Source organism: Takifugu rubripes, chromosome 8 (assembly GCF_901000725.2).
Source record: "Takifugu rubripes chromosome 8, fTakRub1.2, whole genome shotgun sequence".
NCBI lineage: Eukaryota > Metazoa > Chordata > Actinopteri > Tetraodontiformes > Tetraodontidae > Takifugu > Takifugu rubripes.
Window position 1 is genome coordinate 1,311,048 of NC_042292.1, and position 72,089 is coordinate 1,383,136.

Below are 72,089 nucleotides of genomic sequence, written 5' to 3' on the forward strand. Positions count from 1 at the left end.
GCCAACACCAAGCAGAGCAGCGACCAGCGTAAGACTGGAGAGCTGACAGACGAGTCGACTGTTGTTATTGAAACCAAACGGGACTACTCCACAGAGCTCAGCGTCACCATTGCAGTGGGAGCATCCCTGCTCTTTCTCAACATCCTTGCTTTTGCCGCACTCTACTACAAGAAAGACAAGCGACGGCATGAGACCAACAGGCGTGTTCCTACTCCGCAGCGTAACTCCGCCCCGACCAACGCGTCCTCCCCCGCCAACGATGTGGCCCACCTGCAGAGCGAGGAGCTGATGTCCCTGCAGATGAAGCAGCAGCAGCTGGATCACGAGCACCACCACGAGTGCGAGCCATTGCAGACCCACGACACGATGCGCCTCACATGCCCTCCCGACTACACCCTTACCCTGCGCCGGTCGCCTGACGACATCCCCCTGATGACGCCCAGCACCATAACCATGATCCCCAACACACTGGCTGGCATGCAGCCCCTGCACAATTTCAACACTTTCGGTGGCAGCCAGAACAGTAGCAACTTACCCCACGGCCACTCCACCACACGGGTATAGCTCCGCTACGCCTGAATGGATTTGGATCCTTTCTGGATTAGCCAAGAGAAGAATAAAGAACTCAGAAGATGTTATTTTGCTATCCTGCCTTCTGAAAAAATATACAGTCTAAAAAGAAATAATATTCTATGTGAATGTTACTATAGTAATAACTCAATTTGGAGCTAAGCTTCATCTCAAGGAGTTTCCCAAAAGACAAGACAACCAGGGGATTATTGTTAATATTCTTACAACGAAAACATGATAAGGAAGCCTTTGCAGAGGTCGCTCTGCCAAATATGCCCCATATACAGAGACAATAGAGGAGAAAGTGGACAGGTGTTGAAAAGCAACAATTAAACATCTGGAACATTATTGCGATCATTCATCCTTTGGACTTGGGCACAGAATTCTACACCGAAGCCTGAAATGTATTTATGAGAACTTTTTACAAAAGCATTTAAAAGAAAAAGAAAAAAAAGAAAAACTATAGTTATGTGTGAGAATTTTAAAAACCTGCAGAAAAAGATCTTTTTCAGCTTGTGCTTTCTGTTTAGGTGTATATATATCCAAATCTCCTTCATTTTCTCTGATTAAAACTTCATTTTATTTACGTTCTTGTCAATATGACCAAAATGCGAACACAATCCCATCCTCCAGAGTGGCATTGTGCCGCCATCCTCACCCACTGTACACATCTCGTGCGTTGCTTTCTTTTAACTCAATGCATGTGCAGGAAGAGCTTTATTTTCCATCTCCAGACATGTGTCCAGTTCTAAGAAGGACTAAAACCCCTTCATTTCTGTCATCCTGTCATGCTTTGAGTAGTTTTCCTTTGTGGGCTTTTTCTGTCTTGCAGTCTCAGCACTGCCTGAGCTCACAGCGTGACCAGCAATGTATTATTTAGACAAGTCAAAAGAGGCGGTCATTCCTTTGCAAAACAATATTAGTTGGATATGTTTGTAAAGAACTATATGTTAGATATTTCAAATCATCATATGCTAGCAATATGTAAAGTATTGTGCCAGGCTTGTGATATTTTGGGTTACAAAACAAGTGAATGAGTGTAAATATTAATATATTAATTATTATAAAATCCCAATGAAAGTAACCATTAAATATCTTTTTTTGTTTTGCATCCTATTAAAAAAATGGAAATCTGTTCATAAGATTTTATTCTATTTGTAAATTATATTTAAAAAAGAAAAAAGATATATTCTTGCCACCCCCCCAGACCAGTCAAGAAAAGAAGGGTTTCAATGTAGACTTTTAAAAATACTTAGTTGGTCTTATATTTGTTTGCGGTTTTGCCTTAAGTGACAATAGAGATATACCTGGCTGGACACCTGTATAAACTTTTTCTGCAACATTTTTAATAAAAGTCACAATATTTTGTAAAAAGAAAAAAAAGAAAAAAGATTGGATGGTTGTTTGCTGTGTGTAAATGCTACAATCTCTAAGACTATTTATTCATCTATTCAGTCAAGTCTACATGTTTAACAATTCTTATTTTTTATGCAGAGCAGGATGTGTGTGGTTAATGTGGATGATTGCCTGAAGACTTGAAGTAATTCCTACAAAATCCCTTCTGTCAACACATTAAATCTTATTTTATATTGTAATATGCATATACTGTATCTCCACACAATAGATAGCTCTTGATATTATCATTTCCTAATCAATCCATGTTCCATTGGTCCAGATTAGACATAATAATTGGGAAACAAGTTAACATTTTTAAATCACCAAATGGTGCTCACTCTGCCAAAATGTTAAATTTGCTAATGTTAAACAATCGGAAGTGCTCTAAACTCATTAAAAATCTATGAATGTGTTAAAAAAGTTCTTGCACTTTGATGGAGAATGACAAGTTGTACACACATCAGTGGTGGTAAACACGGCGATGACAATACATTATAATTATAACTGACCATAATATGTACCAAAATAGGATTTTTCACATTAAGCAAACCAGATTGGAGTTCCTTCATACTAAGCACAATTGTTTCATACCATTCTGGCGTGGTCTCCCCACATCACACCTTCAAAAGGCAGAATGTGGATTTTCATCAACCAACAATAAAAAGGAAGAACAGTCCAGTTTTTGTTTAGTTGAGAGCACGATCGCCTTATAACAAGAGGTTTTTATATAGAGTTTGTGTGTTCTTTACATGCTGTCTCTGTAGTATTTTCTCCCACAATCCATATTGACATTTTCAAATTTATTTTTGATGTACGATTGATTTTGTGCATCTTTTGACGGGCTGGGGACTGAATCATGTCCGATGCCCGGATGGGCTCTAGTCCCTGATGAATAGAGTAAAGCAGAAGCAGAATACCAGTGTATTGGATTAAAACATCAATTTCACTGGTGAAATTACACTTGCGCCTATATTTGAGTTGAGTCAATAAATAATAGAACACAATATTTGCCTTTAAAAAATGGGAGTTGTTCAGTATGACTTTCCATGATGAATGCAGGTAACATCAGCCTCAGATGTTGCTTTGGTACATAAAAAATATGCTCAAGAAGTCAAATTAAAACCAGTTAAACTCTTTTCTTTTTTTAAATGTAGGTCTTGTTTTAAGTAGGAATCTCCCTAATCTGATCACATGATTGGAAATTAGGGCCAATCACTTAATTTTCAAAGGATCTTAATTGGATGGAAACGATTTAAAGTTATGTTGTCCATACATCCATGCTGTAAACACTCCACAGTTGTAGAAACAGCTGAGTGGATGCATAGAAATATACATTTTATTAGCGTCATTAAGGCTTTGTGGTGCACATTCAATCTCAACGAGTATGCGATGAGGCTTCTAGTACCGTGTATATATATATATATATATATATATATATATACGGTAATATTTCCATGTAGGTTCTCATTCATTCAGGTCATGTTTATCTGAGGCCCAGGAGGGGAAGGCACTAACATCGCCCCAGAGATGCAAAAACATCATCATCCAGCCTGCAGACAAATGGCGTTGGACAGAAGTTTTAAATACAGCTGAATATGAGACCGACAATGAGAATTCGCCCGTCTTTTCATGGACAGCAGGAGAGGTGAAACATCTTCCACTTGATTTCAACAGTCCAATAGACCCTTAACGAATTTCTATTGCCACATTTTTACTGGTACTTACCTAGTGCAACATGATGCGGTACGGTTTAGAGGCTTTTCCACTAGGGATACCAGGCTACTCGGCTGGGATCCTAAGGATGGCAAGTAGGTACTATTATGTTGATGCCAGTCTGTTAATGCTGTGATCAGCCTGGGGAGTCACATCACAGATGAGTCATGAGAGGAACGCCTTTAAGAAAACTCACCTCATACCCACCATTTTTTAAAAACCCCACAAAAGCAACATTGTGCATTTCTTAATTTCACATAATGATAATTTGCGGCTACAAATAAGGCAATACCATATTTAAAAAGGTACAACATGTTTTGAGCAGTGTGGCAGACGAGAGAAGAAGGAGCTACATAGTGAGACCTGATGAAAGTTTATCGGAAAGTCTCCAACGGCCGACCAGAGGAACCGGCAGACATAAATGTGATATCAACAAAGCTAAAAACACCAAAGATGGACAATCAAGCAACAAAGTGGGATGGACATAGGACTGGAAGTGGTTTAATCAAATTGACAGTAAATTACAGCACTGACCATCAAGAAACATGAGGGAGAGATGGCTTGACAAGGCCACGGAATCTTTGGAAACTAGACAGCAGGTCAGAGTTTTTTTTTAGGGTTTTTAGTTAATTCATTGTGAGATCACTCTTAACATAGAATTATATTTAGAAAGTATCATTCTTCTTTCCTGTTATGGGAATAATGAGTTGGCTAGTTATCCACCAGTGGTGCCCTGCTTCTATTTTGAAATTGCATTATTTGTTGAATAAAGAAATTCAGCCTTTATTTTATCAAATGTTGCTAACATTTAACAAAATAAACTGTTAGAATTGCTTCAAATATTTGCAGGTTGCTGTTTCATGCTGTGTGCATACTTAAGTTCTTCGTATTTTCGGTCTTGCTAAATTTTCATTTTTGGACATTGTAAAGTGTCTGGATTTTACCGCCGACTGTAATAAAGAATTTATTGTATCATGACTTTTGTCTTTTCTGTACTGGCAATAAAAGCGCCAGTTCAAACCAAACATTTATTAGAGCTGAACACAAAGTTGCGTTTACATGCCAACTGCAACTGCGAGACTTTCTATGGTGTGATAGACAACCAAACCAACCATGCCATACCTGTAGAGTTGCTACTGTGTAGCAGAGGTGGCTCATGAGAGGGCATACATTCAGTCAATGTGAGTGGCAGTGATTGGGTCACTCAGTCTGGAAAATGCATATGAAAAGCAATATATGCCTCTTTTGAAGATGAAGCTCTGTCTTTTTTATATATACTGTATATACTTTTTTGTATATGTCTCTCTTTTATGTTAGAATTAGTTTAGATGTTAGAGATAAAGAGATAATATAATCATTAGCAAGTGTAATAAAGATAAAAAGTTGAACCTTCCTTGACATGACTGTTGTTTAGATAATTGTAATCAGTGGAGACGGTCAGGCTGAAAGTGTTAAACAACCCATCGTTAAACTAGACAGCATAGTTTAGTGGTGTTGATGAGTTCGTCTGCAAGAAGAATGTGAACTTTGACCTGGGTCTCTGGGAAACAGTTAAAAACAATGGAGAACAAGGACTGTGCCAGCATCCAATGGAACTGGAAGGAGAAGAGGAGGTCATCCAATCAGAAGACAACATTCGACTGAATTAGCATCAATAATTTTTTTACTGGTACTTACCTAGTGCAACATGATGCGGTACGGTTTAGAGGCTTTTCCACTAGGGATACCAGGCTACTCGGCTGGGATCCTAAGGATGGCAAGTAGGTACTATTATGTTGATGCCAGTCTGTTAATGCTGTGATCAGCCTGGGGAGTCACATCACAGATGAGTCATGAGAGGAACGCCTTTAAGAAAACTCACCTCATACCCACCATTTTTTAAAAACCCCACAAAAGCAACATTGTGCATTTCTTAATTTCACATAATGATAATTTGCGGCTACAAATAAGGCAATACCATATTTAAAAAGGTACAACATGTTTTGAGCAGTGTGGCAGACGAGAGAAGAAGGAGCTACATAGTGAGACCTGATGAAAGTTTATCGGAAAGTCTCCAACGGCCGACCAGAGGAACCGGCAGACATAAATGTGATATCAACAAAGCTAAAAACACCAAAGATGGACAATCAAGCAACAAAGTGGGATGGACATAGGACTGGAAGTGGTTTAATCAAATTGACAGTAAATTACAGCACTGACCATCAAGAAACATGAGGGAGAGATGGCTTGACAAGGCCACGGAATCTTTGGAAACTAGACAGCAGGTCAGAGTTTTTTTTAGGGTTTTTAGTTAATTCATTGTGAGATCACTCTTAACATAGAATTATATTTAGAAAGTATCATTCTTCTTTCCTGTTATGGGAATAATGAGTTGGCTAGTTATCCACCAGTGGTGCCCTGCTTCTATTTTGAAATTGCATTATTTGTTGAATACAGAAATTCAGCCTTTATTTTATCAAATGTTGCTAACATTTAACAAAATAAACTGTTAGAATTGCTTCAAATATTTGCAGGTTGCTGTTTCATGCTGTGTGCATACTTAAGTTCTTCGTATTTTCGGTCTTGCTAAATTTTCATTTTTGGACATTGTAAAGTGTCTGGATTTTACCCGCCGACTGTAATAAAGAATTTATTGTATCATGACTTTTGTCTTTTCTGTACTGGCAATAAAAGCGCCAGTTCAAACCAAACATTTATTAGAGCTGAACACAAAGTTGCGTTTACATGCCAACTGCAACTGCGAGACTTTCTATGGTGTGATAGACAACCAAACCAACCATGCCATACCTGTAGAGTTGCTACTGTGTAGCAGAGGTGGCTCATGAGAGGGCATACATTCAGTCAATGTGAGTGGCAGTGATTGGGTCACTCAGTCTGGAAATGCATATGAAAAGCAATATATGCCTCTTTTGAAGATGAAGCTCTGTCTTTTTTATATATACTGTATATACTTTTTTGTATATGTCTCTCTTTTATGTTAGAATTAGTTTAGATGTTAGAGATAAAGAGATAATATAATCATTAGCAAGTGTAATAAAGATAAAAAGTTGAACCTTCCTTGACATGACTGTTGTTTAGATAATTGTAATCAGTGGAGACGGTCAGGCTGAAAGTGTTAAACAACCCATCGTTAAACTAGACAGCATAGTTTAGTGGTGTTGATGAGTTCGTCTGCAAGAAGAATGTGAACTTTGACCTGGGTCTCTGGGAAACAGTTAAAAACAATGGAGAACAAGGACTGTGCCAGCATCCAATGGAACTGGAAGGAGAAGAGGAGGTCATCCAATCAGAAGACAACATTCGACTGAATTAGCATCAATAATTTGCCTATGGGTGTTACGCTCGAGAGGACTGGCGGTCAAGTGTGGCGGAACCCCAAAGAAGGCAGACAGACACGGACTTAAAAAAGTAAACTCTGAAGGTTTATTGAAGCAAAAAAACCAGGAGGGAAGAAACAAAATGAGAGAGGCCGAGACAAACTATAGGTGCGTGATGCGGCAGACGAACCAAGTTCGAGATCCAGGGGCGAGAGTCTGTGGGAGAGTCCAAGTGTCCAGAGGATAGGAGAAATCCGTCCGAGGAAGGGGAAGAGGAAGAGGTCAGAGGAAGAGGGGCTAGGAAGGTTGCAGAGGAGTCTCTGGAAGACGCAGGGAGTCGCTGGGGAGCCTGGAGAGATGCTGGGTCCACGGACGTGTTGCCAAAACATCAGTAAGATCAAGCACTGGCCTGAGTGCATAGGGGCCTTTTATGGGTGCAGAGTCGTTTGGGCGGATTGGGTGCAGCTGCAGGAGAGGGCCCAGGTGGTGGTGGTTGAGCTGATTGCCCAGGAGGAGGTGGGGCCAGAGTAGGAGTCACAACAGTACCCCCCCCCTTACGGGAGGCACCGGACGACCGCCCAGGAGCATCCGGGTGCTCCCGGTAGAAGTCTTCGAGGAGGGAGGGGTCAGCGAGATAGGATGGGGGCACCCAGCTCCGGTCTTCGGGGCCGTAACCCACCCAATCCACCAGGTACTGGAAGCCCCTTCCCCGTCGGCGGACCGCCAGCAGCTTGTTAACGCTCCACACCGGCTCTCCGTCCGACAGGACCTGTGGGGGAGGTGGAGTCGGAGCAGGAGGGGACAGGGGGCTGGTGGAGAAGGGTTTAATGAGCGAGACGTGGAAGACCGGGTGGACCTTGAGGGCGGCAGGGAGATCCAAACGGACTGCAGAGGGGTTGACGATGCTGCAGATGGTGTATGGACCAATGTAGCGGGGGTTCAGCTTTCTGGAGGAAGTCTGCGAGGTCTGGAGGGGCAGGTCCCGGGCCAACAGCCAGACCTTCTGGCCAGGCCGGTAAGCAGGGGCCGGCCTCCTTCGCCGGTTGGCCGAACGCCGGGACTGCTCAGTGGCCCGCAAGATGGCTTTGCGGGCAGTCTTCCAGATGCGCCTACATTGGCGGAGATGGGCCCTGGTAGACGGCACTGCGATCTCCAGCTCCTGCTGGGGGAACAGAGGGGGTTGGTAGCCCAGGAAACATTGAAAGGGGGACATACCAGTAGCAGAGCTCTCCATGGCGTTGAGGGAGTATTCCACCCACGGCAGGAACTTGGACCAGGAGGCAGGATTGCTGGTGGTCACGCAGCGCAGGGCCGCCTCCAAAGCCTGGTTGGCCCGTTCGGCTTGTCCGTTGGACTGGGGGTGGTACCCAGAGGACAGGCTGACCGTGGCCCCAATCCCCTTGCAGAAGGCCTGCCACACCCTAGAAGTGAATTGGGGGCCACGGTCAGAGACCACGTCAAGGGGGATCCCATGGAGACGTACCACGTGGGAGACCAGGAGTTCAGCTGTTTCTGCAGCAGAAGGGAGTTTGGACCCCCTTGGAGAAGCGGTCCACAATGGTCAGGATGGTGTCGTTCCCCTGCGAGACGGGGAGGCCCGTCACAAAATCCAGGGCTACGTGAGACCAGGGTCGACTGGGGACGGGAAGGGGGTGCAGAAGGCCTGCTGGCGAGCGATGGGAGGCCTTGCTGCGGGCACAGACCGTGCAGGCGCCCACAAACTCCCGAACATCCTCTTGGAGGTTGGGCCACCAGAAGCGCCGCTGCACAAACTCCGCCGTCCGACGCACGCCCGGATGGCAGGCGAAACAACTGGAGTGGCCCCACTCTAGCACCTGCGGCCGGACGGAGGAAGGCACGAACATTCGGCCCTGAGGCCCGTTCCCAGGATCTGGCTCGTCTCTCTGGGCTTGCTCGACGGCCGTCTCGATCGGCCAGGAGATGACCCCTATGACCCGGGCCGGGGGGACGATGGTGTCAGGGTCCCTGGGGGCGCCGGGGAATTCCTCCGGAAACTGGCGGGAGAGGGCATCAGCCCGGATATTCTTGGAACCAGGACGGAAAGTGAGGGTGAAATCAAACCGACTGAAGAAGAGAGCCCAGCGGCCCTGTCTGGGATTGAGTCTCTTGGCCGTTCTCACATAGGTCAAGTTCTTATGGTCCGACCACACAAGGAACGGGTGCTTTGCTCCCTCCAGCCAGTGTCTCCACTCCACCAAGGCTCCATAGACCGCCAGAAGTTCCCTGTTGCCCACATCGTAATTTCGTTCAGCCGGATCAAAACGGCGGGAAAATTTGGCACATGGGTGAATCTTCTGGTCTGCCTCGGACCGCTGGGAGAGGACTGCCCCGATGCCCGCGTCCGAAGCATCGACCTCGACGATGAACTGCCGAGCGGGGTCTGGATGGGCGAGCACCGGAGCCGTCGTGAACCTGTCCTTGAGGGCCGAGAAGGCGGTCTCAGCCTCCGGTGTCCAGGCGAAAGGGCGCGAGGTGGAGGTGAGAGCGGAGAGAGGGGCAGCCACTTGACTGAACCCTTTGATGAACCGCCGGATGAACCCGGCGAACCCAAGGAACCGGCGAAGCTGAGTGCGGTCGGTGGGGCGTGGCCACTCCACCACAGCCTGGATCTTGGCCGGATCTGCGCGCACCCGCCCCTCCTCCACGATGTAGCCGAGGTACCCCACTGAGGCGGAGTGGAAGACGCACTTCTCGGCTTTGATGAATAGTCGGTTCCCCAAAAGCCGTTGTAGGACCAGGCGAACATGCTGGTGGTGCTCCTCCATGGTGCGGGAGAAGATCAAGATGTCGTCCAAGTAGACCACCACAAAGACGTTGATCATGTCCCGGAGCACATCGTTGACCAACTCCTGGAAGACGGCGGGGGCGTTGGAGAGGCCGAAGGGCATGACCAGGTATTCGAAGTGCCCGAGGTGTGTGTTGAAGGCGGTCTTCCATTCGTCCCCTTTCCTGATCCGCACCAAGTGGTAAGCGTTGCGGAGGTCTAACTTAGTGAACACCCGGGCATGAGTGAGAGGCTCGAACGTGGAACTCATAAGGGGAAGAGGGTACTTGTTCTTAACGGTGATGTTGTTAAGTTTGCGGAAGTCGATGCAGGGCCTCAGGCCGCCATCCTTCTTGGCTACAAAGAAGAAACCTGCAGCTAAGGGGGATGACGATGGTCTTATGATCCCAGAGGCAAGGGATTCAGTGATGTAGTTGCGCATCACCTCCTCTGGGATGGAGAGATTGTAAAGTCGACCCGTGGGGTAGGGAGCCCCGGGGAGGAGGTCGATGGGGCAATCATAGGGCCGGTGAGGGGGAAGGGACAGAGCATTGTCCTTACTGAACACGGGCTAAATCATTGTAGATAGGGGGAACACCAGTGAGATCCGGGGGAGTGAGCGCGGGCCTGGGATTACTGGATGGAGAGGGGGCGGAGCGAAGGCAGTTGGCGTGACAGGCCACGCTCCACCCCAGGATCCGACCCGAAGTCCATGAGATGTGGGGGTCGTGCCTTTCCAACCACGGTCTTCCTAACATGAGTGGAGCGGTGGGGGCGTGCAAAACCAGGAAAGGTGTACTCTCTATGTGATTACCCGAGAGTGTTAGGGTGAGTGGGATGGTGCGATGCGTGATGTTACCCAGAGAGCGGCCATCGATCGCCTGGGGGGACAGGGAGCGATCGAGAGGAACCAGGGGAATGCCAGCTTGACGCGCGAGAGAAAAGTCCATCAGGGACTCATCAGCCCCAGAGTCAATGAGAACACTCACCGGAATAGACTCCTTATCCCAGGAGAGGGTTGCGGGGAAGAGGCGGTTGTGTTGCTCGGTGGGTTGGGGAATCACAGCTCGGCTCACCAGTACTCCCCCTACTGGCGAGCAGGCCCTTTTGGTCGGACGGGGCAGGCTTGGATGAAGTGGCCGTTGTTTCCGCAGTACAGGCACAACTGGTCTCGGAGTCTTTGCTCCCGCTCCTGCCGTGAGAGACGGGACCGGCCGATCTGCATGGGTTCCTCTCCGACTCTGGGGGAGGAGTGAGCTGGGGATTGCAAGAGGATGTGAGGAGGCGGGGCGGCAGTGCTGGTAAGGGAGAAGTCAGGGACAGAGGAAGTGCGGTGGGAGAGTTGGCGGGTAGAACCGCCCGCACGTTGGGCGCGCTCCTGGCGGCGCTCCCGTAGTCGTTCATCCATCTGGAGCGAGAGGGTGATCAGCTCGTTGAGTGACGAGGGGCGGTCTCTCACAATCAGGTCCTTGATTGCCTCACTCAGGCCCCGTCGATAGACGCTACGGAGCGCGGTCTCGCCCCAGCGGCTCTCTGCAGCCAGGATGCGGAACTCAAGGGTGTACTCCGCAACTGACCGTGACCCCTGCTGGAGAGCGAGCAGACGACTCGCGGCGTCTTCACCGTAGGTGGGGTGCTCGAACACAGCCTTGAACTCCCGTCGAAAGGCGCTGTAGTCTGAGGAGAGGCGGGGGTCCAGGTCGACGGCAGCTATGGCCCAGCTCAATGCCTTGTCGGCCAGGAGGGAGGTTATAAATCCAACCTTGGCCTCGTCGGAAACAAATCTGGAGGGCTGATGGCGGAAGAGCAGCTCACATTGGTGGAGGAACCCCTTGCCCAGGTCGAAATCCCCGCCGAACACACGGGGGCTGGCAAGGTTGGGCTCGGCTCGGGGAGAAAGCGGGAGAGATGGTTCTGATGGAGCAGCCCCACCGGGGTCGCTGCCTAGCTTCTGAATAATGGAAGCCAAAACGGTTGCCATGGCGGACATCTGGTTGGAGAGGGCGGACAGGGTACTGGAGGTGGTCTGGGAGGAGCTCTGGAGCTCGGAAATCTCCCCCTGGATTGTGGGGAAGGCCTTGGTTAGCTCCGACTGAAGGGAGGAGAGCTGGGCAGAGTGGGCCTCCACTCTTCTTTCGAGGGGGGAGGGTAACGTGGGGGTCCTAGGGTCGCCCGGCTGCCCCGGGGTTCCACCTTGACTCATCTTGGCTTGATCTTTCTGTTACGCTCGAGAGGACTGGCGGTCAAGTGTGGCGGAACCCCAAAGAAGGCAGACAGACACGGGACTTAAAAAAAGTAAACTCTGAAGGTTTATTGAAGCAAAAAAAACCAGGAGGGAAGAAACAAAATGAGAGAGGCCGAGACAAACTATAGGTGCGTGATGCGGCAGACGAACCAAGTTCGAGATCCAGGGGCGAGAGTCTGTGGGAGAGTCCAAGTGTCCAGAGGATAGGAGAAATCCGTCCGAGGAAGGGAGAGAAGAGGTCAGAGGAAGAGGGGCTAGGAAGGTTGCAGAGGAGTCTCTGGAAGACGCAGGGAGTCGCTGGGGAGCCTGGAGAGATGCTGGGTCCACGGGACGTGTTGCCAAAAACATCAGTAAGATCAAGCACTGGCCTGAGTGCATAGGGGCCTTTTATGGGTGCAGAGTCGTTTGGGCGGATTGGGTGCAGCTGCAGGAGAGGGCCCAGGTGGTGGTGGTTGAGCTGATTGCCCAGGAGGAGGTGGGGCCAGAGTAGGAGTCACAACAATGGGTTTCTATAAAAGACTGGGTCAAGGGATAGTTAGGTTGTCAGACTTCATGCCCTGACAATTGACTCTGTTATTGTAGGGTTTTGAACTGGCCTGGAGCTCTGTATTATTTGTATCTTGAATTGATTCTATTTGCTAAATACATTTTGAAATAATTTTTTTTTTTTTTTTTTTGGTATGAATCTCCTTAAAGCCTTAATTCAGAGAACACGCTGATCGGCATTGACAGACTCGAGAATATTGCAATCCAACAACACATACACACACACACACACACACACACATATATATATATATATATATATATATATATATATATATATATAGTTTATTTTGTGGCAATCTAGCAATCTGATCTAGCAATCAACGGCACTCACATGCTCATTGGACTGTGGCAGGGTTAAAATGTTTCTATTTCAGCAACCAATCTGAAAGTATTGACATTTTCAGCAGTTAAGGCCTATGTACAAAGTTTCACATCGTTTTATGTACTAGTACATCGACTTAACAGTGATGCATAGATCTTTTCACTGTTTCAATAATAATAATAAAAACTTTTAGGGGACAACTCAGATGTATTATTTTCTTTTTGTAATGCATTGCCAAAGTATCGGATCAGGACTCAGTATCGGCAGATAGTCATTATCAATTGACTTGAGGGGAAAACCCCAACTTTACCATATTTCGCGGATAAGATCTGCCATGGTCTATACCAGGGGTCGGCAACCTTTTTTATCAAAAGAGCCACTTTGCCCACCCCCCTCCCAAAAAAATGTGTCTGGAGCCGCAAAAAATTACAGAGTTTATAAACTTCTAAGTTTTAATCTTTATTTAAATTTTAACAGTTGAAACCAGTGAATACAACAAACAAGCCCACTTTAATATATATATGTATATATACATATGTTTAATAGTAGTAACCCATGCGTTCTCCCGTCCTCTTCGGGTTTGTTGGCAGCCAGCCAGTGATCAATGGACGTACCTTAAAATACAAAAAAAACTACATCAGTTCTGAGTATGAGGATTTTTTTGAAAAAATAGCTTATTAAATTATGTTCCTCTTACCTGTTTAGTGAGATTTCTGTGTCTGCATTTCCCTGCAGATCTTCCCTATGTCGGCGCTGTAAGATGTGACTTTCATCTTCACGCAGGACTGTAGAGTCTCGCTGGTGAAGCGGGAGCGGTATTTGGACTTTATAATGTTCATGCTTGAGAAAACTTGCTCGCATAAGTAAGTTGAGCCAAAGATGGATAGGACTCCAAATGCACACCTTTTCATGTTGATATAGGTGTCGGGAATGGCATTCCATGTTGCAAAAATAAGTTTGTCGGGTTGGGGTAGTTTTTCCATATCACTCCATTTGTGCTCTTTAGCGAGAGTAGCCCTCTGACGGACGACTTCTTCAAGATCCGCTGACAGGGATTTAAACTTGTTAACCCACAAAACTTTATCCGCAATATCGGCCAGTTCAATTTCTAGATCAGGCTTACTTACTCCTGTGAATGCGGATGTGTTCAGCAGGGATGGGTCGCTGTTCAGTGGTGCGACAGGGAAAGAGAGAGTCTGTTTCTCCTTTCTGAACTCACTGAACCTTTTTTCAAATGCAGCTTGCATTGCAGTAATGGCACGGTGGAAATAATCACAATTTATGTGATTGTTTGCTTCTTTGAACTCTCTTAGGGAGGGGAAGTGAGAGAGCGTGCCATTTTGTACATCTCTGGCGAACACTGTCATCTTGCGCTCAAATGCCAAAATCTCCTCCAGCATGTGCAGTGCCGTGCTTCCCTGTCCTTGGAGATTTTTATTCAGCATGTTCAAGTAACTTGTCATGTCCACCATGAAGTAAAACTTTTCCAGCCAAGATGGGTCTTCCAGTTCAGGATACCCAAGGCCTTTATTTCCCAAGAAGGTTTTTACGTGCTCCAGACAGGCAGCGAAGCGTTTCAGCACCTCCCCCCTGGACAGCCACCGGACTCTGTTGTGCAGCAGGAGATCTGAATACGTGTTTTCGACTTCTTCTAACAACGAACAAAACTGTCGGTGGCTTAACCCATTCGCAATTATTTTGTTCACTATCTTAATAACAAGGTTCATTACTTCCACACATTCAGGGGGAAATGTTTGTGCGCAAAGTGCTTCTTGGTGGATAATGCAGTGAAACGTCATCAGATCTCGGCCCAGTGACATTTGAAGTAAATTCACAAAGCCCTTCTGTGCTCCTCTCATACTTGGCGCCCCGTCAGTAGATACCGACACTAGGTGAGTGGTGTTTATCCCTTTATCTTTTAGACAACTCACAACAGCATCACAAATGTCCTGCCCCCGAGTTTGGCCCTTAAGCGGTATGAGTTCAATCAGTTCTTCCTGCGGCCCATTAGCATTGGCGTACCTGCATAACAGTGCTATCTGCTCAATATCGTTTACATCACTTGACTCATCACAGGCAATTGAAAATGCTTGAGCTGAATTAATATCATCAATTTGCTTACTACTGATATTTGCTGCCATTTTAATGGTCCTGTCCTTAACAGTCTTTGCAGAGAGAGGCATGTCTTTAATTTTCTGAACAATTTCATTTTTGTTTTTAAAATCGGAGAATAGATGCTCTGATATTTGAATAAACGTTTCTTTTATGTATTCTCCGTCTGTGAACGGCTTACCCCTCTTCACGATCTCCTGAGCTGCCAAAAAACTAGCAGCTGTAGTTGACTGTGGAGAGCTGATCCATTTTTTGAAAGATAGTTTTCTCTCTTCAGCTTGTCGTTGCAATTCCGAAATTGCTCTCTGGCGCTCATCTTCGGTTGGGTATTTTTCAGCAAATGCTAAATGCTTGCTTTGAAAATGTCTTTCAACGTTACTTTTTTTGTTGTTTGATAGTTTCTCGCCACATATCAAGCACGCAGGTAAGCCAGCGTCATTGGCGGTGAATGCAAAAGCAGATGTCCACGCTGCATTAAACTCTCTATTTTCTTCTGAATTTTTTCTTTTTTGGGCTCTTTTCATGCTTACAGTGGTAGGGGTTCCCGCCGTGGTACCACCAGCAAGTGAAGGCGACGGCTGCTGACGTTGATGTGACATATATTTAAAGTGACAAATTATAAAAAAAATAATTAAAAAACTTTATTTAGATGGTATCAACTAAAACCCTAGGGGAATTGTGCAACAAAATGAACACATAATGACCATAATAAAAGAAAAAAAGAAAAAAAAACATTCCATGTTTTTTTGTCATGGCCATCGGGAGCCACTATAAGGAGGCTGAAGAGCCGCATGCGGCTCCAGAGCTGCAGGTTGCCTACCCCTGGTCTATACCTTTCAGTGGTGCACCAGTTATAAAAAAAAAAGGCTGAAACTGAAACAGTGTGCACATCAGCATACCGTGTGTGTATGCACACATATCTTGTGCATTTGTATTGTGTATTTAATCCACTTGTCAAAGTTAGGAAAGTTAGAAGAAAGTTAACAACGTTCAACATCACTTCAAACCTTGACTGGCATGTGCAAAATCAATACATTATCAATTTATACGTTATGGCATGATGATATTTTGCACTTCCAATCGACCGTGATTGAATAATGAAGCTGTTTGTGTCTGAAATCAAACTCCATCAATACCCACAATCAAAGAATATAAACTTAAGCAAAGCCGAAATGCAAAGTGAGCTCTGCCAGCTAAGCTAAAATCTCTGACTGCTTCAGCCATCATTGGATTGCGGTTGTGCTTGGTAAGAGAAAATAAGACATGCCCGTGAGCTGAATAGCAAAGAAGGCTGCTGCTGCTGCCGTGGGTTATGAAGCCTCCTCTGACAGATGGATCCAGGCTCCGAGGGTGCTGCATTCAGTTAAACCGCCCTGAAATCACCCTCTATCACCAGCACCTCGCCTCGTCTCTCACTATTCAAACTATTGATCTCCTTTGCAACAAGCCAAGCAAATTAGCTTTTGACTTAAAACTGAACCGACAGGGTGAAAATTGGAATCTTTAATGGTAATCTGCACTTACTGAGGCACATTGGATGTGTCCATACCATCTCCTGTGACATTTACAAACCTCATGCGTACAGCCAGATGTATAAAATCCTTTTTTAACTTTCTTTCATTAGCAAAACTATTTGATCCATAATGTATGACCCAGTGAATAAGACTCACACCCATAGATGAATATTTAGCTTGAGACCCATGTGCAAACAAAGCCTTGCAACTGTGCAAGCATCCATTTAATTGGCACGTTGTTTACGCTAACGGTAATGGGGGAGTTTTAGAGAGTGATGCATGGAAAGTGATGGTAACGGGTAGGGTGTCAAGGGGGCGTAGCTGAATGTGAATACTGGAGACTAGACTGGAAGTTAATTAAGCTGGCAATGGTGCTCCATCACTCCACCCTGGTCCCAGAACTGTCATTCAAGTGCTGCGCTCTCCAGGCAGCCATTACTGAGGCATATCGATCCCCACGGTGACAACGTAGTACACTGAATGGGAGTGGGCAGGAATTAAATTTTGTGTGTTGGTGTGTGGGAGTTTACAGCTTGAACACACAGATGGATTAAAACAGCTCAACAGAGCAAAAGCACTTGATGTCGGTGTCCTCCGGAGGAGGTTTGCATTTTAATGAAAGGATGTGAAATAATGAAGGAAAATCTCATATATGCATAAAAAGCAGATAGTGGTAATAGCCTGGAAATGAATGATAATATTATTTTAGTTTCTCCTTGAATAAAGTTTTTCTTCAGTTTCCCCATTTCTTTCACATGCTTGATGCGTCTCATCTAGGTGGGTCACAAAATAATAGCTCTATACCCAGAATAACTTTGGTTAAAACTGTGGCTTTGTTTAAATGGCAGCATTGAAACAGCGATCTGGGCAGCATAAAGAGAAACAGTGTCCAAAACTGCTGACAGAGTTAGAGATGGACATCACATCAATCCCTTTTTCCCACTGGACAAAACTGAAGTAAAAATAGCCCAGACCTGATTGCTGTCATCTTTTTATTCAACGCCACTTGGAGCTTTAGGCTGAATAACATGGCAGGAAGAGCCTCCGAGAGAAGTCAAAGCAAATCAGTCGACCTCTGGCGGTAGGCTGCAGTATCAGGAGAGATCTTTTCTGCAGATGTGCCATGTGCTCAAGGATATGGCACATCACCACAATTCAAATTCACAGTTTCACAAATTCATAGGAACTTCTGTTGGCTAATGTATTGAGACACTGCGTGTGCTCGATACACTTCATTTGAAATTAAATGCTCGGGCAATTCTTGACACTTGCCAACAACCAGGGAAAAATAATGTCATTAGGTCATTTCGATCCGCTGATTCTACTCATCATTAGCATTAGCATTTCACCCGGTGTTCCACCCTGTGTGTTCAGGGTGCGGAAGGATTAGTTACTCTTCTGACTCCTTTAGTGAAAGTAATAGGTGCATAAAGTCTAGTTTATTTATGGCTCTGGAGGTGAGACTTAGCTCTTGAGACACTGTTCCGCAGAAAACCTGGTCTGATTAGGAGAGACGGTATTTCTCTCATTTCTAGGAACTTGGCTAATTTTATTAGACCCAAAGTGACCTGACAAATCAGGTTCCAGACCAGGATGCAGAGTTGTAGTCTTACACACCTCTCTGCTGCTTCCATAGAACCCTCATCCACCAACAATAACATATTTAACACTATAGAGGTAGTCTCTGTACCATGGTTAAAAGCACAGAGCAGGGGAGCGGTCAATCACCATAATCTTATTAAAATTAATACTAAAGCACAAGTTGGAGAAACTAATATCACAATTAAGTGTGGACTGTTAAATATTAGATCTCTTTTGTGTAAATCCCTGTTAGTGCACGACCTGATAGCGGATCATCACATTGATTTATTTGTCTTACTGAGACCTGGCTTCAGGAGGAGGAGTATGTTAGCTTAAATGAATCTACTCCTCCTACCCATCTTAATTATCATATTCCTCGTGTTACTGGTCGAGGAGGGGGAGTGGCAGCAATCTATCACTCTAACACTCCAAGTTATAAATTAATCTTAGACCAAAACATGGTTCCAGTTCATTTGCCTACTCTCTCCTCTACCTCTATCTCTCCTCTCCTCTCCTCTCCTACCTATTCTCTCCTCCACATGTCCTCCCCCCTTCTCCTCTCTCTCTACCCAGCCGGCCATCAGCAGGAGGGACCCCCTTTACATGATCTGTAAAGCACCTAGAAACAATTTTGATTGTAAAAGACGCTATATAAATAAAAATTGATTGATTTATGGATTTGAAAGCCTGACTCTTGGCATCACCCATCTGAACTGGAAGGCAGAAAAGCCACTTTTGTTTATAGTTGTTTATCGGCCCCCTGCTGGGCCACATTCAGAGTTCCGAGTTCTCTGATTTCTTATCTGACTTGGTCCTCAGAACAGACAAAGTCATTATCATTGGAGACTTTAATATCAATGTAGACGTTGTAAATGACAGCTTTAGAAATGGCTTCATTTCATTACTTGAGTCAGCTGGTTTCCTTCAACAGATAAACCAACCAACTCATAGCTTCAACCACACCCTTGATTACTCAGTTACTGGATCACCTGCAGAGGAACAGCCTATTTGAGAGGTTTCAGTCAGGCTTTAGAGCTCACCACAGCAATCTTCTTATAGCTTCAGATCATGGACTGGATTCTATGCTGGTTCTGCTGGATCTCAGTGCTGCTTTTGATACAGTTGATCATATTATCCTGTTACAAAGACTAGAACATGACTAGAACAGTTGGCTCATGTCCACAATGTTCCCTCGCCGTGGAGTTCTACAAGGTTCTGTACTTGGACCAATCCTTTTCACCTTGTACATGCTTCCCTTAGGGAACATTATTCGGCAGCATGGGATAAATTTTCATTGTTATGCTGATGACACCCAGCTTTATTTATCCATGAAACCAGAGGACACAGAGAAGTTAGTGAAGCTTCAGACCTGTCTTAAAGACATAAAGTCCTGGATGTCTTCAAATTTCCTTCTCCTTAACTCGGGAAAAACTGAGGTCACGGTGTTTGGTCCTGAACCTCTCAGGGATAGATTAGATCACATGATCACTATATCTCCTTAGCATCTAGTCTCTGTGAGGAATCTTGGAGTAACTTTTGAGCAAAATCTGTCCTTCAACTGACACATTAAATTAGTCTCTAGAAGTGCCTTTTTTCATCTGAGAAACATTGCAAAGATCAGGAAACTACTGATGCGGCATGATTCTGAAAAGTTAGTCCATGCTTTTGTTACTTCCAGGCTGGACTATTGTAATTCTTTATTATCAGGGTGTCCAAACAACTCTTTAAGAAGCCTCCAGCTGATCCAAAATGCTGCAGCCAGAGTTCTGACAGGTATTGACAAAAGAGATCACATAACTCCTGTACTGGCGTCTCTTCATTGGCTGCCCATTAAATTTAGAATAATTTTTAAATTTTTTCTTCTGACCTACAAGGTCCTCAGAGGCCTAGCTCCATCCTACCTGGAGGCGCTAGTGACACCTTACCAGCCCAACAGACCGCTCCGCTCTCAGAATGCTGGTTTACTTGTGGTCCCCAGAGTCTCTAAAGGCAGAATAAGGGACCGGGCATTTAGTTACCAGGTCCCCCTGCTGTGGAACCAGTTCCCTGTCCAGCTATGGGAGGCTGACTCCATCTCTACTTTCAAGATTAGATTTAAAACCTTCCTGTTTGAAAAAGCTTATAGTACAGTAATTTTGTAGTTGTACTTATTATTCTAGAATCTAGATAGACTAATTATCATATTCCGAGGGTCAACTAATTATTAGGCTAATATGTTCTGTTTCTCTGCCCCTCCTCCCCCTCTCTCTGTATCCATCTACAGGTATCGTCTTCATAGCTGTGCGCTGACCTGCTGACCTCTGAACCCACTGACCCACTCAACTCTTATGCTAACAGCTTGTTATAATATAATGTATTTCCCTGATCTCTAACTAGTCTCTCCTCTACCTGTCCTCCCCCTTTTTCTCCCTCTCTACTCAGCCCCCATCAATCAATCAATCAATCAGTCAATCTTTATTAATATAGCGTCTTATACAATCAAAATGGTTTCAAGGCGCATCAGCAGGAGGGTCCCCCTACATGAGCCTGGTCCTGCTCAAGGTTTCTTCCTGTTAAAGAGGAGTTTTTCCTTGTCATTGTTGCTTGTTGGGGGTCAGGCCCTGGGATTCTGTTGAGCGCCTAGAGAAAATTTTGATTGTAACAGATGCTATATAAATAAAGATTGATCGATCGATCGATCGGTTGGTCGGTAAGCAAAAAAGTAGGCAAACAGATTCAGGACTGGTCACTGTTTTTGAAACCTGTTTTACAAATAAAATTATATTATTTTCAGTTAATGTGTTTATATTGATTATGATCTAAAAAACCTGTTTGTTGAACTATTCCAGCTGGGCTTGTTGAGTGTGTAATGGACTTTCTCAGAAGACTCTGGTGGTTTACTGAGGTTGCGTCTGTGCAGGGGCAGCTGGCCCGCATCAATAGCCCCATTTTTCTTTGCTTTCTCATTGTCTTATCAAAGTGATACCATTCAATTAGGCTGTTTACATCAACAGTCAGCACGCCCAACAGAGCAGGCGGATAGAGAATGAACGAGAAGGCCCGTTTTTCATGGTGGACAGATGCAGCGTAATTACACTGCAGAATGTAACCATGCAACTACCGAGCAGATGTACCGCCATGTTGTCTGCTAATCCATGTCACAAATTCCTAACCCTTTTCCAACTGACAGATGTGTAAAAGCACTACACAATCCTCATTGTTCAGCTCAAAAGGCATACTTAAGTGTAGGTGTAAAATCGCTTATAGAGACAAATACATTGGATATGAGTACCAAAGAAGTACAACTGTGGACAGAAATGCCATATTTCTGAAGAGTGCCAGCATGTGGGAGAATATGACTTAAATGCACCAGGAGAAAAGAAATTTAAGAGACAGGTTGCTGACTTTAAAGTGGTGTGAGGGATAATTGCTGTAATAACTGGCTTTAAATTTCAGACCTTTGACCGGCAGAATGACTACTTTATTCTGAGATGGATGTTTTACATTTATTGAAAGTGGTAAGGTCACACAATACGTTCTGAAAAGGAGTTCTATAATGCTGCTAAATAGATTTACCTGGTGAGTAATATTTTAAATGTCTTAAAAAGAGCTATCGTTAAAACGCAAGTGGTAATGATAACTCTCAGCATATATATATAAATATATATATATGTATGTGTGTATGTATGTATGTATACTGGATATCAATACTGGATGATATTTTGCTCTGTTTGGCTAGACAGAACACCACAGATGATTTATGGCGGTTGGCTGGCTGGAAACAGCAAAGGGAACAATGTTTTCACTGGCCCCAGCAGACACAGCTAAAATTGGGTTACTCGCCAAATGTAAAAGGTCTGTTGCAGACAAAACAAATTTAATCATGGCCTTACTTCCCCACAGGTTGCATTAATACTGTAAGATCCCTCATTCCCTTCCTGAAAGACATAAATGCAGACCTGTCAGCACTGCTTTGGCAGAAATGTGAGGGAGGGTGAGTGTCATGGGATTAAGAATAAAAGCCCCCACAAAATACAAAGATTCACAGTGTAATAACTTGAAACAATTATTTCCGTCAAGCCACATTTGCACAAATATTCACTTTAGATATGAGTTTCCTCTCTGTAGTCTACATCCATCCATCATCCATCCATCCAAATCCATTTTCTGTTAACCATCACTTCATTCCTAATCAGGGTTAAGGCGTTGCTGTAGACTATATCACCAGTGACCAGGCAAGAGGCAGGGATACACCCTGCACAAGCTGCCAGAAACACTCTCAGCTAAAGGGAATTAGTGCCTCCAATAACCTCGCTGAGCACTCTTTTGGGGTGTGAGAGGATGGGTAAGGCTGTCCAGAGAAAGTGGAGACAAGCATCACCTCATTAAAAAAAAGGCTGAGCTAAAATTAAACACAGAGCCATAGGGAGGAGACTGTGCTGAGATAACATCATCAAAATCTATCCCATGTAAGAATCAAAGTATGCCTGAAAACCTCAACTTAAATTTGTTAAATTTGGCATTTTGATATGTTGATGTTAAGTTTAAGGCCTGAAGCAGTTTCGAGGTAACAAGAAGGGTAATTTGATACTCATTATATATCCCATTATGAACACCAGTCACAGGGTGTTATGTTAAATACATGGACCTTACAGTAAAACTTAAAGGGTGCAGTTCAATACAATTAGAGAACTTTAAAAAGGATTAAATGGATTGCTTTTAAATTTACAAGATATTTTCTACACCTGCTGCTATAGGCCAAGGCTGCCGGGGTCTAGAAACATGATCACCTGACAGGCCTCTGTCACCCCAGTGGGTCATGGTTTCTCCCCTCCCCTCCCCTCCCCTCCCCTCCCCCCTCTCCTCCCCTCTCCTCTCCTCTCCTCTCCTCTCCTCTCCTCTCCTCTCCACCCAGCCGACCATCAGCAGGAGGGTCCCCCTCCATGAGCCTGGTCCTGCTCAAGGTTTCTTCCTGTTAAAGGGGAGTTTTTCCTTGCCACTGTTGCTTGTCTGGGGTCAGGCCCTGGGATTCTCGAAAGTGCCTTGAAACAATTTTGATTGTAAAAGATACTATATAAATAAAGATTGACAGACAGACAGACAGACAGACAGACAGACAGACAGACAGACAGACAGACAGACAGACAGACAGACAGACAGACAGGCAGGCAGGCAGGCAGGCTGACTGACTGACTGACTGACTGATTGAACTGGAATAAGGTTGATCTTAGCTGATCTGTTTGAAATCAATGCCCAGCTACTGAGGCTGTGTGTTGAGGAGCTAGGGTCTCCTTCTAATATTTCCTCATTTTCTACCCATGGAGTAGGAAAATGTGCTATCTTGAATGTGTTGAAGCCATCCTACAATGTCCTATGCCGAATACAAGTGCTCCCAGCACAACTCCTAATGATGAATATTTTCATCATACGTCATTAAGGTTTTTGAAAACATCCACATTGTTATTCCATTTCTGCGTGACCTTCAGCGGATGCTGCTGGGTTTAGAGCTCAACTGTAATGAACTTGTTGTCATTGCTAATCAAAATAAAGTGGGTTAAAAATCACGGTGATGGACATGAAAATGGAGCAGATCCATATTCTTTCATTTCCTTACGTGGTGTGTGCATTGCCTTTCCCTTCTGTGTCTTATCTATCATCAGAGATGCCTGATGGCAAATGGAGGAGAATGTATGTGTTGAAAGCAGAAAACATACAGAGGGGCAGTTGTTTTGTAGGGGACGGAAAAAACCCTGTCATGCTGCATCTGTGGTATTAAGTGTAATTATCACCATCCCCTGTGCGAGCAGAGTTTGTTATTAAGTGAATGTATTCACACAGGCATCTCAGTCTCCACTGATGATTCCACAGAAAACATTTATATTAGCTATGCAGCTATTATATCCCTCTGTGCCAGTGCCTCTGGTCTTGTCTGAGAATTTTTAATAATTTATTTAATCCACGCGGCAGCGCTTCGGGAAGCTGCAGTTTTCCTTACAACAACTGGGCACTGTTTCTAAATGAAAGGAAATAAAACTTCCCGCTCAGCCAGCCATTTACATTTAACAGAGAGTTGTACTTGGATTAATGCTGCACCCAGGACTTATTACAGATGGTTTACACTGAAATGTAAATGACTACTGTTACTGAAGTCATATATTTGTGGGTGTACATTGGATATTTTAAGTACTACTGCATTTATCCTTAATGCAATACACTAAATATTTTAATACCCTCTAAATACTATTCTTTATTGTTTTTAATAAGCACATGCTTCAGTGTGCTCAGTGCCACATACTACAGGAAGGCCTCTGCAGAGAGGGTGGGTAAAATTCAAAATTTGTCCTCAATACACATTTAATCTTTTGAATTAAATATGAAACACACCCTGCTATTGTATTATGTTCTGTTTAATTTCTGAAAGTTTTAAAGATTTACATCTGAGATGAAAACAAACGAAGCAGCAACAACTAAAGTGTGCACGAAGACGTTCACACTAAAAATCTGTTAACATGGTAGCAGGCACGTCTTGCATGAAACACAGACTGGTTTGGAAAAGAAAAGAAAAAGATTCTTAGATTGAGGAAATTAAGTGAAAAGGAAGGAACTTTAAATTGCTCTTTAGAACATAGAGCACATATACAGTTTACCAGTCTGATTTGCAGAGTTGATCAATCACATCAATCGCAATCACGCATATTCAACCATGTTACTCTAGTACAGGAGATACAAATATGTCTGGCCATAATAGTCATTTTTACTCTGCCACAACAGACCGGGGTGGTGGTCCCTATTTTTAAGAGTGGGTGTGTTCCAACTATAGGGGGATCACACTCCTCAGCCTCCCTGGGAAAGTGTATGCCAGGGTGCTGGAAACGAGGATTAGACTGATAGTTCTGACCTCTGATCCAGGAGGAACAATGCGGGTTTCGCCCTGGTCATGGCACCACGGATCACCTCTTTACCCTTGCTGGGGTGCTTGAGGGGAGTTGGGAGTTTGCCCAACCAGTCCACATGTGTTTTGTGGACTTGGAAAAGGCTTATGACCGGGTCCCCAGGAGCACCCTGTGGGGGGTGCTCCGGGAGTATGGGGTGGAAGGTCCCTTGATAAGGGCCGTCCAGTCCCTGTACCAAAGGAGCAGGAGTTTGGTCCGGATAGCCGGTTGTAAGTCGGACTCATTCCCAGTGAGGGTTGGACTCCGTCACTGGTTCTGTTCATAACTTTTATGGACAGAATTTCTAGGTGCAGCCGGGGAGTGGAGGGTGTCGAGTTCGGTAGGCGGAAGATCTCGTCGCTGCTTTTTGCGGATGACGTAGTTCTTCTGGCGCCAACGAACAGGGACCTCCAACAAATGCTGGGACGGTTCGCGACCGAGTGTGAAGCGGCAGGGACGTGGATCAGCACCTCCAAATCCGAGGCCATGGTCCTTGCTCGGAAAAAGGTAGAGTGCCTTCTCCGGGTTGGGGAGAAGGTCCTGCCCCAGGTGGAGGAGTATCTCGGGATCTTGTTCACGAGTGAGGGTAGGATGGAAGGGGAGATCGACAGGCGGATTGGAGCGGTGTCAGCAGTGATGCGGGCGCTTAGCTGATCCATCGTGGTGAAGAAGGAGCTGAGCCGGAAGGCAAAGCTCTCGATTTACCTGTCGATCTACGTCCCAGTCCTCACCTATGGCCATCAACGCTGGGTGATGACTGAAAGAACGAGATCGCGGATACAAGTGGCTGAAATGAGTTTCCTCCACAGGGTGGCCGGGCTCAGCCTTAGAGATCGGGTGAGAAGCTTGGACATCCGGGAGGGGCTCGGAGTAGAACCGCTGCTCCTCCACATCGAGAGGAGTCAGTTGGGGTGGCTCGGGCATCTGGCTAGGATGCCTTCCGGACGCCTCCTTTTAGAGGTGTTCCGGACATGTCCCACCAGGACTAGGTGGAGAGATTATATCTCTCGCCTGGCTTGGGAGCGGCTGGGGGTTCTCCCAGAAGAGCTGATGGAAGTGGCCAGGGAGAGGGCTGTCTGGGCATCCCTCCTGAAGCTGCTGCCCCCGCGACCCGGATCTGGATAAGTTGCAGAAAACGAAACGAAACTAAACTCTGCCACAACGATAGTGGAAAGCTGAGAATCAGGTAATCCGTTTCAGATTTTGCTTCAGAGCAGCTCCTTCCAGGATGCCACTCCTCCCCTTTATTATGCACTGATTAGATCCACAGACTTGCTGTGGCTTCAGCACCTGCATGGCAATGTAATTTATATATAAGCTCACACACAAAAAGGTGTGTGTGTGTGTGTGTGTGAGAGAGAGAGAGAGAGAGAGACTTCAACTCTGTGTACTGTGAGAAATAATTAGCGGTTAAGGGAAAGGAATAAATAAATCAATGGCCAAAGAAGGAAAAGCAATTCCAGTACATGTTACTGATACTGAAATATATCATTTATTCATTTTAGAAACATTAGCAGCCTTTAAAAAAATGTTTGGTCATGTTGGTCTAAAACTAATGGACAAAATGGGAGGATTATACAATTTTCAAGTCAAACAAATGGAGTTATAGGGCTGTAGTCTATGCAGGAGGTACTACAGGCAAGCAGCATCATACCATTCATTATGTTCAGTGCCTCTAATTTCCATATTGATCAATATTATTTTCTGTGTTTACAGACTTTCTATCTGCACCATATTGTGCAGGACTCTTTAGCTGAATTAAAACTGCTGCTTTCTTTAACTGAACAACCACATCTCTCTCATATCTCCTATACTGATAAGACTCCTGCAGGAAAAAGAACACTTTAGGTTGTAAAGATACAATGAGAGTGACATGAGCAATATTTTTCTTACTGGTTCATTTTTCAGCTTTCTCTGTGTCGTAACTCCTGATGGGAATACTGCATATGATGAGACTTATTAGTATTGTTGATATCTGCAAAAATCCAGAAAAATAAACATCCTCATCAAACTTTTTGAGGTTGTGATAGTTATTGGGTTGATAGGGCTTACAAAATAAACTTTTAACACTTTTTCTTTTATGATGGCAACAGTACCAGATTGAGACCCCAGCCATGAATAGTTCCTACACAAATTTAATGTGAAGCTTCAATGATAAATGTGGTCTTTTTTCATGAGCTCATTTTAATTAAGGTATTTGAATGATCCGTGTCTATTCTATCTTTCCCCTCCTCTCCCCTCTACTCTAATCTCCTCTCCTCTAATTTCCTCTTCCCTCCTCTCCTTCCTCTCTCCTCTTCTCGGTGGCTTGCCTCACCAAGAAGAGCTGATTCCTCTTGCTCCTGAGGCACTTTAGATTTTCTGTTGCTTGGATTAACTAACTATCAAAAATGTGGAATTATGAGGAAGAATGAATGACTGATTTTAAAAAAAATGCATTATATCAAATACTCATCATTCATATGGCTTTATTTATACATTGGCCAAAAGGTTACAAAAATATATATTCTAACATACACAGACACAAAAACAAAGACCTCTCAAAGAATCTCAAATAGACAAAAGGTCAAATCTCCCATTGTGTATATTACAGTATTTATGTTGAAAAAAAACAGACATTTTATAGACTCAAATAGCAAAACATAAATCAAAATGTATAAAAGAAAAAGACCGAAAGAGCATCCTGTTACCTGTGCAGGTTTTTAGCTGAGATTGACATTGAGAAAAAGCAAATACCTCATTGACAAACATCTTGACCATCGCTGTGCAGAATAAAGGAGGAAAGATGGAGAAAAAAACCCAAATCGGCTCTTTTGTCGTTCGCTTCAAAGGGCACATCACTAATAATTGCAACACTATAGAGCCATAAATTTCCAATCGATTTATCACTTTGCATTTTTTATTGTGACTTTCAAACTCTTTTTTTCAGGAAAGTAACATTTCTAATCCCTTGACAATATTAAATGTAATAAGAAGTAAAAGGCATTAGCCATTAAGTCCTGGGGTTTTAATTTTTGGAACTGTATATAGATCAAATTGAAGGTATTTGTTACTCAAAGCATTAAGTGATAATTGTGTTCCTGGCATTATTGAGAGCGTGAACAGTGCAAAGTGACATATCTCAAAAAGAATTCAGGGCAGCAAATTGCCCCGTAGAGACATTGAACATCTTACCACAATGCTGCTGGTGTTATTTTTACAATATTTCCTTTGACGTCCAACACTGACAGCAGCAATCCAGGTGAAGCCTCGTCGACGTCCTGTAATGTTTCATGATTTCCATTTAGATCACACGGTAAACAGCACTACATTTCCCTCCAGACCAGCAGATGATTCAGACATTTTTGATAGACTGTTTGTCACGGACCAGATGAGAACCCAAATGCGACAGAGTTTGGCTGAACACCGCTTTATTGTCAGAAACAGACAACAGACAGGATTCACCGGGGAGCGAGCAGAATAGAGTAGTCGGGGACAGGCAAGGTCGAGAATGGGCAGAAGGCAGACAGAATTTACCGGGGAGCAGAATGGTCAGGAACAGGCAAGGTCGGAACCGGGCAGGCAGGCAAACAGGAATACGCTGGAAAGTCATCTGAACACGAATATCGATCTAGCAGGGAGCAGGTGTGCCTCCGGGGATTAAGAGGAGTGCTCATTAGTGTCCTGATGCACAACAGGTGCGCGGGGTGAAGCGACTCACGGGCATGATTGCCCGCAGCTGTGACACTGTTAGCCTGTTTCACGCATTGATTTTTAGTTTAATTATAATTGTTTCTTGTTTTGCTTAGTTCTGTCCTCTGTTTCCCCATCTGTTCCTGAGCTCTCCCTCCCAGTGTGTCCTTCCCTCACTATTAACTCACCTGTCCAATTATCCAAATGTCCAGACACCATCCCAGCATTGCTCCTTCATGTTGTTGCTTGGCTTTGTTACTTGTTTTCATCTCCATTTATTTAATTTATCAAGGGACAGTGTGCAATAACAATAATTTAAATGAAAGCAGATTTTGCTATAACTGCTGTTTTTCTAAGCAGATCGGCTGCTGTGCTTCAACCCAGACTAAACTCTTGACTTCTGAAACATGTTGCGAGGAAGGTCGTGGCAGTATGTGTGTAATTTGTGACTATAATGCATTTAGAAACATTTTCAATTTTGAATTTTCAATGACAACTGAAGTTGTTGTATTTAGCCACCGCAAAGGTGTTGATGATTGTGTTGGCGGCCTGAGCTCCGGGATTGTCGGTTTGACCCTTCACCGAGAATCTGAGCAGATTTTTTCACGGCAGTTTTAAATGTGACAGGCAGATCAAACCTATTGCCAAAAGAGGCTTCTTCCAACTGAGCCTCATGTCTGTGAAGCCATCTATGCCCCAGACAGTAGTATGAAACCATAACTCAAGCCTTGATTACATCTCATTTGGACCACTGTAACACATTATATGATGGTTATTTCACAGTTAGCCTAAACTGCGGCTGCTGGGCTGCTAATTGTTGGCCTTGTTTCACAGTCTTTCAGTGTTTATTGGAATCATTTCCAAAGGGTTTTTTTTTGCTTTAAAATGGGTTAGAATTTCTTTATTCACAAGATATAGCAATAACTGTCTGATGAAGATTGCAGTAAAAGATACAGTTGTTTATGCTGCTTTTTAAAATAACACTGCACAAACAAGTGATATGGTCAGAATTGCAAAGCAGAATAAGATGGGATTGATTGAAATATATTCCCAGTTGCATTGATAGAGCAGTATATTAATAGTTTATGATTTCATGGAGGGTCTGTTTATTTATTTATCAGAACTTTTACACATCCAAGCTCCCATTTGGCCAATCAGGTGGTTCAGGATGTTCCCAGATACAGTTTTACCAAGAGGTATTCATGTTTTTTCCAGCCATTCTTCGTATCTGCCATAATTAGTCTGTTAACATCAAAGAACTGCTCAGACCACGGAAAGTCCTTATACATTAGCTTTTAATACAAGATCACTTTAGACATCTTGACCTTTTCTGCTGTGCTCTGTTTTGAGCAATATTTTTTAAGAATGTGCTGCATAAATCAAACTCAAATTTGGTCTTTGAAATGCTATTACAGGCAATTCAAGGATCAGGTCTTCTTATCTCTCCTGAGGCATAGATTCATATATTTATAAAACATTCCTGCTCTGCTCCACAGAAAGTCGCTGATGTGTTACTTTGTGACAATTACATTTCCAAGCTGACTTTATGTACTTTTTCCCCATTACCTCACAAAGTCTAAATGATTTTTTCAAAAAAGCATTATTCTGTGTGTAGGAGGAGCAAGTGAATGCCACTGCTGCAGAATTCCGAGTTCTTAAGAGCACAGAAAACTTACTAATTACAACAATGTCCAAAAAAAAAAAAAAGCTTCAGAAAAGCTAAAAATATCATACCATTACAGAGGTGGTGAATGAGTGTCAAAGACAACAACCTCTCAGTATCTCTGGTAACAACTCAGAAATTGAATGTGAGGGATGCCCAGCAACTCAGAAATGTCTTTGAACCCATTAGCTCTGTGATGAAACAATGTCAGCGTATATTCTATAAAGGGGGTGTGGTCTTGGGACCTTTTATTGCCTTCTGTAACATAATAAAGACCTTTTAAAATAGTTAAACAGTCATGCTAGCCCATTCGTATCTCACCATAACAAGGTATTGCTCACCCTCTTATGTGTTTGTGTCACACATAATATTAGTGAGCTAATATCTATCCTCATTGTTACAGTCACTGAAGGCCAGACTATTAGACCATAGAACCATAATTTCCAGAAAACAACTTTGGAAAATAGCCCCATACTGCTGCTACATCATACGTTGAATGTAACAGACCTGGCGGGTCCAGATAACTATCTTAATTTAATCAAATGCTCAGAAGTGCATCTCTGCTGTAACATTCAGGGAAATCTGATGAGAAGCTTTTAAGGCCTCTCCCTTACTGGAAGGAGTGGCAAATGAGCAGGAAGCACATCTATTGCATTTTCAGGTCTAATGAGGGGATGTAGTGACACAGAAAGATGTCAGTGCTGGGGAAGACATTCAATGTGTGCTGTATACCTGCAGGTGTAAAGAAATGTGAAGATTAAGAAGAATAAATCAAAGGGCTGATTTTTAAAAATAGTATGTATTTTGAAGGAAAATCCTTTCTCTGCTCTATGGAGATTTTCTCCCGAATCTACATTCACAGCATCATTAAATATCAAAGCTCTGTAACTATTCTTGATTATGTTTTATCATTCCACTGAACAAGGACAATGGGACTAAGATAATAATCTGTTGAATATAAATCAAAAGCAGAATCATTTCAAAGAACTTGAAGGGGTGGAAATGCATTAATAAACCAGTTAATGACTACATTATAGTGGACACACTGAATAGAAAGACACAGGGAGATTTCAACTTCAAATTTCAACTCACTTTGGGTCTTTGTAGACCTGATAGAATTTGATGAAGAGAAGGCTACTCAGAACTGAGGTTCACACCACAAGCCCACATGGCCTGACTCAGATTCCCACCCTTAAGAGACCCAAGCATGAACAGCAAAAGATAGAGAACATCTTATCTCTCAGCCTAAACAGCAGTCTGACTAAATTTATGATGGAATTGGTCTACATTCATTGCTCTTGTGCCCAGTCAGAAACAAATCCATTTACATTTACTCCATTTACTGTATTTGGGAGGTCTCACAGCTTTTTTTTGCCTTTTGAGAACTTTGTGTTTTCAGCAATTAAATGTGTCCAATATCTTCGGGTGTATACAGTAGTTTATGTGTCTGCTGCTCCACCCTCTTTCTGCTTCTCGCCTTGTTGCCCTTCTCCCCTCCTTTACCAACAAATAAATCCACCATTTGCCTTACATTTATTCCAATTTAATTGAATTTTCACATTTAAATTTCTGTACTTTGTTGTTAAGTGATTTTTTTGACTCATCCATATTTGGCTGTGATGATTACCCTGATTGGCCCCTTCATTTCACCCACTCTTGAACCTCTTTGTGTAAACCCCCTGAACCCCCCCCCCCGTGTAAAACAATGGCTCTCCTTTCAGTCACTCCCAATGTGTCATCTTTCCATTTTAAATGCTCTCTCTCCACTACCATTAAGCACTTTTTCTCATGCTTCACATGTTCAATTTCTGTAGTTTAAATACTTTTTGTTCCACATTTTGAGAGTTGCTCCTCTGTTAATTTTTCTTTTTATTTCCAAGTGTTTTGTTATTTTTGTGAATAAATCACATACAACTCTAAATTTGGGTGTTCTGTCTCCCTCCCAGGATTGTGACATTAAGCACGCCATTTTATTATTAATTTTGCCAAGATAATGTCAAGTATCAGTTTCCCGTAATAATATATTTTCGGAGAATTCTTGACCCATAAGAAGTGAACTGTTGCACTGAAGATTGTGGTAATAATACCAATTTAATTTTAAGCTACTTTTAATTTTGCTATATCGCCACAAATGCTGTCATACGTGAGGTCATTTGATTGTGCGATATTTCGGTTGATTAGAGGGAAGCTGAGGAGAGTTGGAACAGAAACATTAAGCAACAACCCAAAAAAAGGAGCAAAGAGGCTCCTTCGAAGAGATGTTGTTCTTGCAGTGCTACAGTTGGCCTGGAGTCCAGTGGGAGAGACATGTTCCTTTCTGACAGCTGCAAACAAGTGGCACAGATAAACTACCTCTGACTCCAGCATCCTCCCTGACCGACTCGCCCTGACTCGCTCCCTCTCATCCACTTATCATCAATCAGCCACCTTGTTGGGTTGAGCTGGAGAAGAAACACATGCTCAACAAAGAAAATGGGGAGGTAGGTATTCATTTGTAAATCTCTTTACCCAAAAGGTGAAATATTTTGAGATGGTGTGCTTTGTGCCCTCTGAGATTATTAAAAACTCTGCAGATACAGAAAAGTTTGTGTGTGTGTGGTGGTGGTGGGGGTGGTGGTGCATCAATTAAACATTTTGTTATGCAACATGGAGCTGCAATTGGGGATCTTGCATAATTAAGAGAGCGTGGATGTGGAACTAGTTTATTCTATTGCAATATGCAGTAACATGCTATTGACCCAAGTATGTGGCAATCATTTTGTAAGTAGGAGTTGTACCCAATTTATTTGGATTTACAGATGGCCTCTTTTAAGCTTTTCTTTAAGCCACATTCATTTTGGGTAATACTAACTTTTGAAAGGATTCAACAATGCATTTGTTTGGGCTAAATTGGTACTTGACTTTTGAGGTCAAACTAGTTTCAGGGATTAGCGTAGCTATAAACATGGACCTAATCTGATTGTATGATAGCACACGATGGCAAATGCACGTCCTCAAATATTTTTTCATTTACTGTCAGTAGCTCAGAAGAGAGGTTTAGACTTCTTTTTTAAATTTACATTTAAAATAATACTTATTAGAATCCACATTGACAAATGCGCCTATTTAAAACACATCAGAGATTTTTTCAGGATTAGTTGAAAAATGGTCAGAATTCATAGGAATTTACAGAATTCAGATTTATGTCAGTGGAAGGTTATATTCTTATGTATACAATGTATAGTGCATATGTATTGGATTTTACCATATGAAAGTCATTTCTCTTTTAAAGACATAGTTGAAACATTCAGAGAATGTGTCATAGTCTTGTATGTTTGTATGAGCCATTAGTTCATGTTTCCCACAGTGAACCCTGATCTTGTGGCTCTGTGGACAGAGCATACCTGCTTCACTCTTTTAGCACCCATAGGCACCATAGCCAATCAACAGGCAGAAAAATGCAGCGATGCCTGGGTGACTAAAATAACAGGGAACATAAGTCCAGTTAAAATCAATACAAATGGGTATGTGTGCAGCAGGTCTGCAGAGGTCAAGGTTAGAGGAAAGGAAATTAGATTGAATTAAAACTGTACATAGAGTATAAAGTATATTCTTCTGGCTAGCATGAAAAGAAAGTTTCTCCAGTCACATTTTTTTAAATTCCCAAATCATTCTAATTTAATTAATATACTGAAAACATTTTTGGGAAAAAGGTTAGCCTTAAAGAACATACCAAAATGTCAACATAGCAATGAGTTCACGTCCCCATCAGGCTTATTTGACCTGAACCCACAAAAAACAATCACCTTTTGGGAACCACAAAAGGGATAACGTGCACTTTGGGCACATCATATATGTTTTGCTCTTGCAGCCGGATCTGCAAACCTTGATGCATGTGTTTCGTCCACCATCTCTGGAAGCTGGATGGCGCCATAGTGTGTCAGGGCTGCATTTGACTGTGGGGTAGCCATCTTCGTTGTCACTTATGATTTGTATTCGGGCCCGAGTAATCAACTATTCACCAAGAAGCAGCAGAACTTCAGTGTTTCCCTGGCAGTCACTCTTATACTGAAACTATGAGCTGGTGATTGACAGGTCAAAAAGTGGGAAACTGCATGCACAGCCCATTTCTGAGTGCAAGAATGCGTCCTGTAAAAACTCATGTGGTCAACCGGGTTCACACCACCTATGTTGGTGTTGTGCTCAGCAATTGCCAGTGGCCTCAGCACCTGGACTAATCTGTTGTCTTTCTTGGGTCATCTCTGCATGTCCTAAGTTTCTGGACATGTCACTTTATGGCAGCAAGTTCAGGTGGGCTTTGCTTCTGATGCCCCTTTTCCCTTCTTTTTGATGGGCTTATCCCCTATAACCTTAAATTCCTTTGGAACCCTGTTATTCATGAGGGCTCCAGTCCCTTTTGTTATAAGGGTGTTGAGGTGGGTTTTTTTGGGAAATAGACAGCTTGTTCTTCAAAGCTCCTTCCTCCTGTAGCTCTGAAGGTAGTCTTGCCTTGGTTGACCACAAAGTCTAAGACTAGGCCACTGATGCGGGCAAGACAAACGCCTTTAATACAGCTGCCCCCTCCCCCCGTTCCCACTAGCACAATGGGCCAGCAAATGGTTTCATTTGTTGGCCATAAACAATTTCCCTGCTCCAGGGTGGGAGACATCCTTGGCCCTAGATCTTCTTTTCCACTCGACAACTCAATATGTGTGTTTCCATCAACTATTTGCAGTGAAATTATATCTATTTCTTCTGCCTCACTTTTTGTTATTTGAATACCTAAAGCCCATACTAAAACACATTTAAAAGAATTCAGACAATATTTGAATGCATTGCTAATAGATAGATAGATAGATAGATAGATAGATGGATGGATGGATGGATGGATGGATGGATGGATGGATGGATGGATGGATGGATGGATGGATAGATGGATAGATAGATAGATAGATAGATAGATAGATAGATAGATAGATAGATAGATAGATAGATTGCTTCACAACCACACCCCAATGCCCTGAGTGTTCAAAATTGCTGAACATTAAGGGGCAGACAGCCATGAAGGGAGACAGAGGAAAGCGCTGCTCTGAAGCCTCCCCAACTGCTAATCTGCCCACAAACTACATGCCTCCCACCCGAGTTCCTGGTGTTTACCGAAGCTGAGCGGACACCGTGAGCAAGTATCCCAGCAAGAACCAGCTTCCAGGCAAATTAACACTTAATTAATGACAAATTTACTTTAGATATTGCAAGAAGGACTAAAGGAGTCATTGTTGGTGGGTGAAAATGGGCTGAAAATCCATGAGAAGTTTCCTGTCGTAGATCTGGCAAAGTAAAATTTGTATGCTAAGCCCAACCTTTATCATGTAGGGAAGATTCCAGAATATTTTCTCTTTTAAATCCTTGAAAAAGGTCCTTTCTATCTCGGTGCATAACTACTACATTAAAGCCTGTGTTGCCCACTGCTCAGTGTAAGTGCCCCACCTGATCACACGTCTGGGGCCCTAAATTTAACTTCCTTGCCTAAATCTGTGGCTTAAGTGCATTAGAGGCATTTTTATCTCTGTTCTCAGGGGCATTATCAAAGCGCAAAAAGGTTGTGGTTACTACTTTAATCATCCAGAGGTATATTTTTTGGTCACAGCACGAATTAGAAGAGAGTGTCAGATCTAATTCCCTTTCAAACCCCAGTGCTATTACTCGCTATGCATGCAGCAGCAGCCTCCCTCAGGGCAAGTTACAGTGCCCATTGGTCAGTAGATTCATTGCTCTGTCGTATGAACAAATAGATTTTCCTTCATTTAAATGGACCCGTCTTTATTTAAAACCCACTCTGTTGTCCCTCTGTCTGCCACAGAACAGACGGCAGTCTGCTTAAAAATGAGTAACATGCAAATTACTGGGTATATATTCAAAATATTAATTACGGAAGTAGTTAAATACGGGTTTCCGCAAGCTTAGTCTGCAATTCAGCTGTAGAACAAGACAGACATTTAAACACTGAACCAAGATAGGTCAACGAAGGGAGGTCTTCAATCACACACATAACCTGGTTTATGGTGTGCAGGTGCAAACAGTAATTAAAACAGTAATTAAATACATCAACAACTAGAACTCAATAAATAGAACACTAACATTGAAAGTTGCAAAAGATAACATTTACAACGAACAAAAGCAGGGTTAACACCAACCTAAACCCACAGACACACTGCCACAAAGCATGCTGGGAAATTCCCACGCTGACCCTCCCCAACACGCTACACTACCTTTGCTTTTCTTTTCAAACAGTGCCTGTGATGCGGCAGTAACTTTTCTGCTCGAGCGCCCCTAGCGGCCGATAGAAAATAATACATAAATAAGCCGCACGGTAGAATAAGCCGCAGTTTAAAGTGTAGGAAAAAACTAGCGGCTTATAGTCCGGAAAATACGGTATTTATGGCTAATTATTGATAATGAATATTTAATACCATGCATGAGCGGACACACATTTATCTTCACAGAAGTACTGTTTCAGATGAAGTACTTTGGTGTCAGATTTGTGTCAATTTGCAAGATTAAGTCATTAAAATAGTCCACTTTACTGAATAGAAGAAAGATCTTCAAATTAAAAGCATGCTGTTACCCCAAGCTAATCTGATACAAGTGCTGATTTTACAATTTCTGAACCAGAGACCATATATGATTCTAATAAGTTGCCCCAAAGGATTGGATCTATCCATTCCTCTAGATCTAGATCTAGACATAGATCTATATATACATATCCTCCTGATTACCAGGATATTCAGAATCAATGCTGCAATCATAATATGGTCATTGCGGATTGTATGGATTCAAATGGGTGTTAGGGCACCTGGATTGTCAGCAGTAAATACTGGAATTTTAATTTATTTATGTTGTCTTATTGTCTTAATACTACTACTACTACTACTACTATTATTATTATTATTATTATTATTAATAATAATAATAATGTGTAAAAAGACATGGAATTAAGCAAAACAATAAATCATTCTTATACACCAGTGGTTCTGCTCCCGACACTTCCAGGAAGCAGATTGTTTTTATAGATCCAGAGTTAATACACAGTAAATATATGTCACACTGTACATCCATGTGTTGTCAAATGTACTGACCAGTTTGCATCTGTGCTTAGTAGCCCTTATTTATTTGTTTTGACTGGTGCTGGTCAAAGTAATTGCACTCGAGTCCACAATATTTTGTCAAAGGTTATTTCCCATTTTATTTTTAATATTGAGTCACCATTGACTCCTGAGTACATCTCTTTTCTCCCTGCAAATAGCAGTTTTTTCACCAAGCTTCATTGATCTTTAGAAAATTGTGCTGGGCAGCAAATACATTTTGAAACAGTGAAATTTAATTTAGCTGGGCATAATTAATCACACTGGTTTGGATGCCATTATTCTTTTGTGTTTTAGATTTCACCAAATTGCATCATATTACACTGGACTGCAGAGTGATGAATGCATTTGTTATCACATTCCAATTAAAAAAAATGTCAAGACCTTAGCTGATTTATAGATGTTCTGCACTTGGGTTAGCTGTTATGTTTATCAGACAAATTAACATGTTGTGATATTGGACTGATTGCTCCCAAGATCCAAATGCACTGTTCAGCACTGTTGCCCCTTACATGGTTCAGAAACATCATATCTTGTATATAAAGAATTCTAGAAGGTGCATCTGGAGTACGTCTTTCTCTGTCAATAGTCCTTACCTATGGTGGTGAGGTGGTAGAACAGCTGGCACTGTTGCCTCATTTCATGTTCAATTGGTCCATCACCCTTTTGCTGTGCAGGTTTTCTCAAGGATTTAAATTGCCTGACGGTCCAAAAACAATAAACATTAGACTAACTGGAGACTTCAATTTGCTTCCAGGTCCAAGTAACCAGTGAGTGACAGACTGGTGTCCTTTCCAGGGTCTATTGCTGCCTTGTCTCTGCACCTTCTGTTTAAGGCTCCAAGGGCCTCCTTGCAACGGAGATTGGGAAAAAGCTAAGAGAAAATGAATGGATGGAAGACTTACCTCCAGTCACATTTGAAATAAAGCTTTAAAATATTCCAATGCCAAAACATGCAATTTTCATTCACTTCTTTCCTCAGCACTATTCATCCATTTTAAAATCAATACCATCAATATTCAAACCAAATAATTTAGGTGCAACTTGTAAAAAAAAAAAAAATGTCTGAAATGTGTTCCTGTCATGACTGGCAAGAACAGAAATGTTAAGTTACTCCTGCTTGTGACATTTGACATGATTCAAACAACATTCAGGATTAATAGAACGTATGCTTCCAGTGGTGACAGTAATTCAGCGACCCAAGCTCACTGAGCGTGGTGACATAACGAGAGCACTAACACTGTCGCTGATGTACACTGCCAACTGCCGTCCGCTTAAAATGCAAAGTAGCTTTACCACGGCACTGGCCCTAATGTTAACAAATGAGCTGCCAGCAGTTGCAGAGACACTGGGCCTGTAACGCAGCGGGCAACGACATGAATCATAATCAATCACTTCGCCGATCAATCATTGATATTGCTGGCTCATTGCCGGAAAAAACAGATGCTTAAAATTGTTAAAGGCAACTGGAGTGGTGTCTGGGGCAGACTGTGTAAATAATGCAGTGGCGAGTTAGTCCCATGAGGGTATCATGGAAGTGTGCAGTGCATTTACCCAACAGTAGCCTTCAGTTTAAGTAATGCAACCAGTCCACTCACAGTCACCACTAATACTCCCCTGCCACCCTAGCAAAGATCTGGGTATTTAATAGCCTGCAAATATATTTAGATTTAATATGTGCACATACAATTGCGGAGGCTGGAGCACATCAGGAGGTATAATCTGGGTGGTATTCTAATGAAAACCTATGACTGCTTCGTTTGACTGTTGTCATAGAGGTGTTGCAGCCACAATTAACATTCTGTGGCATCTGTTGTTTAATAAGCTATTTTTGATTCCGCATGTGCAAACAGAATAAAGTAGCTTGGAGCGACACGCAGCAGTGTTTTCAACACAGACTTGTCATAAAAGGCATTGGACCAGGATTGATTTATTCAATTAATCACTGTAATTTCAAGACCTCTTTACCGGACAAGATGACAAGTTGTTTTGTTTCCTTCTTTGAAATGTGCTTCATTGAAATCCACTGTCACAATGCTAGATGGCAACAGGTGACTAATGTGCTCCACTCAACAGTAAACATTAGAGCAGAGCAAACATACCTGCTGCATGCATCCTTTGCTACCGTTTGTCGTGAAAATATAGGCACAGGTGTGTATGCTAATCTTTTTATTTTTGGTTTGATGTGTCAGGTGATCTGTGATGTTTGTGCTGAAATAACAGTTTTATATTGTTACTGTTGTGTTGGGAAGTTTAGAGTGGCAGAGAAGTATATTAGTGTGGTAAAGGACATTGATGAGAGCGGTAAGACAGTGGTGAGAAGATGAAGGTGCAGCTGGAACTCAACAACCTCTTGTTGTTCACTATGGTGATGGACAGGCCGATGGATGAGGTTAGACAAGACTCCATGAACTCTGACATTTGATCTGTTGTGAGAGGAGGGAGGCGGAGAAGACACGCATGTGAATGAGCAGGCAGAGCTGTGAGGTTACAAGGAGAGGAGGTAAAGGAGGTGGAGTATTTCAGATCAGCATCCTGGAGGATCAGAAAAGTGTATGTCATAGGGAGCGCACATGTTATGTGTTTGGGAGGTAAAGCCATTGAGGCCACAATTAGATGCTTTGGACATATAGGTATGGTGTATGATGTCAGAACTGCCAGGCTAGAGGCCTAGAGAAAGAGAGAACAGGATGCAGGAACAGGGTGGAGAACAAGGTGGTGCCCTGTTTGGCTGCAACTGCACTAATTCGCAACAGTTACAGTCTCTTTAGTCAAAATACTTCATCAACGACGCCAAAAATAGTCAACATCCACAGCAAGTTAGTATATGATCGCCAGCACATGCTGGAATTACAATCAGTAACCAGGGTGAATATGACTACTTCGGAGTGTTTACGTAGCCTCAGAGCGCTATGCCGGCGAGACCCAGCGGTCTATGGAGCAGCAGACTCCCCGAGCAGCATAGACCGACGGTGGAGCAAGCGGAGGCGGCGTGATGTGTGGTGTGATGCAACATTCTAAAGGCACGATACTCAGCCTTCAAGTCTGGTGACGAGGAGGCACTGAGGGCATCGAGAGCCAACTTGAACCGTGCTATTAGAATTGCAAAGTGCTCACAGGCAAAAGAGCCAGGATTTTTTCCACGACACCACCAACACCAGAAACTGGTGGAAAGGCATACAGGTTATCTCTAATTACAAGACAAATGCCCCTGCCAATGGATGGAACTGACATGGACTTTCTGAACCACCTAAATGACATTTTGGGAGGTTTAAAGGCACTAAATGGCACTTCTGTAGAGAAGGCTGCCCTCCACCAGGATGATAAGGCATTCCAGCTGGACATAGATGATGGAAAACACTGAAGGCAGTAATGCGGACTCTGCACCGGTCCGTAGTGGTGAAGAGAGAGCTTCGCCTTTCGGCTCAGCTCTCGATTTACTGGTCGATCTTCGTTCCTACCCTCACCTATGGTCATGAGCTTTGGGTCATGACCGAAAGAACAAGATCACGGGTACAAGCTGCTGAAATGAGCTTCCTCCGTAGGGTGGCTGGGCTCTCCCTTAGCGATAGGGTGAGAAGCTCTGCCATCCGGGAGGAGCTCGGAGTAGAGTCGCTGCTCCTCCGCGTTGAGAGGAGCCAGATGAGGTGGCTTGGGCATCTAGTTAGGATGCCCCCTGGATGCCTCCCTGGTGAGGTGTTCAGGGCATGTCCCTCCAGTAGGAGACCCCGGGAAGACCCAGGACACGTTGGAGAGACTATGTCTCTCGACTGGCCTGGGAACGCCTGGGGATCCCTCCGGATGAGCTGGGAGAAGTAGCTGGGGAGAGGGAAGTCTGGGCTTCTCTCCTTAGGCTGCTGCCCCCGCGACCCGACCCCGGATAAGCGGTAGAGGATGGATGGATGGATGGATGGACGGATGGATGGATGGTTAAACAGTGACGACTGTTAAACAGGTAAATACATATCTATGCCTTTGTGATGTTTCAACCACGCCAAATCTTGAAAACATAAATGTTAATTTAATAAAAGGGTGAAAGTTGTTGTTTTTTCTAGGTCAGTCACATTTGATGCTTCCCACTGTAGCTGCATTGGTGTCATTGACCATTCATTTAAGGCAGTTGAAAAAAATTGTGGTAAGAACAGAATGTTGAAAGCCTTACAGTCTCAGTACAAACCAGGGGATTGTCACATCTCAGTCCTTGTTATTAAACTACTTGTTATTAAACCTGAAGAATTGCCAAAGCTAACACGTGAAGCTAAAAAGGGTAGTGGTTGCACATTCATCCCGTTCCAGTAAACTACAGCTTTGAAGGATACAATATAAAATCATTCATCAGCAATTTTCAATTAGAAGATAAATAGAAGTAAAGATGTTGATGATGATGTGTATGCTGGTACTTGCTAGTACTGTAAAAACTTCCATTGGCATTCTCTCAACAACATAATGGCTGTTAACTTCTTACTGGTTTTGTTGGAAGTCATGGAAATTGCAATAGTTAATGGCCAAAAGATAGAATTAGTCAATACGTGACAGCAATTAAACAAAATGATACGAGATACAGATTCGCATCTCCATTTCCCAAGAAGACTGACACTCATACGAGGAAAAAATAAAAATAATGTTTTCATAATATTTTCAGTGCATAGGGGCAAGTTTAGAATAGAAATAAAAATGCTGAAGTCTTCCAAAAAGCCCTGGACTTTCCATGTAATTTCCTAAATAACGCAAAATGAAAATCATCTTGGGCTTGATGATGGAGTAGTGATGAATGCTGATGGGGCAGTTTGGGCCATTCTACAGACATGACCCCCCCCCCTTTGATCTCTTTTTCTCAGAGCGTTTTGGTTCGCTCTTACACTCCAAACTGCTGACTTTGCCAAGGTGTACAGCTGCCTTCCAATTGATGACTGCTGGGATGGGCTCCAACATCCCCTCAGGAATAAACAAGTTAACAATAGAGGCCTGAACGAAACATTCCCAGTGCCATATACGTGTAACACCATTGCATTACTCCTTCTTGTTCCAGAAGAAGGTTCTGGAAAATACATCTACAGCCTGCTGCACTGATTAAAATTTCTATTACCGGTGAGCCAGTGAGAAAATTAGAGTGGAAATATTTTCCTAAATTCAAATGCTTTATCAAAATTTCCATCAACCAACCCTTGATGAAGACTTAAATATTATGAATACAACATTTTCATCTGAAAAGGGAACTGAAACAAGCTGCCAGGAACTTAATTGTCTTTCACAGCTTGATGGGTGATCATGGAAGCCACATGCTCCCCAAGTGCCCCTCTTCATTTCATCTCCCAGCAAACATCTCCCAGCAAACAAACACACTTGAATACCTGTCCTGCAGCTCTTGAAATCTTGGTCTGGTTTAGACTGTATACAGAGTATAGTTTGGATTTACAAATATGTCTGATATACTAATCAATGAACAAGCACAGAGATTGCAACATCTGTGATGAGGTGATGCTTTTACTGTTCAATTCAGCACTGCTGGCTAAAAGTAGAAGCTAATGAAAACAGGGTTCTCACGGGGGAGAAATGACTTCTGCTTTCAGAAAATTGAAGCTATCATATTGCAGACAAATACAGTGAAATATCATTTGAAATCCCCTGGAACAGTAAGCTTTAACAAAGTTTGGCCAAAATAATTCTACTTAACATAGCCATTGACCATCAAATGATAAACATATGACTTGTCACTTGCCATGGTAGTTTGTAGTTGACAATTTGGCTGGATCCAGCACCCTACCTGGTGACCTCTATTTCTGGGGGGAGGGGATACCACACTTTGACCACATGTTTTGGCCGAAAACTTACATATAGCTCCTTTCTGTAATTGGAGTTTGAAAATAATCAAATTTAGTCTTTTAGTTTGGAGACTTACAGCAAAATGTATTTGGAGATGTTAAGGGTTTATAAGAAAAGGAAGACAGTACCGAGTATACATGTAGAAAGAATTGATGTCCGTATTTAAGCCATGTGTCTCTAAACCGGACTACATTTCTCGCTCAAATGGTGTGGATAAAGTTTGAAACCGGACTTTTGTATATAAAGTAGTAGAATGTTTAGTAAGTGTAATGAAAGTCAGTTGACCCTTCCTTGACATGATTGTTGTTTACATAGTTGTAATCAGCAGGAGACACTCAGACGGGAAGTGTTAAACCCCCATCGTAAAATGTGACAACATAGTTTACTGGTGTTGATAAGTTCCTCTGCAAGAAGGTGAACTTTGAACTGGCCATTTGGGGAACAACGGAGAACAAGGACTGTGTCAGCATCCAATGGGACGGGAAGAAGAAGACGAGGTCATCCAATAAGAAGGACTGGATTGGACTGAATTAGCATCAATAATTTACATTTGTGTTTCTATAAAAGACTGGGTCAAGGGATAGGTAAGTTGTCAGACTTCATGCCCTGGCAATTGACTTTGTTATTGTAGGGTTTTGAACTGGCCCGGGGCTCTGTAATATTTGTATCTTGAATTGATTCTATTTGCAAAATACATTTCGAAATTGGCATTTTTCGTCTTGAAGTCTTCATTCAAAGAACACGCGGATCGGCAGTGACACACGAGAGGTATTGCAATCCAACACATCACACAGGTTAGCCAGCAAGTTAGCAGCTACAGCTAAGTTAACAGCAGCAATGGAGGAGTTTACACACTGTATGTTCTGAATCAGCATCGCGGCTTTCTCTGTATCATTCCAAAATCACTCTGTCATGCTAGGTTTTTACTGGTTGCTGCCACATACAGCAGCAAATGACTCGTTGGGACGCTTCTGCTTCCAGGTCTGTGGACTATAAGCGAAAGACAGCACATGTGCAGAATGCATGGGCCAGCTCGCCGTCCACACTTAAAGCGACTCACAACCGAGCTATCTGGGAGTGGTAGCCGGTTACATTGGGAGTTACCTGGGCCAATTTTAATGGAGCTAAGGTTTCCACATGTATTTTATGTAATTGAACTAATGCAGGAATTTGTTTTTTTTGCATCCATGTAAAAGCACTTAATGTTAAATAGCCTTTCCTCCTGTTTAAGAAGACTGAGCCCCTGCCCACACCAACAGAAGTGGCAGCTGCAGTACCATAGTTTATTATTCTGAATGAGTCAGAGTGTGAGTCATCAAGGACAGAGAGTCTCAGGAGTCCAGTGTCCGTCCTTCCATCCCTGATGGAACGGTTTCTATTCCTCTGAACTATTAAATCGTGTCCACATCATTTATATTAATGCAAAACCCCAAGATGAGATTATTTTAGGTTTTGTGTCATCTTAACACACTGTATTTTTTAGCATACGTTATTTAAATTCCCACTCTCACTCAGAGAATATCTGAGTGGGAGCTCATCCAGTTTTCTTTTCTGATGATACCAGTTTGATTGTAATCTGTGTGTAAACACATGTATTTGGGACTGGATCATACTTTCTGTGATTTGACTCTTGAATCAGCCCCTTGACTCGCCGCAATCACTGATTTGAACAGAGACATCTTGAACACGCACAGGACGAGCCCTTTTCACTCCATAGACTGCTTCGCTGGCGTAAGCACTCCTGGGTTTTAATGATCCCATTGCCTGGAACACTCTTAGCACCTTCAGAGCAGTCTTTTACCGCATAGATTGCTTGTGGGATGGCCAACAAAAAATTATATATTTAAATAAATATAAAATGCATAAATGTTTGCGTTTTGTTTTGATAAAGGGATTTTAACAGCACACAGGAGCTCAGATATCAGGCCAGCAATAATGTCATGATTAAGTGCACACACAAAAACCTACAGATTTGAATATATAGAGTATATTCATGCATAGTATAGTCATGCACCCTGAATATGTACTACAAAAATATGTATATGTGAGTATAACATATAGAATAAGAAATGTTAAATAATGTCTGCATTTTAGACAGGAGAGACTAGGATTAAGACTGCAATTTTTTTTATCTGCAATCATCAGTTAAAGCTATGCAGCACCCATTTAAAGAACGTGTAGTAAAGAAATGTTAATATTTTTGGTTGAATCATGTGGCATTCACACATAATTTTGGTGCAAACTTAAATATATTGTGACATTTAAATGTAAAGCTGAAGCTAATCTAAAGTTGTTAGGATCACATTTACCTCTCCTCAGACACTAAGGCATATTTTGTTCTTGGAAATCAAACTCAAGTGACACTTCGGGAGGCTATTAAAGTGAATAAAATGGTGAAAATGCATTTTTCTCCTGGATAAATGGCCCATTAACTGCACATCTGCAGCAGCTGTTTAACCCACAGCGCACAGTCAGCATATCTGATAACTGGCACTTGCTGATGAGTTTGTGCGATCACGGGATGGATTAAAAGCGGTAAAGATCGCAGCCTGTGCTCCTTCATCATGATGTCTTTTTTTCACTCCCTGCCTGGCGAAGTGCCCCATCCAATCTCTTCTTTTCTGCCATCTCTCCTGACCTTTCTGCTGGATGATGTCCATCAGAGACACCATGTCTCAAAAAGTACTGCCAAATCCGTCACCGGTCTCTGTCCCACTGCAGTCACAGTGTCAGCGGTGCTACCTGTCAGGAGCGGGCACCTCCTCCGTTGTCACCTGCTCATTATTCAGAATGACTCGCCATCCCTGTCCTCCTTTTCCCCAGATTCCAATTAATTATACTGTTTAGTTGAGGGTGAATGTCGCAATAGTGCTTCTCTTTTACGAACATTGAAAAAAGTTCAGAAATGACTTGTGAACCATATGAAACTAGATGACATGATTACATGGTTGCTGATGTTTTATGTGTCGATTAGCATACTAATACATGTTGAAGTGGTCATTTTTCTGCCCCACTTGAATGATTCTTTATGCTGTAAAACTCATGAATAGGTAAGTGGCACCTGTACAATACCAGTTTAACCTCAGGTGTACTGACATCATGCAGATTCCTTAGCCACTGAACTCTGACATGTACCCTTTTACCTGCCACATGTATCCTCAAAAAAGTGTGTTAAGTGTTCTGTAAAGTGCCCATTGGATTTTAATCCACAGTCAAGCAAGGAATTACCTTTTTCATCTATGAGTTATATGGAGAATTATTGTCATGTTTTTATACTCTATGTCCTAAATGCTGCCCAATAAGAACCGCAACTGTGCTTGAGCCTTTCCATGTTGCCAGAAAAGTAGGGAAAATATTTCTAGACAGAGATATTTTTAGTAATTGTTCTCCAGACTGTGCTTCCACCATACTCTCTTTTCTGACTCCTGACAGCTCATTTCATGGATTATTATAAGAGTGCTCATGTGCTTTATGGAAATTATGTAATCGTCCTTTCAGTTCTTGGAAATTTAATATTGTCACAAGGACCTCAGGGCATTGTGAGCCTTTATTTAAAGGGGAATATACATAAGATGTTAACTTTCCTTAAAAACTACTTGTAGGGTTTCATCAAATCATTGGAAATGGTGCCATTATGGGCTTTGTAACAGATCTCCACATTAAATGAGTGAGGTATAGACTACTAGATCTACTGCAGAAATCATTGTGATGTCTATCAAAGCAACAGAGTTTGACATTACTTTGGAATAGTTCAGAAAACAAGTTTCAGATGAATGCTCATAACCAATGCAACACCCAATTTCTTCCTCTATTGAGGTAATGAGGTTTGTTTATGGGAATGGGTGTAAAGTCAAAGGGCCATAAAGTGTAAGTGGTCTTGGAATAGCTCATTCCAATAGATGACGCAATTCCAGGTGCCTCTCCGTAAAACTGAAGCGGGATGAAGGAGACGGTTAGAAAAACGATTTGATCAATAAACAGCAAATTGAGCGTTTGAGGGACATCAAGCGACTGAGCATGTGCATGACATAAAGTGATGCATTCTCATCCAGTTCATTTAAAAAAATACTGATAAAAAGCAACAAGATGACACTGTCACAGACGCCATGCTAAATAAATGTTGGCATTACTGATTTAATGGGCTAATCAGCTGTGCATCATTGGTGGTAAACACATTCAGGGCAGCAACGGAAGGTGACTTTCTGTGTTGCATTGGTTTATTTCATCCCTTTACAGAGGAATACAAGACAAGTGGCGCAGTCCTCTGCCGCCCAACCTCACACCCCAACACATTATCACTAGGTAATAGTGTCTGCAGCGTAGCCCCTTTGAGACTGTTGGTGGAGGAGTAAACTCACTCAGAACAAAATGAGACCCTTTAATATAACCCTAAATAGTTCTTGAACAGGAACTATTACAGGAACCTGCTAGAATATAGAGATATTCCTGAAGAGATGTCTTGATGCTGAGACATAAAGGAGGAAAGGGAGTGGAATAAAGGGAAATGATGCTTGAGTAACCAGGCTAGTGAGAAATAAATGCCCGTTTTGTGCATTTATTGTCCTATCTTAAGTGTCTATCTTAATAATCATCATTTGACTGTGTTGTAAACAAGCTGCAAAAGTTTACTCAAGAATTAATTAGAAAGCAACAAAGTTATTGAAGAATGTGGTTCCATTGGTAACAATCTAAACTAGCGCCAAGATACTGCTGTAAGCAGTAGTTGTTTTAGCTTCTCCTGAGATAATACTACCAGTGAGACATCATGTTCTCTGCATATGTTTGGACTCTAATTAAAAAAATACCATTGAATCCTGGTGCTCATGGCTTCAGAACGTGTCTGTTCCAAACTAATTTCGGTGTAGTTTCTAGAACGCTGTCATTCTACACGTGTATCACAACTCTAAAGTACAAAATCCAGAAGGTGTGATGACGAGTCCTAACGCCACCTATCAAGATCTTGGTTTAAATGTTTGCAATTTTGTTAAAGTAACATGATGGTGAACTGCTAGAACCTAGCAGGAACTCCATTTCACTTCATGGCTGGATGGATACATGTTGTTCAGGAACAGTCAGAAATAGAATTTCTAATGTGTTATCATAAAAGGTATAAGTAATACCTATACTATAGAAAATTGTGCTGGTCAGTAAACATTGGTGTTATACCCCAGGAAATAACTGTATCTTGGTAGAACACCCCCCCGCCAAAAAAAAATAAACATGAATATTTATCTGACAGTTATGGAGGAACTAAACTGGGCATTTTCCAAGCTTTTTTCCCTATAAGAAAGGTAAAATATTTCCTTATCAATTGAGGCACACAGCTAACAGCGTCCATGTCCAACCAGCACTGAGCAGTAATTTGTTGCTGTGGGCCAACCTTATGCTCAGCCATCTGATGTCGTAAAGCTTGTAAATCTAAAGCAGTAATTTGAGTTACGCATCTTTAACAAGATACTGAAGTCTGAAGCTAAAGTCAGTGGCTGAGTGTCCATTAGCTTTGTTTTGCTCAAGTACTGAAATTTTAAAAAATGCAATGGAAACAAATATAAAAATTGTAATCAATAATAATAATAAAATGACATACAATGCATACTTAATTGAGTTTCTTGACATGTGAAAAGAGGTTTGATGCAAAATTGGCCTTCTGCTCTTTCCACTGAAAGCTGTGACGGTTTATCTTCTTTTTCCTTTTGAAGATGTGTTAGCAGCTCGTGTTCTTTGCTCCTCACAGCTTCCAACTTCCTGTTTTGCCACCTTCAGACGGTCTAGTGTTGCTTCTCAACTGGGAAGACATCTGTGATTTTGTTTTAACAAGCTATTTTTATTATCACTTTTTAATCTGCTTCATATTTAGATGAATATCAGGTCAATAAGATATCTGTGCGACCTAGTTAATGTACCAAAGCTTCTCATTTTAGGCACATTTATGAAGCACGTTTTAATGATATTTTTATTGCCTCACAGACCTTTAATTTTTTTCCCAACGGAAAGCTTCGCAATTCAGATTATATTATCTGACTAATCAGAGGGTCATTATCCCAGAACAGTCTACTCTCCATGATATCCAGTAAGCCTGACTGGGTTGCTTTGATTGTGCCCTTCAGGGAGCTGAGGGTGACCACAGACCAACATATTCACAATGGCCGGGCTGTCGAGTCACCTATCCATTAGCTGCTTTTTCCAAGTATAAGTGATGCGTGTAGGCACACATCAGGACACATAATAAAGAAGAGGCACCTGTAATGGAATATATTTCTTGTTCACACTTGAGTGACTCTTAGAGGGGCTATAAATAAGAAGCAATATGCATGTAGGGTATGGAATGACAGGAGTTAGTGCAGAGGTTATATTTCACTTTAACACCTCACGACCTTAACAAAAGCAAGTCAAGATCAAAACCCTTCTAGGTCCTCGTACTGAAAACAGCCGTGGCTCTGTGACACGCCAAGCTCTTCTGTGTTTAGCCACAGAACAAATAGTGCTGAACCCTGTATATTCACATCAGTGTTATCGGTAGTTGTTGTTGTTGCTGGCATGAAATATTTTTGGTAACACTTCACTCAATTGGAGAAAAGGGACAATATGTGATGCATGAATAGAATATAGATCTATTATCAGAAATATAGACGTAAATGTACGCTAATAATAATTGTGCCCTCCCAAGCATTTCAAATGTCTACCTAAGACTGAGGTCTGGTAACTGGTTGAGTTATAACCCCCTCTTTTCTCCTGCCCTCTGATTCCCCTACGTCCCACTTGCCCCTACTCACAGCCAATGGTGGATAAAAAATGTGCGTTTGTACACATACGTGTGTATGTGTGTGTGTCAGCAGACTTACCAACTTTTGCTAAATCTGACAAGATATCATGGCTAATGGGTATGTGCATGTTTTTCCCCAAGAAAATCTATTGGTCATGTTGCCCAAATAACCCTAATGTGCCTTTGGAGAAACGAGAGAACGTAGCTTGAACGTAGCATGGTGTGTGTTTGCACATGTGTGTATGTTATTAGCGCGTATTGTAAATTGAACGGCATGGTTTTATTTGAGTAAATGGACTCACAGGTATGTGCTTAGCTGCAAAGTGGACCGAGGGCTCCACTGATGCTTTACTAAGGAAAGCTGAGTCAGCAGCCAATGAGCAAAAGCAGCTGTGAGTAGGTTCTCCTCAAAAACTGTAGTTAACAGGGTGTCAAGGTCAAGAAAATGATTTTAAAAAAGAAAAACATATAGGTACCTTGGTTTTTACCTTTCCATTTTTATGTTTTAAAAGCAAATAGGTTTTCCATTTTAAAAAATTGCAATTTTTTTTCTCCATTTTGGGCCAATGACTATGGTGGAGATATCTTTAATCGTAGCTCTAAAACAGAGGGCTTAAATGGCAGTGTGAGATAGGTACAAGGATGCTCTATGTCTTGTTCTTGATCACCTCAGCTAAAATTCTGACACACACTGTGATAGCTGCTATGATCTACATCTACTAATCAGTCAGCAGAAATGCAAATATCAGTATCCGTTATGCTATCCACATTACATGCGGTATGCTGAAGACGTCATGTTTTGACGTACAACGTAGCAACCAAACCAGAGCTTAACAATATGACCATGGGACATATGTATGAGTCTTTAGTCCTTGGTAAACAAATGTACAAAAAGTAATAGCTAAAAATGAACAAAGTGCATGCATCTGCAAACACACAGTGTGCTTTTTGCAAATGTAAATTGCACATTTCATACTGATCGTCTTAATGTTAGTAGATGGCTTGAAGACCTGACTGCAGCAGCCGAAGAAGTAGGGAATAAAACAACCAGATCATCTCCATACATGAGAAGGTTAACCAGGCAGCCCATGGAACACAAACTTAATTGAATTGAAAACTCATTCATTTATACATTAAATGATTTAATATAAAGTTTCAAAAACTGACGTTTGTGACGTATTAAGGGCTTATACCTACAAAACGATGCATATTTTATGCATGTAAGACACACTGAGCTGATTTTTTGGGCAAAGTTTTAGTGTTTGCCAGAAGTAAAGACAGGAACACTTGAGGTGCAGGAGTATAAACGTTTGAGGCTTTCGTGTGGAAAATCCCCAAACTAGCCCTCCTGCAACCTTTTAATTGGCCTAGGCAGATGCCTGTGTGATGTAGCCTCGATTAAACACTGAAAAGTTTATCAAAGAAGAAAAAAAATCCGATTAATTGTTTTAAAATAATGCATTAACTTCGACAGCCCTGATTTGAAGATTTTCAGTTTTAAGCCATCGAATGGGAAAAGTGCTGTGCAAGGCCAAGTATTTGCTAAGTCTGTGGAACAGGCCAGATGACAAAAGTGATATTTAAAATATTTTCCAAGTTGGTCGGGTCTGCATATTGAAATTGTCTCATTCGCACATCTCAATGGAAAGAACCTCATGGAAACTACCCGCACACGTCGCCGAGTGAATCCCAGCAAATTTGCAAATTAAGGATTTCACGGCGACTATGGTTTTCAAAGACGGTAAAAACACTGGAAAATAAACAGAAACAACCATGTAATTTATACAAACTTCTCAATTAAATACAAGCGGAACTGTGCAGTCACTTCACAGCTGACAGGATGTTAGTTTAAACAGACGCTGCCAGAATGATGGAGCCAGTCTGTTCCAGACAGCCCCAGTGAAAATGAGATGGTTTGATTAGATGCTTATGTAAATTCCAACTGTATTTTGTTAATGCTTTCCCTATTCCCAGAGAGACCATTTCATAATTCACCCAAAACAGTGTTGTTCCAGTCTGGTACATGTGGAACTGAACAGACACTCATATCCCCGTGGGTCCTTTACAGCTGTTTGCTCCTGCCATGACCTTTGCCACACAGAGCTAAAGGCTGTGATTGCCGTGTGTAAACTAGCTGTCGGAGCAAATAGTGAATCAGTGAAGAGGTGAGGACCTGCTGGTTAAAAGCCAGCAAAGGCCTTTCATCTCCAACCGCAAGCATGATATCATGTTCATCTAACTGTTTATTTTACACACATACACGGGCAACAACAGGCTATTCTGCTAACCTCTCTCGCAGCCCCAGTCAGCCTCTCAGCCATGGAACCAATTAAAATGCTTGTTGCCTTTTGTACTTGCCGATTATATTTGTAAAAGATGTTCATGCAGCCAGGCTGTGGTCACTGCCAAAATCTGGCAAAGGCTTCTTAACAAAGACGCCATCATTATTTATTAAGCCAAAGATGAATATTTCACACAGAGAGGGAAGGACGATCAGATCTTTGGAGGATAAAACTCTATCTTTAACGATCAATATTTTATGGCTGGGAAAGGATTGTAAATAAAAGCAAACTGTGACTTAGAGGAGAATCAGTAGGTGCTGCAGTAGTCAGGGAGGTGTGCTCCTTGGAAATGTCTCCAAGTGTCATTAAAATCACAAAGAACGGAACATTGATTTAGGCTTCGGTGGGCCTGTTCCTTAATTTGTTCCTGCAGGAGAACATTGCATCCACGTATTATCGATGATCTTCTCAAAGCAACCCGATGAAGTTGACACAGAACTGCAAGGCTGCTAACAGAAAGAGATGTTATAAAGCATTTCCTCGTTCCTTGTTTGGCTATGTCTAAGGTTGGAGTCACTTGATATTGGTCAGGTGATGGGGGATTTATTAGCCCGTAGTCTTGGAGATCCTCACCTTCAAACTTAATTAGAAACCAAATTGATTGGATCAAGAGCAGATGTGCTTCCTAGGCTGGAGGTAATCTGAACGGACACAGTGTCTGATGGCTTATTTGATCAGTTTTTCCCTCTTCCACACACTACCATAATCCACTTCGCCTTTTAATTTCAAATTGTGAAGGAGCTATTGTTCAGGACTGTTTGTTTAAGTGGAGTTTATTTTAGGGATTAGGCCTCTGGGGATGGAGCAGTTTGGTTCAATGAGGGACCGTTTGAGTCGCTTTCAACCACCAAGTTCAGATATAGATTTTTTGTTTGTTTAGTTTTTTTTAAATAATACATGTATTGGATGACCCCAATCCAATTTGTTTTCTGAAATGTTATTAAATCTGAAATGACATTTTATACAGGCAATACATTACAAATCAGAGGTTTTCCCCTTTTTCACAAACTGGGTCACCCTTTACATCTGTACAGACTGTTGCACAGAATTGTCCTCTTCTCTCTTTATGAACTTTGTGAAAGACTAGTGAAATGTTATAAAATCACAATATGTAATGTTTATGGTATTTGATTTTAAGAGATACCCAGTCTTATGAGATTATTACTACTGATTATTTGATGTTTATGGTGTGGGTTTAGGTTTTCAATAGCATGTGGCTAAAATGGGAAGGAGAAGGTGGGAAGGAGAAGGTGGGAAGGATGATGATCCACCTTTGCTGCATCAAGTAGCTCCGATCTGAATGATGAATTACTTTGCAGTTTCATTGGGAAAGCAGCAATAATAGTTATATATTGCATTAACACATATAATGAACCTGTCGGTGTGGGTTAAATTATGGCCATAACAGTTTTTTTTTTTTTTTTAAAAGTAATATTTCACATTCTGCAATGAAATATAAGCATTTTGTTTCTGTTCCAAACATAAATAAATGTGGTTATGTTTTAAGTTGTCTAAATGTTAATTTTTACAAGTGTTTTTTTTTAAATTCTCATAGTTCCACACCAATTTTTTGCATTTCCTGTGAGTGCTATATTGTTTCAATATGACAAATAAAAGACAAACCAAAGAAACATTCCTGAGGCTTTCTCGTGTTTCAGATATGGAAGAGTATTTCTGCCACATACGTTACAAAAAACCTTTTAGTATCATGTCATAGCGACAAGGTAACATATTATTTCAAGGTGTTTTCAGGTTATAATGAGGAACTATCACGTTATTTCAAGTACGATTTTTTAATGGCAACACTCTGGCTGGCTGCATCTGAACTTATGAAGATAGGATGCATCTAGATGTTTATGTTTGGAATATGATGATATGGATACAAAAGAACCTAGACAAAATTAAATGCCGAAAAAAATGAAAAGAAAGATGGGAATTTGTGTAAGTGATGATTGTTGTGGAAATTCTGCCGATTGTGGCACTGACACACAGGATGACTTGTGTTGAAATCAAGTTCAAGCGTTAACCATACATGGTGCCAGCCAGTCTGTCGTTCATTGTCCCAAACAGAAGATTCTAATCTTGGACACAACAGAATCATCCAGCCCGTTTGTCTCTCCAGCATTGCTTCATCGCTGGGAAGAAAGGAAACAAAAGATGGTTGCTGAGAGCTCAGAAACTCCTTCAGGACACAAAATGAGAGTAAAGGTCAACTCTACAGTACAACTTAGAGAGAAGCAGTAATTTTCCTTCACAATGATGACACTAATAACCAGGATACCTATATAGCACAATGGAAGAGGAATCTTGTGAAGCACAACAAATGAGCTGAAAAATTTGAGTTGAGGTGGATCTATGAAAATAAAGTTTGAAAACCCAGAGGAAGGCGGGCTAAAACTGATAATGCTCCTAAAGGATGAGAAAAACAGACCTATTACAGTATGCAAAAACATTTACTTCCCATATAGGTGAAATAAAATAGGAACATTTGAAACATTTACCGCATTTTGACAACCATAAGGTGCACCATATTATATGGTGCGGGCTTGGTAAAACATACCGGTATGCTAGCTTAAAATATGATGGCTAGTGTGTGTTTATCATGTAATTTTTTGATCAATCCTCATCCACAAATCCATCAAAGTCCTCATCTTCTGTATCTGAACTGAACAAAATGAATCCGAAATGGCTTTTGTGAAAGCCGGCAAGCTGAAAGGCATTTACAGATTTGGAAACTCAGTGCACACATAAGGCGCACCGCATTATAAGGTGCCGCGTCCATTTTGGAGAAAATTTAAGACTTTTAAGTGTGCCTTGTTCGCTGAAATACGGTAGTCATATTAGACTATCTTGAAGCTATTTTGGATTAAGGGTTACTGGACAACTGTAAAGCATACTAATAACGTGGGTGTTAAATTTTGTCTTTTCCCCCACAGATGAGGATAATGAAGAATGTGATAGGGGAAAAATCAAATGTTAACAGATGTACAACTAAATTGAATGCAAGAGCAGTGTATTGAAACTTCTGATAACAGGCATTTCTAGACAGATCCGGAGGAATCCTTAGCCCCTATTTATGAGAACCTATGGATCCAATGGAAGACACTTTAATGTATCGACCTAGCCTGCAGGGTGATGAGGACGTTATTGTCACATCACATGTTCAGCACTCATTATTCCAGGCACGGCATCAATAGGCGACAGCACACCTCTCCCAACAAGCATGGCAAACATTACTTCAGAGTCAGCATATATAGATGATGTGACAAATAGTTCTACAGAATCATGTAATATTGTCTGTGGAGATTCTCAATCATTCAGGTCGTAGTTATCCAAGGTAGTTTTCTGTGTCAGCTGGACAGTTTTTCTTCTCTTTTGAAGACGTTTCGCATTCTATCCAGAAGGCTTCTTCAGTTCTGTCATGTAATATTGTGCATATCACCATAAAACTTCATGGGATGAAAGAGCAGTTCAAGGATTCAGCTCTTCTCAAACACCACCTGCGATACACCTGTATAGATGAAAACGAAGCTGGCGTAGATAGTGTCTCAAAGTGGACAGATCAACTGGACCAAACAGCTGAAGGGGAGGACGTAAGGCTTAAATGTCTTTGTCCAGGTAAAAGGTAGAGTGGAAAACCATTGGCTTAATCCAGCGGTGTCCAAACTTTTTGCAAAGAGGGCCAGATTTGATAACGTGAAGATGCCCGGGGGCCAGTAGATCCTTCTGATGTTTTTTTAACCAGAAAAGTTACATGCAAATGTACACTATTATAAAGCAATTTTCATTGTCACAATTCTCTTTATTTTTCAAATGGCAGTGTAACCAAATATAAGCCACTCAGGCAGACGTGAACAACTCTAAAAACACAATTCTGCCTTTAATTCATATCTGGAGAGTCAGATAACATTGAACACTGAACTGTATGGAATACCTTAAGTTTCCATGAGTTTGATAAATGTAATCCAAAGTTGTCTGTTATCATTCAGGTTTAAAACAAGTAAATTTTGCTCTTGTCTTTTACAAGATCTACAAGAAAGGAGGAATTACATTTTAGTGATTTATTTATTCTGTTAGTGCCAGCGGGCCATAAATAATACATTGTAAGACTGAAGTTGCGGGCCGTATGAAATCTTACCGCGGACCGTGATTGGCCCCCGGGCCGGACTTTGGACATGCCTGGCTCCTAGTAAAGTATGTTAGGGTGCGATTCAGGCAGGACCTGTAAGCAGACAAACAAGAGCTGATAGTGTGAACGCAAGATTTCAATTAACTCCGGTAGTAAGAATCATTCCTCCAAATGAGGGGCGCGTGGTGACTATAAAGCCTACAAAACAATCAGACGCTGGTGATCTGGAGGCAGCGGCTTTTGAAGAGTGTTGATTGGTAACCAGCTGCAGTTGTGATGGTCACCAGCGAAAGGTACCCAGGTGAATCCATCACGTTCCCTAGAGAGAGAACCAGGAACACAAAACACACAAAAGGCACCAACACATGCCATGACAAAAGGATTTCAAGACCATGGCTATTTTTCCGGGCAGCTTTCCCCTGCTTCTGCAGTGGCACTTACAGCGAGACAGGAATCAGATGATTTTTCAGATGTTTTTTTGAAAGTCTTCTGTGTGTAAGTCAGCCAGACAGGAAGCTGATTTGCCTTAACAAAAGATCTTTCAACCAAGGACAGGAATAAACTGACTGACCTGGTTTTTAGACCATTAGGATTTAACAGACCTTTAAACACAGTGGAATTTAAAAGGCATCACTTTAAAGGTTGCACACGATTGATCCAAAAGCCACAATGTGCATCAGAAAAGATGTCCATGATTGCTAGTTCCTCCTTAAAAGAAGCGAGCCCCTATGTTTTGAGCATGTATGAGGAGAAAAAAAACTTAAGTTACCTAATACCACTTAATGCCTCATAAGAGACATGAATGGAGATGGACGGAGGTTCTCAAAAGTATGCTAAGATTTGTTACAGGGTTAGATGTAATGTGAGTTAGAGATATAAAAATAGAGATCAGTACATGATCAGTACATGGAGTGGCATGATGTACTGTTGCACCTACCTTTTGTCCAGTTTTGGAATCATCGTGGACATATGCTTCTTATCACTCCTACACACTGAGTTTGACAGTGTACTGGTAGCTAAAAGCTTATATAAATTCAGCCTAGCATAGGCTTATTATGTATGTAATCAGTTAAATCAGCATTTATGTTTTTTTTTTGTTTTGGGGCATACTGTGGGATATTTTACATGTTAGAGTAATTCTATCACTATTATGCTTATTATGGTTTAGAGGTAGTACGTTTCAAGTTTTTTAAGACCTGACCACTTTTCGATGTTACTTATTTAAATGTTTGGGATCAACTTGGTTTCTAAATTCTGTTGAGTTCATTTAAAGCACAAATACGCACAATCTGTATGTGTTATGGAATCTTACTCCAGTGTGATTTTTTCATTTCTTATTTCTTGACTTGGTTTTATCAGTTACATCCACATTCATGAGTTCCAAGAGGCTGCACAGTTGCATACCACTTTGCTTCTGTGTGTGAGGCTGTTTAAGTTGTGCATATAAGATCATTTGTGTGTGAAAAGATGTTAAACGTTTGTGCCACCTGGATGGGAGTTCAGGAGGTGGACAGCTAAGGAGAACAATGTCCTTTTGTGCCCAGCACCCTGCAACAATGTCTGCTTCCTCACGAGAGCCACCCCCCAAAAAATGGAACATTCCTTTTATTCTATGTGTGTCTTCGGTCTATCTGTCTCTTTGTGATGTACAACCCCCCTAAAACTAGTTTGGCAAATGAGCGATTTATGATAGCTTTGTGTAGACTCCTCTGTCCTCTACATACATAATACACTAAAGAGCGAGTAGTACTGATGGCCAAGATGGCCATCCTGTAGGCAAATGGCTCCAATGGGCAGCAGCAGCATCTATATATATGTCTGCATGAAGGCGACGGTACAGCCACAGCTGATGTAGTGAATGGAGGGTTTATAATGAACAGGTGCACAATTATTGAAAATAAAACTGTTCAATGTGGTTTAGATGTCTATTACCATTTGATAAACGTGTGTAGGGACTTTGGTATTTTGAAAAGAAAAAAACTGTTATCACAGGAAAACTGACTCTGTTTTTAAAAGGATAAAAAAATACTAAGTTGCTACAATGAAAAAAATGACAGTAATATACAGTATATAAATGTGTGGTCACTCTCAGCTTCTGTAAATAATAGCTTACATTGTTGTTGCTTCTTCCAATTTTACTTCTTTTTTTCCAGTTTGTGTCAATATTGATATATAAATATATATCAAGATTGATATATAAATATATATCAATATTGATCAGTGTTTAGTGAAACAGTTTTTAAATCACTTCTAGTCCCCAGTTGCTCCAAAATATAATTCTTGCAGGTATATTACTTATTACAGCATTGCTGTGTTGTTATTGTGCCCAGAGATCTTTTCTGTCATGTTGTCAGAGAAGTTGTAAAAATATAATTTCTTACTCTGAGCTGCTTCATTGTCCTGTTATTTGTTGATAAAAGTAATCGAAACAGTCTTCAGAGGTGATTTGTGTTTTATATTTGGTTGATTGCTGTTGTTTTTGGTGTTTTTTAAATTATTTTCATTTTCTCTTTTTTCTTCTTTAGCCATATGTGAGTTCTGATTTCTTTAGTAATGTAGCATTTTGCTGCAAGGCTTTTAAAAAAAATAATCTCTGAAACATTTATGATGCCATCTCTGAAGGAAAATTACTACTTCCCTTTAAGATGTAAGTTGTACTGTAGAGTTGACCTTTACTCCAAGGTTAGCATCTTCTGTTTGGGATAGTGAACGACAGACCGGCTGGCACCATGTATCATTGATGCTAGCCGGTGACCTTCCATTTGCTTTATAAACCTCTCGGTAAGAATGTCTTATCAGAATTAATGCTGGCGCTGCATGCATGAACTGTTGCTGTGTTGGTTTCACTTCTCCTGATCTGTAAACTTCATTTCAACACAAGTCATCCTGTGTGTCAGTTCCACAATTAGCAAAATTTCCACAACACCACCCACCTCTCTCTTAGGATTTAGTAGATGATGGGTGATGTTGGACAAGCCCTTATATAGCATAATTTTGTATGTTGCTTTTAAATAATACTCATCTAATGTCATCACTCACTTATTGTTAAAGTTAGGGCTTTATAAGGTAATTTCATAATATAGGTAGCTATAAAACAAAATCCCTGGGTTGGAAACACCTGTGAATGTATGTGTGGGAAATTTTGCCCCGAGGTATGTGTTCCTGGTGTGTCGATGTTGCTGGATATTTAACCAGTCAGTGAAAAATAAAGATCACAGCGGAGATGGCATCAGTAGTCCTTTGGTCTCGGCTGAGGTGTAATGAGTTTTCAGCAATGGTGGCGATTAGGTTTCTGTTGGGGCCGTCAGCATCAGGTAGGCACTGACGGAAAATCATGAAGCTCATTTAGTGCTGCCTGTCTGATGACACTAACGGACCCTCATTTACATGTCACAAGGTGATCCTAAGCTTTTATCGACTGGCCGTAGCCAGCGACTGATGTGTATAAATTGCATCTGTAACAGGTATGGACAGTTGGTCACCGACTCAGAGAAGCCTGTGAGCATTAATGTGGAGCTGTGTGGTGCAGATTCATTTCTGCCATTTAGAAAAGGTCTCATTCTATTATCTGGCTGGAATGAGAGTCCCTTTTCATTTTGTCAGCTCAGCTCAAAGTTGGCTAAATATGGAAGAAAGTGAATTCAAAAGTACATGCATGAGTGGCATTTAAAAAAAACAAAAACTCCAAAACAGCATTACAAGGACAAAGCAGTCTTTAATTTCTTTTGTGTTTCTGTTTGGCAGGCTAACGCTTCTGGGGTCATTTAACACTCTGAAATAGTAAAAGTCATCACTAGTCTTTAATTCTCAGACTGACTGTCTATGACAACTGAGTCGGGTTGTGTCCACTCTGTCCACACTAAAAGAATGCTACCAGGAGATAAAAATAAGCCTTCTTTAGCTACTTTTGAATCCTACTGATCACACTTCGAGCACGCCAGAGTCATTAAGTCATCATTTAAAACAGAAAAATGATGGCCTTCTAGTTGAAAATAACATGGCATCTTTCCACAAGGGATGCTGTCAAATCAAATCAATCTTTATTTATATAGCGTCTTTTACAATCAAAATTGTTTCAAGGCGCTTTCCAGAATCCCAGGGCCTAACCCCAGACAAGCAACAGTGGCAAGAAAAAACTCCCCTTTAACAGGAAGAAACCTTGAGCAGGACCAGGCTCATGTAGGAGGTAGGGGGGGTAGAGAGAAAGGAGAGGAGAGGGGTAGAGGAGAGGAGAGGGAGAAGGAGAGAAGAGGGAGAGGGAGAGGAGAGAAGGAGAAGGAGGGAGAAGGAGATTGGCTGTAAGGATGTAATGGTGAAACTTTGGGTAACATAAGAAAGCAAAAATGAAGAGGTTGGAAAACAGACTAAAGCCCTCTACAGACCCAGCTTATTGCAGACAGATGTAATAAACTTGAATTTGAAGCTAAGTTTGATGTTTGTGTTCAGTAAGATGACGAAACCCCTCAATTGCATGAAATTTATTTGTGCGTCATCCATCCGCGTCAGAGATACTGTTTCCTCCAGCGCAGTGTAAAAAACTTTAACGTTAGTATTACATGAGCAATGGCACTGGTTTCCACCATAGCTGCTCAGCCTGTGATAGTATTCACAAACTTCAAATCTGAAACAAAACTCATTTGTCAAAGAACATGAATGTCTGAGGCACTGAAAACGGTAAAGAAGAAGGAAACATCCACCGCTTCAGGCTAAAATGTCCATATGCTTTGTGAATTCACAGAATTTCACACAGGTTATAAATTACATTTGACTCAGGGGGCAGGCGACATTCAGGCACTCGAAACTCCTTCTCCAACTTTTTTAGCGGTTGGAGCAAAGGGGACAGCTCTAATTACTGAGGTGGACGCCGGTACCAGAGATGCAATTTGTTGGCGCTGGCCTGTGTCCGTGCCGTACGTGAAGTACACACAACACTGATTATTGCCTTTGGTCTCCTTGGGGACGGAGTCTGAGTGGGCTAGAGATTCAATCTCTCAAACTTGACCCAAAAACAAAAGCTGAGCTACGACAAGCATCTCAGCAAGTTGCTTCACTTTTTAATATTGTTTTTTTTTTTTTGCATGCAGAAACTTTTGTCGCTGCTGTAATCTATGCCTCTGGATCAGCAGATGTGGTTAAAATGGATTTGTTGTCCCACCATAGTGACCGAAAACATTTACCTGTGAGGTCTAAGATAATACATCGGCAGTTGACCAGCTTATAAAAATGTATTTCGGCTTCTATTATTAATGCTGCTCCTTGACTCAAGCACCCGGGAAATTCTGCTTTTTCGACACCACACGCACACGCGGTGGTAATGAAACTATCATATTCTGATTCTTGTAATGTTGCACATTTGGCCAAACCCTTGCCTGTGAATTATTAATAATATTTGTAGTCATATGATAATGTGCTGGAAGAGCAAGGGGCAATGTGGGACACCCTTGTTGTCCCTGACAGAAGGGTAGTCTAGTTCAATGTAGGGAAGACTGCTCAGGGTGGTTTCACAGCTCTTTACTATGAGAAAAAGGTGAAATATGGATCTGTTTTATCTCCATTTCATACTCAATTTCTGCAGTTTAAGTTTCCGTAGTGGAAGCAAAAGCAGCTCAATGTATTTGAATTATTAATGCAAAAATCCTAAACAAAAAATGCAAAATGCTTTTGCCTCCTATAATCTTTCTGTTATAAACTAACTTCCAAAGTGGGAGTTGGAGGGTAAGGCTATGGATTCTGTCTATAATGTCTATATGTTCTCTGGACTCCATTGACGAGGTGGGTGAGAGGAGGATGTTAGCCTAGCTGACATCAATTATGGACACCCCCTCTCACCCCCTACACGAGACTGTGGGGGCCTTAAGCAGCTCCTTCAGCAGCAGACTGTTACACCCACGGTGTAAAAGGGAACGTTACCGCAGGTCATTCATCCCAACTGCCGTCAGATTGTACAACATGCACAACTCTTAATGTAGCACCAATAACCCAGGGTTGGCATATTTGCACTAACTAATCATCCTACCTCTGGAATGTCTTGTTTGCACATCTTATTTGCACCTTCATTTTTCTTCACACTGTCTGACATTTCTTCTGTACATAATTTTTAATTTCTATATATACTGTATAATGTACATAGTATGTACATAATATAAGAGTCTTTTTCTTTTTTTCTTTTAGTACTATTCTGTATTGTACACCACGGGCTACCGCTGTAACGTGTAATTTCCCTGATGTGGGATCAATAAAGTTTTTTATCCTTTATCCTTATCCTATCCTTATAAATACTATAGTTAGATAATTGCTTATTAATATTATTGCGTAATGTGATGTAGAGTTTGCTCTAGTCTATTTTCTTTAACCTTCATAATCTTGATTTATAGTGAAATCAGAAATCATTTAGATTCTGTCATTTACCAGCAAACAACTTGTTAATATTATCATAGTTTAAGGAGTGTTAGATAATCTTCCAGAGGCCACAATCTTCCTACTCATACTAATGTGTATCTAATGTATGTAATGCGGAAAATGACTAACGCTTAAATGGAGGATAAAGGTTTTTTCTTTTCAAAATTAGTTACACATATTCATCTAACACAGCTGCAGTTACTGCACTCCCAACTTGTGTCTACTTTGTGACCCTCCTGTTTCAATTTCTTGGAGCATATTTTACAGAACATTGCATACTGTCCCTGTGATGGAGCCCAGGGTTTGCTTTAAGCAATGTTTGGAAATAACGGCAAATTTCTGAGATGAAACCCTCTTGGCTCTGAGAGCGTTCCTCTTGAGGCTTACCCTTCCATTTCACAGGGAATTATTGGTAATCGCTGTCTGTTATCAAAAATCATTTTAAAAAAAACACATTTCAAAATTAGAAATGTAGCCAGTTGAGCTGGTCTTAAAAGAATGTGGCACCAGATGGATGAATAAGCTTGACAATATTAAATCTACAGTGGTTAATGTGAAGTAGGCGGGTCCAAGAAGAAAGCCACAGCTCCTTTAGAGCATGGGTTCAGTGATGGTTGGCCAAACACTGGTTCTGTTGGACTGTCTGAGAACCTGAGAAACAGACTGGTACTTTAACTCACTGAAAGTGTAGATTCCCACATAAATGAAGTGGAGAGTCTTTGCAAAAAGTCGGTATCATATAGGACATAATCAGTTTCCACTTGATGCTCTAGTGCAATATTTTAAAATGTTTTTAAGATTCAAAATGATTTCCTACTGTATTATTCTACAAAGACAATGCTGCATTTAGAGCCTTCTTGTTTACTCCACAGCCATACTTAACCAACTGCACCCCACTGCAAGATGCCTCCCTGGCAGCCTGTCAACAGATATGATAGATGCAGAGTGGGTGCCATCTCTAATGTCCAATAACACTCAGAAGAATCCAGGCACAAATATAAGCACAGATATTTAATACTCGGGGAGAATTTTGCTTAGAGCGCTTTGTTTTAGGAATGTAATGAAGTTATGTTGATTATGCTTCATTTTACATTTACAAACAAAATTGTTTGATGGTGCCACAGTTTATGTGAAAAAAGTGGGAATAAGTTCATATAGTAGCAAACAACTGTTTGTTTTGAAGGTCAATGATGCAGGTTACCACGGTAAAGGGTGGTTTCTGGGTGGGTTGGTACTGTTTGTAACCATTATGCCAAAAATGACACTGTTTCATGGCAACAGAGATTAAAATTGCTCTAAATGGCTCATGGCTTCACTGTGCATTTCCTCTTGCATCATTCAGTCTCATTTCTGTTTTATTTCCAGCTACTTAGGGATCCACTTGTGACCATTTAAGAATGAAATTACCATAAATCTTTATGGGATGTTGTTGAGAAGACAATCTATATTTGAATTGGCACAGAACCCTATGTCTGCTTTGCCACATGCTGCATTTAAAGTCTAGATGTGGCTAGATCTTAGAAGCAGATTTTTCACACATCTCCAACTGCTCACTACTGCAGTATATATAATTCATATACTTATTTTTTCAAATAAAGTCAATCAAAATTCATTTCCTGCTGATGTTTGATGAATATGAGTTCACTGACCGCCTTCGCACCACAGCTGGGAGTCATTATCTCTTAACCAGTGAGAGGTGTGATAGCATTTGAGTCGGCTTCTCGGACTGCAAGCTTTAAGAGCAAAGGCTGGTGAAATCAAAAAAGAAAGCATCCTCCCTCTGTGTTTCTCATGACCCCCAGTATATTGGTGCTGACAGACGCGTACAATTATCATTCAGCTGAAGTGAAGGACTTCGTTTGATACCTGCCAAGGTAATTCAGTGGGAAATATTGGAGTTTTTTTTCATTTCTCCATTAGATTCTAAAGCATACCTTTTACATGTGGAGTGTAAATGTTTCCAGCAGCGTACAACTTTGCCTGGACTACCAAAAAGAATCAAAGTTTCCTCAGTGTAAGGAAATTAACATGAAAAACCAGAGATAGTCTGTGTCATTGGGATTTCTTGCCAGATTTTGTTCTGTTTCACGCAGCCTATCACCAAAATTGCATGTTTGGGCCGTCACCTCTCTGTCACGTTATCATTCACTCCCCGTTGCACCTTCTATCTATGCACATTAATCATTTCTGCGACGCTCGCCTTGACCTCTGCTGTTGTCTCACATACAGCGCAGCCTGTATTGCAGAGATGCAGCTCAAGTGCTCTCAGCGTCTGCGGCCACCTAAATAACATTTCATGAATAATTCAGTCCCAACAACGCTCAAAGACATTATTTAGAAATCAAGCAAGTCCTCTGTTACAAAAACAAGAAAAAGTAAGCGTGAAAATGTGTCCACCCAGGGTACTTAACAGCACTTTGTACAAGTTTAATCTCTGCACACAAGCTTATGGCCCTTAAAAGATTATAACAGTCTGCAGTTTGAAAATTAGCTTGTGAAGTACTGGACATGGTTAAAATTGTCGGACTTAATTACTGCAAATTAACAAATTCACACCTCAGGCTTTGTTATTAGGATGAAGGCTTTTTCCTCACAATTTCCCCACTGATGAAAATAAACCATGTACGTTTGAAAGGCTTATTAAGAGTAGAAAAAAAGGATCCAACCCTTTTTTGTCAACTTGAGGAGCTATGAATGGAATCTGTCTAGAGAGATAAATGCTGAACTGTATAGTCTAAGATAAGGGATGGAAACAAGGTCAATCATCATGCCAGGGGCAGAGCACTCAAAGGTCAGATATTGTGTTTACAGTATGCACTAAAAGTAAATCCCATCAGTTGTCCCTGCCACTTTTTTTTAAAAATTATATTTTCTAACAATAATGACATTATTTAATGTTGTTAACATGAGCCAGCTGGACCCAGAAAACAGGGTGCTTTATATCCCTGAAGAGATTGTGTTTATACGCACATATATTCATATTTTTTACTGACTAAAATCTCTAAATCAAACCATTTCATATTTAAATAATACTAAGTACTTGCCATATGTTGGGGCTGTAGCAACAAAGATTTCATAATTATTTAAAGGAAAATCATATAAAATGAGCATGTCATTGCCTAAATTCATAGATCTGAATCTATAAATTCGCTATATTTGTCCTTCTGATGCAGCAGGAGCTTACCTATCACTAATCCCGAGTGATAGCAACATCAGGAAGAAAGAACGTGAGAAGCTGGAGAAGTACCAAGGGCTGAAAGAGGAGATGGAGAGAATGTGGGGTATCAAGGCAACAGTGGTCCCGGTAGTGATTGGGACACTAGGGGCAGTAACACCCAAGTTGAGTAGATGGCTCCAACAGATACCAGGAACCACATCAGAGATCTCTGTCCAGAAGAGCACAGTCCTAGTAACAGCTAAGATCCTGCGCAGAACCCTCAGACTCCCAGGCCTCTGGTAGAGGACCCGAGTCTGAAGGAGGCACCGCCCAGGAGGGGCGAGGAAGAGATATAAAGTTTTTTTTTTTTCCAGAATAAACTATAACAGATTGAAAGGGTTTCACATTTACCCAAACAGAACATGATCTTACTCTTAAACAGTTTCATTATCTCATATGTTTCTGTTACTACTTTATTGTGTTTTGCAATGGTAATTACATTGACTTGTAATGCACGGGACTAGATTCATTCAGTTGTGACAACAAGAGCAACAACAAAAGAAAACACTAAATGTACATAATCAGTTGATGGAGGATGTAATTATTGCTTCATAAATATCAAGAGAAGCATCTGTTGCTGTAAGATATTTGCGAAGCATCACACTAATCCTCTGTGGCAAACGGTGAAGATTTATGCACATGTCTGCTTTCTCTTATAGTGTGACAAGGAGAGGGATGACCCAATGCATATCTGCTTCTCTTTACTGCTTGATAGATGGAGCTGTCCAACCATAACTGTACCCATCTTCATCCCGAGCAGAGCTTTTGTGGACTTTACGTACCTCCTCTATTGACAGTGGTGTCTCGTCGGAAATGCCAAAGACGTCTCTGTCCCTTCTGTTGTATTTGCCGCTTCTCTGCAGAGGTTAGCAATGACCTTTGGAAGGCTGATCAGATTTAAAGGATTTATGACTCCAGGCATATTCACATTTGTGGCTCATTATATTCTTTAAAGAAGGCGTGTCTTAGCTGCAGTTATACTAAATACAGAACTTGGGAACACTATACAGATCATTCACCAAAATTCCACAATTACCTTTTCTGTGGGTACTTTGGAAAAGTCACAAGGGTCAAGGCACAAGGGAACAAACAGAAATTTAAGATCATTGATCTAATCATCCAAAGCAACTGAACAAATAAATTGTGGCATGTGAGACAAAAAAGGACAAAACACCCAAAACAAGGTTTTAGGGCGCTGTGCGAAAATCAAAGATGAAAGACAAACCTAGTAGAAACCTAGTTTATTGTTTCATTGTCTTTATTTACAATTTATTAACAATATTTAAAACAGTTCACATCTTGTCAATATTGTAGTAAATACGCAACATGTAATTTTTATTTCAAAAGTCTCTGTTCTGCAGTCTCTTGCAATTCCCTTGAGTGTGGGAGTGGTACTAGACTAAAAATATTAAACCATCACAGCATTAGGTTACGTATATTATACCACTGAAACCAATAATGCTAATAGATCCAATTCGATGGCTATATCCATTGTTGGCCGTATTGTGCAGTTAAGAAAAAATATCTAAAAATTCAGCATCATAATAAAAAAAAACTCATTAGAAGAGTCTTTTGGAATATGTAAGTTCTTAAGTGGTAATGGTCCTTGATATACAATAGGAAAACCTTCTCCAAATACCCAAAAAGGGACAAGTATTTTGCACTTTTATCTGTTTCTAATGGCCAACTAACCTTACAGCTGCTATTTATCTGGTGAGAGGAGTGGTCCATTTTTGTTGCCAAGAGCCTTCTTGTTGTTACCAAGATGTGCTTTAAAAAGAACTGCGCCTGCATGGCTGGTTCGTGCACTCTGTGACACCCTCTTCTTAAATGCTTGAAAAGAGCGGCAGGTGTTAAACCAGTTCCATAGGGAGCGAAAGCAAGGTCTGCTGATTGCTGCCTGGTCCTGAGCAAATCAAATCAATCTTTATTTATATAGCGTCTTATACAATCAAAATTGTTTCAAGGCGCTTTCCAGAATCCCAGGGCCTAACCCCAGACAAGCAACAGTCGCAAGGAAAAATTCCCCTTTAACAGGAAGAAACCTTGAGCAGGATTAGGCTCATGTAGGGGGACCCTCCTGCTGATGGCCGGCTGGGTAGAGAGAGAGGAGAGGAGAGGAGAGGAGAGGAGAGGAGAGGAGAGGAGAGGAGAGGAGAGGAGAGGAGAGGAGAGGAGAGGAGAGGAGAGGCACAGAGCACAGAAACACACACAAAAATACACTATATAACGGGTCTGCGGGGCCGGAGGTCATCATGCAGCTCCGAAGGCGGCGATACCTGTAAATGAATAGAGAGAGGGGGAGGGGAGCAGAAAAACTACACAGGAATCAGCATAACTAGTCTGCTTGATGAGGAGGAGGAGAGGAGAGGAGAGGAGAGGAGAGGAGAGGAGAGGAGAGGAGAGGAGAGGAGAGGAGAGGAAACCATGACCCAGTGGGGTGACAGAGGCCTGTCAGGTGATCATGTTTCTGGACCCCGGCAGCCTTGGCCTATAACAGCATAGCTAAGATGTGACCTAATGATTAGACGACCCCCTAAGTATGATAATTTGTCTGTCTATAATAGTAACTGGAACTACATAATTAGTAACAATAAGCTTTTTCAAAGAGGTAGGTTTTAAGTCTGATCTTAAAAGTAGCGATGGAGTCAGCCTCCCGTACCTGGACAGGGAGCTGGTTCCATAGCAGGGGGGCCTGGTAGCTAAATGCTCGGACCCCCATTCTACCCCTAGAAACTCTGGGAACCACAAGTAGACCAGCATTCTGAGAGCGGAGCAGTCTATTGGGCTGATAAGGTATCAATAGCTCCTCCAGGTAGGATGGAGCTAGGCCTCTGAGGACCTTGTAGGTCAAAAGAAGGGTTTTAAAAATTATTCTAAATTTAACGGGCAGCCAATGAAGCGATGCCATTACAGGAGTTATGTGAACTCTTTTGTCAATACCTGTCAGAACTCTGGCTGCAGCATTTTGGATCAACTGTACTGTGATGAGCTCTAAAGCCTGACTGAAACATCTCAAACAGGCTGTTTCTCTGCAGGTGCTCCAGTAACTGAGTCACCACCACCTTCTCTAGAACTTTAGAGATAAAAGGAAGGTTGGATAGTCGCCTATAATTTGCTAATACGTCAGGATCCAGTGATGTTTTTTTAAGCAACGGCTTAATCACTGCCACCTTGTAGGATCGGGGTACATAACCTGTCACTAAAGAACCATTGATCTGGTCCAGGATAGAACTGCCTATCACTCGAAAAACAACCTTCAACAGGTGTGTTGGGATGGGATCTAAAAGACACGTGGTGGTCTTGGATTTCTGAATTAGCGATGACGCCTCAGAAAAATATATAGGGGTGAAGGAGTTTAAGGGCTCATTGGAGAACCTGTATGTTCCCACAGTCAGCACATCTGGTGATGGTCCAGTTGTTGGGATGGCCTGGTTAGCTTTTTCTCTGATAGCTAGAACTTTATCAGTGAAGAAGCTCATGAAGTCTCAGGGAAGAAAGGATACGTGGATCTAAAACACTGTGACTCTTAGTTAATTTGGCCACAGTGCTGAAAAGAAACCTGGGGTTGTTCTTATTTTCCTCAATTAAAGAAGAAAAATAAGCTGTTCTAGCCTTGCAAAGGGCCTTTTTGTAAACTAATAGACAGTCTTTCCAGGTTTTTTCCATGTGAATTATACCAGAGGGCACACCTCCTCTGATTTACTATTTTCTTTTTCAGGGGGGCAACAGAATCAAGCGTGATTCTCAGTGAGGTTGCTGCACCTTCAGCAATAGAGTCAACCTCAGCAGGGCTAAGATTATAATGATTGATCCCTGGGGAAACACACAGTGGTCCTGGGATTAGCACAGGGATCACTTCCTTAAACTTAGCTACAGCATTATCTGAAAGACATCTGCTATAGTAAGACTGTGCTCTGAGCATAGAAGAATCTTTAATCATAAATGTAAAAGTGATCAAAGAATGGTCTGACAGGAGTGGGTTCTGAGAGAACACTGACACATGTTCTACCTCAACACCATAAGTCAGAACTAGATCAAGAGTGTGGTTGAAACTATGAGTTGGTTGGTTTATCTGCTGGAGGAAACCAACTGACTCAAGTAATGAAATGAAGCCATTTCTAAAGCTGTCATTTACAACAGCTACATGGATATTAAAGTCTCCAATGATAATGACTTTATCTGTTCTAAGGACCAAGTCAGATAAGAAATCAGAGAACTCAGACAGGAACTCTGAATGTGGCCCAGCAGGGGGCCGATATACAACTACAAACAGAAGTGGCTTTTCTGCCTTCCAGTTCAGATGGGTGATGCCAAGAATCATGCTTTCAAATGAACTGGAGCCATGTTTTGGTCTAGGATTAATTAATAACTTGGAGTGATAGATTGCTGCCACTCCCCCTCCTCGACCAGTAACACGAGGAATATGATAATTAAGATGGGTAGGAGGAGTAGATTCAGTTAAGCTAACATACTCCTCCTGAAGCCAGGTCTCAGTAAGACAAAATAAATCAATGTGATGATCCGCTATCAGGTCGTGCACTAACAGGGATTTACACAAAAGAGATCTAATATTTAACAGTCCACATTTAATTGTGATATTAGTTTCTCCAACTTGTGCTTTAGTATTAATTTTAATAAGATTATGCTGATTGACCGCTCCCCTGCTCTGTGCTTGGTGAACTTTTAACCGTGGAACAGAGACTACCTCTATGGTGTTAAATATGTTATTGTTGGTGGATGAGGGTTCTATGGAAGCAGCAGAGAGGTGTGTAAGACTACAACTCTGCATCCTGGTCTGGACCCTGGATTGTCAGGTCACTTTGGGTCTAATAAAATTAGCCAAATTACTAGAAATGAGAGAGGCACCATCCCATGTGGAATGGACACCGTCTCTCCTAATCAGAAAAGGTTTTCCCCAAAAAGTGCTCCGATTGTCTACAAAGGCCACCTGGTTTTCGGGGCACCACCGTGACAGCCAGCGACGAAGCGACGACATGCGGCTAAACATCTCATCGCTGGCCAGATTGGGGAGGGGACCAGAGAATGCTACCAGGTAAACTGATGTCTCTTGAGCTTATCTGTCGTTCTCTCAAAATAGTTTTATACTGTTACTGCCATCAGATTCCTGATGCACTGAGAAATCATAAAAAATGTCAAGCTATTTACATGAATAGGTTGAATTATGGCAGTGCCCTATCAATCAATCAATCAATCAATCTTTATTTTTTTAGTTTCAAAAAACTATGTCTGTGTCATTTGAATTATCCTCTATTGTTGATTAATTGATGAGACTGATTAATTGATGAGACTGAAACACAAAATCAGAGCAAGGATCCATCCATCCATCCATCCATCCATCCATCCATCCATCCTCTACCGCTTATCCGGGGTCGGGTCGTGGGGGCAGCAGCCTAAGGAGAGAAGCCCAGACTTCCCTCTCCCCAGCTACCTCCTCCAGCTTATCCGGAGGGATCCCCAGGCATTCCCAGGCCAGTCGAGAGACATAGTCTCTCCAACGTGTCCTGGGTCTTCCCGGGGTCTCCTACCGGAGGGACATGCCCTGAACACCTCACCAGGGAGGCGTCCAGGGGGCATCCTAACTAGATGCCCAAACCTATTTGCCTATTTGCCTATCAGCCCAAGATGGGGGTTGATGACGCAGTGATATACCTGCTGCAGAGGGCTTACTCCTCCTTGGACAGACTAAACACCCCAGTGCGGGTCATGTTCTTCGACTTCTCTTCTGCCTTCAATACCATCCAGCCAAGACTGCTGAGGGCGAAGTTGGAGAAGATGCAGATGGATGCTCCCCTTGTTTCTTGGATCGAGGACTACCTGACAGGTCGGCCACAGTTTGTGAGACTGCGGAGCTGTGTGTCCGACCCCCTGATGAGCAACACAGGAGCTCCTCAAGGAACTGTGCTCTCCCCATTCCTGTTCACC

The 72,089-nt window shown here is 41.9% G+C and overlaps 2 protein-coding genes and 1 long non-coding RNA gene across 4 annotated transcripts in view; 1 reads left to right on the plus strand and 2 right to left on the minus strand.

Moving 5' to 3' along the window:
• Positions 1-755, plus strand: part of LOC115250803 (neuroligin-4, X-linked-like) — a 5,531-nt gene extending 4,776 nt beyond the window's left edge. Inside the window, 1 exon segment of the mRNA XM_029840962.1 lies at positions 1-755. This exon segment is cut by the window's left edge and continues 246 nt beyond it. Coding sequence (XP_029696822.1) covers positions 1-564 — 564 coding nt within the window. The 3' untranslated portion in view covers positions 565-755.
• A 12,587-nt stretch (positions 756-13,342) lies between these two features.
• On the minus strand, positions 13,343-15,813 carry LOC115250797 (general transcription factor II-I repeat domain-containing protein 2-like). 2 transcript variants are annotated; one of them, XM_029840913.1, is made up of 2 exons: positions 13,594-15,813; positions 13,343-13,510 (listed from the first exon to the last, which is right to left on the minus strand). In XM_029840913.1, the coding sequence occupies exon 1, from the start codon at positions 15,605-15,607 to the stop codon at positions 13,598-13,600; it is 2,010 nt and encodes a 669-aa protein (XP_029696773.1). In that variant the 5' UTR covers positions 15,608-15,813; the 3' UTR covers positions 13,343-13,510; positions 13,594-13,597. The 2 variants fall into 2 exon arrangements, with proteins under 2 accessions (XP_029696773.1, XP_029696774.1); XM_029840914.1 differs by lacking the exon at positions 13,343-13,510 and having other exon boundaries at positions 13,519-13,941; positions 14,024-15,813.
• Positions 15,814-26,532: 10,719 nt separating this feature from the next.
• On the minus strand, positions 26,533-28,575 carry LOC115250739 (uncharacterized). Its single transcript, XR_003889312.1, has 3 exons — positions 28,531-28,575; positions 28,189-28,274; positions 26,533-26,989 (listed from the first exon to the last, which is right to left on the minus strand). It is a non-coding gene; the product is annotated as an uncharacterized lncRNA (long non-coding RNA).
• Positions 28,576-72,089: the final 43,514 nt, after the last annotated feature.

What these genes read in the sequence shown, in the direction of transcription:
- LOC115250797 (XM_029840913.1), bottom strand. Translation starts at nt 15,607, where the DNA reads ATGTCACATCAACGTCAGCAGCCGTCGCCTTCACTTGCTGGTGGTACC.